General features: G+C 43.5%; 1 protein-coding gene across 1 annotated transcript; it reads right to left on the bottom strand.

The window, feature by feature from the left end:
• Window positions 1-9,238: 9,238 nt before the first annotated feature.
• Window positions 9,239-48,151, bottom strand: LOC110535159 (type-1 angiotensin II receptor). The gene is made up of 5 exons (XM_036934653.1): window positions 47,852-48,151; window positions 11,865-12,551; window positions 11,434-11,649; window positions 10,460-10,572; window positions 9,239-10,106 (listed from the first exon to the last, which is right to left on the bottom strand). Exons 2-5 carry the CDS (start codon window positions 12,432-12,434, stop codon window positions 9,926-9,928), a joined length of 1,080 nt encoding a protein of 359 aa, XP_036790548.1. The 5' UTR covers window positions 12,435-12,551; window positions 47,852-48,151; the 3' UTR covers window positions 9,239-9,925.
• Window positions 48,152-72,089: the final 23,938 nt, after the last annotated feature.

Below are 72,089 nucleotides of genomic sequence, written 5' to 3' on the forward strand. Positions count from 1 at the left end.
TTGAGGAGTATTTATGTCTGTAATAAAGCCCTTTTGAGGGGAAAAACTCATTTTGATAGGCTGGGCCAGGCTCCCCAGTGAGCCCACCCACGCCTGCACCCCTTCCCAGTCATGTGAAATACATACAATACCTGTCAAACTTTTGGAAAAACCTTCTCATTCAAGGGTTTTTCTTTATTTTTTAACTTCTTTCTACAATGTAGAATAATAGTGAAGACATCAAAACTATGAAATAACACATATGGAATCATGTAGTAACCAAAATAGCCAAAAGAGTGTTGAACAAATCAAAATATATTTTGTATTTGAGATTCTTCAAAGTAGCCACCATTTGCCTTGATGACAGCTTTGCACATGCTTGGCATTCTCTCAACCAGCTTCATGAGGTAGTCACCTGGAATGCATTTAAATTAACAAGTGTGCCTTGTTAAAAGTGAATTTGTGGAATTTCTTTCCATCTTAATGCGTTTGAGCCAATCAGTTGTGTATACAGAAGATAGCCCTATTTGGCAAAAAAACAATTCCATATTATGCAATAACAGCTCAAGTAAGCAAAGAGAAATGACAGTCCATCATTATTTTAAAAATGAAGGTCAGTCAATCCAGAAAATTTCAAGAACTTTTACAGTTTCTTCAAGTCCTATCGCAAAAACCATGAAGCGCTATGATGAGACTGGCTCTCATGAGAACTACCATAGGAAGGGAAGAACCAGAGTTACCTCTGCTGAAGGTAAGTTCATTAGAGTTAACTGCACCTCAGATTGCTGCCCAAATAAAAGCTTCACAGAGTTTACGTAACAGACCCATCTCAACATCAACTGTTCAGAGGAGACTGCATGAATCAGGCCTTCATGGTCAAATTACTGCAAAGAAACCACTACTAAAGGACACCAATGAGAGGAAGAGACTTGCCTGGGCCAAGAAACACGAGCAATGGACATTAGACCGGTGGAAATCTGTCCTTTGTTCTGATGAGTCCAAATTAGAGATTTTTGGTTCCAACCCCTGTGTCTTTGTGAGACACAGAGTAGGTGAATGGATGATCTCTGCTTCTGTGGTTCCCACCGTGAAGCATGGAGGAGGAGATGTGATGGTGTGGGGGGGCTTTGCTGGTGACACTGTGATTTATTTAGAATTCAAGGCTCACTTAACCAGCATGGCTACCACAGCATTCTGCAGCAATATGCCATCCCTGCTAGGTTGGGCTTAGTTTGACTATCATTTGTTTTTAACAGGACAATGACACAACACACTTCCAGGCTGTGTAAGGGCTATTTTACCAAGAAGGAGAGTGATGGAGTGCTGCATCAGATGATCCCTCCACATTTCTATGGTGGGATTCTGGCTGTGGCTAGGCTAGGTGAGACAGGCCTCATAATATTTCATTTCATATCGGGTGATTGTGGAGGCCAAATCATCCGATGCTGGAGGGAATTATTCTACATATATGCTCTCCTGGTCTATTGGTTTTCAAATAAACTTTCCTTCATTCTCTAGCAGACAGAGGCATTATCCTAGTCATATTAGCGTCCCATGCTAGTTGATGATAATCCTAGTCATATTAGCATCCCATGCTAGTTGATGATAATCCTAGTCATATTAACATCCCATGCTAGTTGATGATATTTCTGGTCATATTAGCATCTCATGCTAGTTGATGATAATCCTGGTTATATTAGCATCCCATGCTAGTTGATGATAATCCTGGTCATATTAGCATCCCATGCTAGTTGATGATAATCCTGGTCATATTAGCATCCCATGCTAGTTGATGATAATCCTAGTCATAGTAGCATCCCATGCTAGTTGATGATAATCCTAGTCATATTAGCATCCCATGCTAGTTGATGATAATCCTAGTCATATTAGCATCCTATGCTAGTTGATGATAATCCTGGTCATATTAGCATCCCTGTCTGACTCTGATTTGGATTATGACTCGTTGCCTGCCTTGACTTACCTTTTCCCTGCCCCTTGTACTAGAATAAACTATGAGACTCGTACTATCTGCCTCCTGTGTCTGCATCTGGGTCATACCTGAAACGGGATAGTACGAACTGGCCCAGCAGACTTACCTTTTTCCTGCCCCTTGTACTAGAATAAACTATGAGACTCATACTATCTGCCTCCTGTGTCTGCATCTGGGTCTAAGCCTGAGTCTTGACAGTACGAACTGGCCATGACCGACCCAGCAGATTCGGACCGGCTCCACAACACCCTCTCCTCCCAAGGAGCCACCATTGGAAGACACGAGGAGTTACTGCAAAGCCTTATGGAGGGACTTCATACCCTGGCAGCACGCCATGACCATGTATTCGATACATTGCTGGAGCAATTCCTCTGATTCCCTATTAGGCAGCAAGCCACTACAGTAAAATCCCAGAATCTCAAGATCCCCAAGACCAGTGGCACTTCTTTCCAGCCTACCCAGGTGTCCTGAGAACCTTGCTCACCACCTCCGGAGCACTACGCTGGAGATTCTGGAGCCTGCCGTGCTTTTCTCTCACAATGCTCCCTCATCTTCGAGCTGCAGCCTTCTTCGTTCCCCCTCGGACCGCTCGAAGATAGCGTACCTCATAACGCTGATGGCAACAATCCACCATAACGCTGATGAGCATAACGTTGATGTCTGGGAGCAACAATCCACCGTTTGCCTGAGTCTGGAGGAGTTTGTGACGGAGGTACGAAAAGTGTTCGATTCTCCGTTGTCCGGGAGAGGGGCTGATCCATCTACGTTAAGACTCCCGTAGTGTGGCAGACTACGCAGTGGATTTTCACACGTTGGCGGCTGAGAATGCCTGGAACCCGGAAGCCCTTTTCAACATGTTCCTTCAAGGGTTAAAGACGAGCTCGCAGCCCGGGAGCTTCCCATGGACCTCGACTCCCTCATCGCCTTGACCTTAAGGCTCGATGGGCGTCTACGGAAACGTTGGCGGGAGAGGTCTGTTCCCGGTTACACTCGCTCATTCACTGCTCCCACCTGGCCTCTGAGAAATCCCGGAAGTGCCCAACGTCCACCTTATTGAGAGAATCCGAGGTCACCCGAGTGCCCACGAGAATGACAGAGGGTGGCCGACTCGCCTCCTCCAGAGCCAAAGCTACTGTGAAGGGGTAGATTGTCTACGGATTAACGTTTACGCAGGTTGAGCACCAGGAGCTGTCTGTATTGAGGGACTATAGGATATTATATTTCCAACTGTCCATTAAAAAGACCAGGCTCACCAGTAGGTTTGAGTACTCTGGTGAACCATACGGGGATTTTCCAATCTCCGATTACTCGTACCCCTCTCCATGCCACCCTGTTGGGGTCTTCATGGCTCCAGAAGCACAATCTACTGATCGACTGGGCTACTGGTTCTATCGTGGGTTGGAGCCCGTTCTGCCATGCACAGTGTCTTAAGTCAACACAGCCTGCCCTGGGCATCTTGCAGGTTTGGGTGAATCCTTGGATCTCTCTGCCATTCACGCCTCCAGGAGGTCTTCAACAAGGCACGCGCTACGTCTCTCCCTCTCCCATCGACCCTACGATTACGCCATTGACCTTCTTCCAGGCACCCCTCCACCTCGGGGTCAGCTTTACTCCCTGTAAGGCTATGGAGGAGAACATTGAGGACTCTCTCACTGCAGGGAGTGTTCATCCACCTGCCTCTCCCGCTGGCACGGGGGTTCTTCTTTGTGGAGAAGAAGAACAAAACCCTGCGCCGTGTATCGACTGCCGGGACCTTAATGACATCACGGTTAAAAAAACATTACCCTCTACCACTCATCTCCTCGGCTTTCAAACCTCTTCAGGGAGCAACCATCTTCTCAAAGTTGGACCTTCTGAATGCCTACCATCTGGCTCGGATATGGGAAGGAAACGAGTGGAAGACAGCCTTTACCAGGGCTAGCGGAACTATGTTCCAGGCCCTGGTCTACAATGTGCTCCGGGACATGCTGAACCGGTTCGTATTTGTCTACCTCCACGACATAATTGTATTTTCCCATTCAGGGGTCTAGCACCCTAGCCAGGGCTCTAGCACCACATCCAGGGCTCTAGCACCACAGCCAAGGCTCTAGAACCACCACCAGGGCTCTAGAACCATCATCGGGGCTCTAGAACCACAGCCATGGTTCTAGAACCATGTTCAGGGCCCTAGAACCACCAACAGGGCTCTAGAACCACAGCCAGGGCTCTAGCACCCCAGCCAGGGCTCTAGCACCCCAGCCAGGGTTCCAGCACCACATCCAGGGCTCTAGCACCACATCCAGGGCTCTAGCACCACAGCCAGGGCTCTAGAACCACCACCAGGGCTCTAGAACCATCATCGGGGCTCTAGAACCACAGCCATGGTTCTAGAACCATGTTCAGGGCCCTAGAACCACCAACAGGGCTCTAGAACCACAGCCAGGGCTCTAGCACCCCAGCCAGGGCTCTAGCACCCCAGCCAGGGTTCCAGCACCACATCCAGGGTTCCAGCACCACCACCAGAGCTCTAGAACCACAGCCAGGGCTCAAGAACCCCAGCCAGGGCTCTAGCACCACATCCAGGGCTCTAGCACCACATCCAGGGCTCTAGCACCACAGCCAGGGCTCTAGTTTGTGCTATCCATCCATTGTTGATATTGTCAGGAGAGATAACCTACATTTGTTGTCTCTGGTCTCCTAACATCTGATGTTTGTGAGTGCCCAGATCAACAAACCTTCAAAGAGCACGTCCTCAAGCTTTGTTTAAAACAGTTGAATTCATTCCTCAAGGCTTCAAAAAGTTGTCTTAATAATTGTGTGATGTTTTTGGTCATGACCTTACACTGAGCTTATTAAATATCTTATGGAATTCAATGTACTGTATATCTAGTCTGCAAATGTAAAATATTGGATGTTCAGGTACTGAGAAGAGATGATTTCCTAACAGGAAGAAGACCACTTGACACTGGTAGCTCCCTCGGTGCTGTGTCCAGTACATGACTGGCATCACAAACAGCTGTGACAAATTAAATTGAGTCCCACAGGTATTTTAAGGTTAATAGAAATATGTTCACTTATAAATTCTCTGACCAAATGTGGCTAATCCATAACCATACATCTTCTAATAGTGGGCCTATCAACAGTCTATCACCATACATCCTCTAATAGTGGACCTATCAACAGTCTATCACCATACATCCTCTAATAGTGGGCCTATCAACAGTCTATCACCATACATCCTCTAATAGTGGGCCTATCAACAGTCTATCACCATACATCTTCTAATAGTGGGCCTATCAACAGTCTATCACCATACATCCTCTAATAGTGGACCTATCAACAGTCTATCACCATACATCCTCTAATAGTGGGCCTATCAACAGTCTATCACCATACATCCTCTAATAGTGGGCCTATCAACAGTCTATCACCATACATCCTCTAATAGTGGGCCTAACAACAGTGATGTGCTGTATCTTGTGGGACAGTGATGTGCTGTATCTTGTGTGACAGCAAGTGCTGTATCTTGTGACAGGGTGATGTGCTGTATCTTGTGACAGGGTGATGTGTTGTAACTTGTGACAGGGTGATGTGTTTACAACATGACCTCCCGAGTTGCGCAGCGGTCTAAGACAATGCATCTCAGTGCTAGAGGCGTTACTACAGACTCTGGTTCGATTCCAGGCTGTGTCCCAACCGGCCGTGATTGGGAGTCCCATAGGATGGCGCACAATTGTCCCAGCCTTGTCGGGGTAAAAATATCTTTGTCATATTCATACACTGTGAGGTTTGAAACACCAAAATAAAAGGTTGATAATTTACCTGTCGTAAAACATTACCTCAACCCGGGGCGGATGCCACAAATCCTAGAAGCAGAAGAGCCTTCATTATGTTGTCAGTGTACACTAACTGTCTTCCCCAATCCCCATCCTTCATAATGACTAAATCAAACTTGAAATGCACTTTAAACAAAGCCAGACTAAAGTCATTGGCACAAAAAAACACATCTCCTCATTATTACTTATGTTAAATAGCAAATAGCCTAAAGTTAAGGCAAACTAATAATCTACTATTAATATAACAGTGGCCGATTTATTCAACCTTAAAATGAGTAGCACATTGTTGGCAACGTTTTGAGGTTACTTCTTATGCGATCATGGTGTGCATGTTCTAGACAGCATGCAGGTCCCTGGTCAGTTGACATCTTCACAATTACTATAATAATCTGTGCAGAATCTCCAACAGCGCTAATCACTTGAACTAAGCATTTTTAAAATCCCACATGTTGGCCTGGATTCACAACGAGTGTAGCTTTAATTGTACATCTTACATGTGTGATTTAATGAAAGTTTGAATTTTATAGCATTTTATTTGAATCTGGCGCTCTGCATTTCCCCCTGGCAGTTGGCCAGTTGAGACGCTAGCGTCTCCCCTATCCATAATTAATCATCCGTTATATAAATAAAACGTATCTGACATTGTATTCCCATTTGAACTTTGTTGTGCTTTTAAAAATGGTTGAACGTGCAGTGATAACACATTAAGGTGACGACTCAACCAAAAATCAGACATTCATAGTGATAACACATTTAGGTGACGACTCAACCAAAAATCAGACATTGGTTTTCCTTTGTTGGTTGTGCTTTTAGATGGTTAGAATCATAGTGATAACACGTTGTGAATTCAACATACTTCTGGCTGTCTTTTCGTCTGGGTGAATAAAGGTTGAAATCTCATTGCTCAACGTCCCAACCAAATATGACCCACATTTTGACGTTTGAAATGACGTGGTGTGCCCAGTGGGTTGGGTGGGGTTTTTGCATTAGTTCTGGTCAGATGCATTGTGGTGATACAGAACATTGCAGGTGGACCTATTTTAATGCACTTACTATAGTATTTTGAGATTGTTTATCAATGGAAAGAGGGTTATACATTAAATGTATTCTTCTTCTTCTTATTGTTAATACATACGGAGCAACAGAAACATCAGACACGACACAGGCGTTTGGAAGCGTGACTGGTTGAACAGATTACTACCCTGTGCCTCTCTTTGTCCCTATCGATGAAGAAATACCCAGCAATAACAAATCACAGGGATATGTACGTATCTAATTTTTTTCAGATTTATTAATATATTTATGTGTATTTGTGATGAACTGTACACTTACAGAATAAAAATATCTAGGGAACAATGTGAACACGTTTCAATACCACAAAGACACCAGATCTGCCCAGACACAGAACATACACCCCAATGTGCAGAATCACCCTCATATATGTACTGAATGTATAGAATCACCTGGAGTGCTTCTGTTAAACTCGATCTTCATCGTCACGTCTCCCTAGCGCTGTTTCTGGTCATTTTCCACAAATATTCCATATCCTGGTTGTAAAATTCCATGAACAAGGAGGGAATATGCAGGAAATCAAAATTCCTCCACCAGGATTTCTGGAAAACCTGGGAATTTTGGGATAGATCTCCGTAATCTCCGTAATCTCAGGTGCTATACTTCACAGTTAAAGCATAAGGTTTTGTTGGGCGACACTAAATGAATTTCTCTCAGACCGATGCTACACATTAAACCACTACAGCTCCCTATACAAAGGCATTGCTATAAGAACACAGTTCCACAACACATCACACACACAATACCAGTCACATGGTGTTGGTACCACCAAACACAGTCACATGGTGTTGGTACTACCAAACACAGTCACATGGTGTTGGTACTACCAAACACAGTCACATGGTGTTGGTACTACCAAACAGTCACATGGTGTTGGTACTACCAAACAGTCACATGGTGTTGGTACTACCAAACACAGTCACATGGTGTTGGTACTACCAAACACAGTCACATGGTGTTGGTACTACCAAACAGTCACATGGTGTTGGTACTACCAAACAGTCACATGGTGTTGGTACTACCAAACACAGTCACATGGTGTTGGTACTACCAAACACAGTCACATGGTGTTGGTACTACCAAACACAGTCACATGGTGTTGGTACTACCAAACAGTCACATGGTGTTGGTACTACCAAACACAGTCACATGGTGTTGGTACTACCAAACACAGTCACATGGTGTTGGTACTACCAAACACAGTCACATGGTGTTGGTACTACCAAACAGTCACATGGTGTTGGTACTACCAAACACAGTCACATGGTGTTGGTACTACCAAACACAGTCACATGGTGTTGGTACTACCAAACACAGTCACATGGTGTTGGTACTACCAAACACAGTCACATGGTGTTGGTACTACCAAACAGTCACATGGTGTTGGTACTACCAAACACAGACACAGAAGTTACATAGATCATCAACTTTACAATTACAAGTAGAGCAGAGTAGTAGACATCTTTCAGTGTATCGTGCACTAGCTGACGGCAGGCTAGGTAAGTCATTCTATTTGGTTGAGCATGGGAGTGTACAGGCCTGTACGGTAGCTAGGCTTGTAGCTACACTTAGATGTGTAAAATAGGACAAATACAGTGAGCTCCAAAAGTGAAATGGTACAATGACTACAAGGTTAAAGTGCTGACTGTTAGCTTTCATTTGAGGTTATTTTCATCTTTCTCTGGTGAACCGTTTCAAATTACAGCACTTCTTGTACATAGTCCCCCATTTTAGGGAACCAAAATTATTGGGACAAATTCACTTATATGTGTATTAAAGTTGTCGAAAGTTTAGTATTTGGTCCCATATTACTAGCGTGCAATGATTACATCAAGCTTGTGACTCTACAAACTTGTTGGATGCCTTTGTTGTTTGTTTGTTTTGGTTCTGTTTCAGATTATTCTGTGCCCAATAGAAATAAAGGTTAAATAATGTATTGTGTCATTTTGGAGTCACTTTTATTGTAAATAAGAATAGAATGTGTTTCTAAACACTTCTACATTAATGTGGATGCTTCCACGATTACGGATATTTCTGGATGAATCATGAATAATGATGAGAGAGAAAGTTACAGATGCACAAATATCATACCCCCCTCCCAAAAATGCTAACCTCCCCTGTTATTGTAATAGTGAGAGGTTAGCATGTCTTGGGGGTATGATATAAAATGCTAACCTCCCCTGTTATTGTAATGGTGAGAGGTTAGCATGTCTTGGGGGTATGATATAACATGCTAACCTCCCCTGTTATTGTAATGGTGAGAGGTTAGCATGTCTTGGGGGTATGATATAAAATGCTAACCTCCCCTGTTATTGTAATGGTGAGAGGTTAGCATGTCTTGGGGGTATGATATAACATGCTAACCTCCCCTGTTATTGTAATGGTGAGAGGTTAGCATGTCTTGGGGGTATGATATAAAATGCTAACCTCCCCTGTTATTGTAATGGTGAGAGGTATGATATTTCTACATCAGTAACTTTCTCACTCATCACTTTAATCTCAGCTACAGTATATTCAAATTTAACATTTACTGAATGTGCAGTATAAATACTGTATGTATGCTCCTGCTTACATATCTATGTACCTGTGTGACAACAAAAAAAACACGAATACCAAAGTACAGTAATAGTATTTCACATCAGTATTTAAACAGAAATAACGCAGCTGTTTTGTTCTAAAGCTGCATTACAATGAAATCTGTTAGCTAACCATGCACATCTGCTGTATGTTGTACAAGGCAGTGAACGAATCTGTCCCATGGACTCAACTCATATGATTCAGACACAAAGGAACATTCCCTCAGTATTTAATAATTCTACCTGTATTTCTCTACAGTTCTACGGTACAACTTCTAACCACGGTTCAGTGCTTGGTATAACAGTTGGGGATGTGTACCAAATTGCACCCTATTCCCTATATAGTGCACTACTTTTGACCAGGGCCCAAAGGGCCTAGGGGACTAGGGGGCCATTTGGGAGGCATCCACAATGTGTATTCCTTCATACTCCTCACTTGACACAACCAGAAGAGCCAAGGAATTACACAGCTACACACTCCTTCCCTCCTCACATCAGACATTGTTCTTGTTGGTGAGGTGCAGGGCCTCAGAGGGGCGGTAGGACAGGGTGGACATCTTAGAGATGATGGAGGGATGTGTCCCAGCCAGGCCAGCGGGGGAGCAGCGGAGCAGTAGGACCAGGTTCTTCCTGAAGTTCTGTCCCACGAAGCCGTAGAGGATGGGGTTGACACAGCTGGCGATATAACATAACATCAGATAATACTTTATTATGGTCAATGCAACGTTCCTAGCCTGAAATCCAGCCATGTTTTGTGCTGTCATTCCACTCCTTGTTCTCTACGTTATATGCCAAACATATTTAGCATGAGTGGAAAGATAGAAGGAGTGGAAAGAGAGAAAAATAGACAGGTACCAAGGGTAGATTTTCCCCAGTTAGTGTCAAAATTCGAACCAATGACCTTCCAGTTGACCTTCCAGTTGCCTGCCCCTTTCACCTCTAGGGTATCTATTGTAGATACACTTAACATCTAATTAAATTACGTGAGATTTTAGTTCTGGGTTTTCCCAGATGAACCTCTAGGCTACCTGTTGAGAAATGCGATGCAGATGGTGAAGGGCATGGCCGTGTCGATGACGTCCACCATCACACAGTTCGTTATAACCTTTAGCTGGGCCAGGAGCTCCATGAAGTGGAATACCTAAGGTGAGGAAGAGATTACATTAACTTTACAGCTCTAGAAAGACAAAAAGGACATTCCTCATCACTCCAAGAGAATATTCAGGGAGGAACTTGAAAACAACAGGATAACTGAATAATAACGCGATAATAACAGAATAACAACGAGATAATAACTGAATAATAACGAGATAATAACCGAATAACAACGAGATAATAACCGAATAACAACGAGATAATAACCGAATAAAAACAAGATAATAACGAGATAATAAAGGAATAAAAATGAGAAAATAACTGAATAATAACGGGATAATAACAGAACAACAACGAGATAATAACCGAATAATAACAAGATAATAATGAGATAATAACCGAATAAAAATTAGATAATAACTGAATAACAATGGGATAATACCTGAATAACAACGGGATAATACCTGAATAACAACGGGATAATAACTGAATAACAACGGGATAATACCTGAATAACAACGGGATAATACCTGAATAACAACGGGATAATACCTGAATAACAACAGGATAATTAATACCTGAATAACAACGGGATAATACCTGAATAACAACGGGATAATACCTGAATAACAACGGGATAATACCTGAATAACAACGGGATAATACCTGAATAACAACGGGATAATACCTGAATAACAACGGGATAATACCTGAATAACAACGGGATAATACCTGAATAAGTGAATACCTTTAGTATAAAGTGTGTGTGGAGTGAGTCTCTTCAGAGTACAGTGTGTTAGCAGAGTCTCTTCAGAGTACAGTGTGTGTGTGTGTGTGTGTGTGTGTGTGTGTGTGTGTGTGTGTGTGTGGTTGTGTGTGGTTGTGTGTGGAGGGAGTCTCCTCCCACCTGGTGAGGCACCCAACACAGGAAGAAGGCCAGGACAGCCGCCGCCAGCATCCTCAACACCTCATCGTCTCTCGACCGGGTGGTCTTCTGGATGCTCCTCGCCCTGACCAGGGCTTGACCAATCAGGCAGTAGCATGATATGATAATGAGGAAGGGAACAAGGAACCCCAGGATGCTCTTCATCAGGCTGATGATGAGGAGGAGGTGCCTGGAGCCCTGATTGATTGATTGGTTAAATTGACTAGATTATTAAAAGCAGTAGGATGCTCCAGCTGGATGGTAGATAGCAGGTGGGAAAGACTGATACTTTAAACACTTTACACTCAATTCAGTTGAAAACAACAACAGTAAAGACAACAATTACAAATATTTACACAGAGGTGCCCGTTTAAGAGTCACATTGTGAAAGGATAGCCCTATTCATGTCAAACCTCGGGGTGCAGCACGCCACACGTGGTGATGTTGTAGTTGGTGATGTGCATCAGGTCTCTGGTCAGGGCCGTGGGGACGGACAGCAGGAGGGCGAAGAGCCAAACCAGGACGCAGGTGATACGGGCGTAGAGCACAGTACGGCGCTGCCGCGACCTCACCGGGTGGACGATGGCCAGGTAGCGGTCGATGCTGAGCGCGGTGAGGAAGAAGATGGAGCTGTAGAGGTTGAACATAACCAGGCCAGCGCTGGCCTTACACAGGAACCCACCGAAGGGCCACTGGTAGCCTGTGGCTGTGAAGGTGGCCCACATGGGCAGGGTGATCAGGAAGGTAAGGTCTGAGATGGCTAGGTTGAGGACGAACACGTTGGCCACTGTCTTCAGCTTCATGTAACGGTAGATGACCGCCACCACCATGCTGTTCCCCACCATGCCGATGACAAAGTTACAGCCGTACACTACCGGGATCAGGGTGAAGATGAAGTTGTGCCTCCCGGACATGCTGCAGTTCAGATGGATACCTTCTGTCTCTGTGGTCGATGCTCCGACAGCCGTAAAGTTCTCCATCATCAGGTTTAACAGCTCCACGGGGGGGGGGGGGGGGAGGTCAAAGAGGGGATGGTTGACGGACGGACGGACGGACGGGTCAGTCTGGGGGACAAATACGATATAGGGCCTCCGTCAGTCCTATGAAAGAAACACACAAAAGTTCAGGGACAGTCTAGGAGAGGAGCTTCATTATCAACAGGCCGTAAACAGTCTAGGAGACTGTCTAGGTGCACACCCTAAACCCTAAACCCTACACCCTAAACCCTACACCCTAAACCCTACACAGTACACACTAAACCCTACACTCTAAACACTACACCTTAAACCCTACACCCTACACCCTAAACCCTACAGTGCCCTGTTCACCCTAAACCCTAAACCCTAACTTTACTGTGACCTGCTCACCCTAAACCCTAAACCCTAACTTTACAGCACTCACCTTACACCCTAAACCCTACACCCTAAACCCTACAGGGCCCTGCTACACCATCACTGTAAAACCATCTGGCAGGTTTACATGTAAAATAGGAGGCCATCAAAACCAGATGTTGGATGTTATTTCATATGGTAAAAATGACAGGCTGGATTTCAACACCCTCTCTTTAAAAGTCTCTTTAGCGAATTAATAGAAACAGTCAAACTGGAGAGCGCTCATCAAATGGTCCGTCCGTATGGCCTGTGTGGGAACCCGGAAGGAGTGTTTCTGTTGTGATACGATCCTGTGTTAATGAAGACTGCATGCAGTCAAACTGTCTTCCTGGATAACTACACCATTACGAACTGAGGAAGAGAGAGGTAGAGAGAGAGGTAGAGAGACAGGTAGAGAGAGAGAGGTAGAGAGAGAGATGTAGAGAGAGAGAGATGGAGAGAGAGGTAGAGAGAGAGGTAGAGAGAAAGGTAGAGAGAGAGAGGTAGAGAGAGAGAGGTGGAGAGAGAGGTAGAGAGAGAGGTAGAGAGAGAGGTAGAGAGACAGGTAGAGAGAGAGAGGTAGAGAGAGAGATGTAGAGAGAGAGAGGTAGAGAGAGAGAGAGAGAGAGAGGTAGAGAGACAGGTAGAGAGAGAGAGGTAGAGAGAGAGATGTAGAGAGAGAGAGGTAGAGAGAGAGAGAGAGAGAGAGGTAGAGAGAGAGGTAGAGAGAGAGGTAGAGAGACAGGTAGAGAGAGAGAGGTAGAGAGAGAGATGTAGAGAGAGAGAGGTAGAGAGAGAGAGAGAGAGAGAGGTAGAGAGAGAGGTAGAGAGGGAGGTAGAGAGAGAGAGGTGGAGAGAGAGGTAGAGAGAGAGAGGTAGAGAGAGAGAGGTAGAGAGAGAGGTGGAGAGAGGTAGAGAGAGAGAGGCTGTGTGAACATCAAACCTGTGAGCCTCTGGCTACATAGGGGTTTAGGTTCATTGTTAAATAATATAGTGTGGATATAAACATTAAAGCCTTAATTGAAATGTTTAGTGTATGGGGTTTAAAACATGCACCATTAGTGGAGCCTTAGGTACACTGTTACTGCGCTGCAACCTGCTCTCAGAGCATTTCCTACTATTGTTTCCGTAAATCCTCGTTTTAGTGTGATATTTTACGTTTCGTTTGGTACTGTACATATTCATTTGTGGATGTCCATCATCCATTTCGTATGATATATTTTGAATGACAATATGTATGATATGTTATGAATTTGCTAAATGTAAGATACGTCACTAATTCCAATTTGTTGTGGCTAACGTTAGCTAGGCAGCTAGCTGGCTGAAACATTAGCTAAAAAATGCTAAAGTTGTCCACGATGAGAATTGAACACGTAGCCTTTGGGTTGCTAGACATTTGCCTCATACGCCTACCCATCCACCCCGACCAACCACCCTCCTTATGTTTTTGTCTTAAGAAACCTTCTGTCTTATGTAATCATACAAAACCAAATTACTTTTACTATGTTACGTCTAGTCTATGATACCAGGCTTCTATGCTACTTAACCCACCACAGATATATTTAAGAAAAAGGTAATGTCTTTGAATATTAATAAGTATAACTACATTAAAGCATTACAGTGGAATGAAATAGGAAAACATGCTGGGAAAGACAGACTGAGGGTATGAACGTACTGGGAAAGACAGACTCAGGGTTTGAATGTACTGGGAAAGACAGACTCAGGGTATGAATGTACTGGGAAAGACAGAATGAGGGTATGAACATACTGGGAAAGACAGACTCAGGGTATGAATGTACTGGGAAAGACAGACTCAGGGTATGAATGTACTGGGAAAGACAGAATGAGGGTATGAACGTACTGGGAAAGACAGACTGAGGGTATGAACGTACTGGGAAAGACAGACTGAGGGTATGAACGTACTGGGAAAGACAGACTGAGGGTATGAACGTACTGGGAAAGACAGACTCAGGGTATGAATGTACTGGGAAAGACAGACTGAGGGTATGAACGTACTGGGAAAGACAGACTCAGGGTATGAATGTACTGGGAAAGACAGACTCAGGGTTTGAATGTACTGGGAAAGACAGACTGAGGGTATGAACGTACTGGGAAAGACAGACTGAGGGTATGAATGTACTGGGAAAGACAGACTGAGGGTATCAATGTACTGGGAAAGACAGACTCAGGGTATGAACGTACTGGGAAAGACAGACTCAGGGTATGAATGTACTGGGAAGGACAGACTCAGGGTATGAACGTACTGGGAAAGACAAACTCAGGATATGAACGTACTGGGAAAGACAGACTCAGGGTATGAACGTACTGGGAAAGACAGACTGAGGGTATGAACGTACTGGGAAAGACAGACTGAGGGTATGAACGTACTGGGAAAGACAGACTGAGGGTATGAATGTACTGGGAAAGACAGACTCAGGGTATGAACGTACTGGGAAAGACAGACTCAGGGTATGAATGTACTGGGAAAGACAGACTCAGGGTTTGAATGTACTGGGAAAGACAGACTGAGGGTATGAACGCACTGGGAAAGACAGACTGAGGGTATGAATGTACTGGGAAAGACAGACTGAGGGTATGAATGTACTGGGAAAGAGACTCAGGGTATGAACGTACTGGGAAAGACAGACTCAGGGTATGAATGTACTGGGAAAGACAGACTCAGGGTATGAACGTACTGGGAAAGACAGACTCAGGGTTTGAATGTACTGGGAAAGACAGACTCAGGGTATGAACGTACTGGGAAAGACAGACTCAGGGTTTGAATGTACTGGGAAAGACAGACTCAGCGTTTGAACGTACTGGGAAAGACAGACTCAGGGTATGACTGCTTTCTTACAGGTTAGAGACCAGTTGCAGTTTCAGAGTTAATTAATTATTGTACAGTAAAACCATCAAAGATAATCCCATTTCCAGAATATGAAAGGAATGTCTGTGTTCTTTTCTCTCTTGTTTCTGTATGTATTTAGTTGTGGTCTGATATCTGCTGTAACTTTTCTACCATTTGAACTGAAGTGAGACGGGGGCCTACAAGCCACAAGGTGGCATCACAACTCATTGGGATATTATGAAACTGACGTTCTTCACTCCTTCACTACGTGCACAGCAAAGCATCTCAGAGTGGCATCCATCCATCTGTCCATATTCTTATTCATTAGATTGTAAAAGATTAGATTGTAAAAGGCCAAACTGATCCTTCTGTAGAGCAACAGTCCTGCTCTCAGGGCCCTGAGCTCTTCCAACAGCGATTCGATCTGGAGCAGATCAAACCTCCTCCACTCTCTTCGCCTCTATGGGTGGATGCATCCTTCAGAAACAGCCTTTCTGCATTAAAGGGCCAATCAGCAGTTGAATGAATAAGATAGAGTACTCCCCGCTACTGTTTTGGTAAAAAGCTGAGGGATGAATGTACTGAATGTACCATTCTCTAATTCATAGAATGAGCTACAGATGCAAGGACTGACCAGCCATGATATCAGAATAGTTATAACCACGTTTTGAGGCTGTATACTGTTTGTTTAAATGTACTTTGTTTACAAATATATTGGAGTAAAACAGGCTTATATTTGTGTTCTGATGGGGTACGACAGTTGAACTATAGCTCATGAGGAATTTAGTTATATTCTTCAAAAATCACTGGGGACATGCCATTCATTTATGAGTAAAAAAACATGTGTGTGGCAACTGCAGATGGCCCCTTTACAGCTACAGTAAAGCTACGGCCATAATGAGGCGCAGCTGTGGCTTGTTGCTCTGTTACTTGACAATGTAGGGAGCCAAGGGAAACAGAATAATGAAATATCTATTAGAGAGAGTTTCCTCCACCAGACCGACTGTTGCCATAAAGCCACACAGAAGTCAGGGTTTAGATTTACGAGTGTCGTCCTTTGTTAATGATTAAAAGAGCCGACTGGAGACATAAGTATCCGTTTTCCATTTTGATGTAAAACATTTTGGGAAGAAAACATTTCCTTGTTTTTGTTTTGATAGAGCCAACATGTAAATGTTTGGAACGCTGTACAGCCATAGTAAAACACGCAACTCAAAATGACATCATCCTATATGATGTAATAATAATAATAATAATAATTATAATATAATATAGAACAATCACATTCTCATTCCCTGTAAATTTCCACACGTGAAGAAAATCCATATCCGTGATTGTGATGACATGGTCTGAAACCACAATACATATTACAGTAGATACTAGAGTCATTTAGCCGTCCACAGTCACCTCCAAAAATGTATTGGCACCCTTGATGAAGATGAGCAAAGAACACTGCATAACATGAAGAATCGGCTACAAATACAGAGCTATAATGCCTGTTCAAAACATTCAGGAAATGTGGTGATTTTATACTAATACAACTGGTCAGAGAAAGAGATTTTGTTTAAAGGGACAACCAGCAGTTGCTACATTTTTAAATTGGGGTGGCAGGCAGTTAACCCACTGTTCCTAGGCCGTCATTGACAATAAGAATTTGTTCTTAACTGACTTGCCTAGTTAAATAAATGTAAAATAAATTCCATAATCATGGGCATTAATATGGAGTTGGTCCCCCCTTTGCTGCTATAACAGCCTCCACTCTTCTGGGAAGGCTTTCCACTAGATGTTGGAACATTGCTGCCTGGACTTGCTTCCATTCAGCCACAAGAGCATTAGTGAGGTAGGGCACTGATGTTAGGCCTGGCTCGCAGTTGGCATTCCAATTCATCCCAAAGGTGTCCCATGGGTCAGGGCCCTGTGCAGGCCTCGACAAACTGTTTCTGTATGGACCTCGCTCTGTGCTCGGGGGCATTGTCATGCTGAAACAGGAAAGGGCCTTTCACCAAACAGTTGCCACAAAGTTGGAAGCACGGAATCATCTAGAATGTAACGTTAAGATTTCCCTTCACTGGAACTAAGGGGCCCAAACCATGAAAAACAGCCCCAGACCATTATTCCTCCTCCATCAAACTTTACAGTTGGCATGCGGGGAGGTAGCATTCTCCTGGCTCAATCGGTTGGTATGTTGTCAAGGAGGGCGGTGTGTTGCGTGTGTTGCGAAGAAGAGGATCACTGGTTCGAGCCCAGGATGGGGACAGGGACAGAGGAGGAAGGTAAACTGATAGAAGCACCCTGGCATTGGTTTCATGGTAGCAGTGATAGCAGCCCTATATATAGTATGATTGGTTTAGGGGTTAAGGGCCAGGAATTAGGTGTTCTCTCAAAAGGAAAAACGCAACACGAAAATGGCTCATTGGATGCTTCTGCCACAGGGAGGTGCCTCTCCCCCTTGCAATCTGACAGGTAATGACCAAATTCTGCCACAGGGAGGCGCCTCTCCCCCTCTCAATCTGACAGGTAATGACCAGTAATTGTCTCTGGCCCCCTCCCGGTTAGGGGGAGTGATGAGCTCGATAGCAGTCTCACAACTCAATCGCTGGCTGAAAACTGGTTTCTGCCCCTCCCAAAAGATAGAATTTGTAGATAATTTTCCCTCTTTCTGGGACTCACCACAACCAGGAAAAATCCTGGCCTGTTGAGGAGTGACAGACTCCATCCTAGCTGGAGGGGTGCTCTCATCTTATCTATGAACATTGACAGGGCTCTAACTCCCCTAGCTCCACAATGAAATAGGGTGCAGGCCAGGCAGCAGGCTGTTAGCCAGCCTGTCAGCTTAGTGGAGTCTGCCACTAGCACAGTCAGTGTAGTCAGCACAGCTATCCCCACTGAGACAGTGTCTGTGCCTCGACCTAGGTTGGGCAAAACTAAACATGACGGTGTTCGCCTTAGCAAACTCACAGGAATAAAGACCTCCTCCATTCCTCTCATTATTGAAAGAGATCTCAAAATAGGGCTACTTAATGTTAGATCCCTCACTTCCAAGGCAGTTATAGTCAATGAACTAATCACTGATCATAATCTTGATGTGATTGGTCTGACTGAAACATGGCTTAAGCCTGATGAATTTACTGTGTTAAATGAGGCCTCACCTCCTGGTTACACGAGTGACCATATCCCCCGAGCATCCCGCAAAGGCGGAGATGTTGCTAATGTTTATGATACCACATTTCCATTTACAAAAAATATTTCTGCATTTTCGTCTTTTGAGCTTCTAGTCATGAAATCTATGCAGCCTACTCAATCACCGTTTATAGCTACTGTTTACAGGCCTCCTGGGCCATGTACAGCGTTTCTCACTGAGTTCCCTGAATTCCTATCGGACGTTGTAATCATGGCAGATAATAGTCACATTTTTGGTGACTTTAATATTCACATGGAAAAGTCCACAGACCCACTCCAAAAGGCTTTCGAAGCCATCATCGACTCAGTGGGTTTTGTCCAACATGTCTCCAGACCTACTCACTGCCACAGTCATACTCTGGACCTAGTTTTGTCCCATGGAATAAATGTTGTGGATCTTAATGTTTTTCCTCATCATCCTGGACTATCGGACCACCATTTTATTACGTTTGCAATCGCAACAAATAATCAGCTCAGACCCCAACCAAAGATCACCAAAAGCTGTGCTATAAATTCTAAGACAACCCAAAGATTCCTAGATGCCCTTCCAGACTCCCTCCACCTACCCAAGGACATCAGAGTACAAAAATCAATTAACCACCTAATTGAGGAACTCAATTTAACATTGCGCAATACCCAAGATGCGGTCACACCCCTAAAAACAAAAACATTTGTCATAAGAAACTAGCTCCCTGGTATACAGAAAATACCTGAGCCCTGAAGCAAGCTTCCAGAAAATTGGAACGGAATTAATTGAGTATAATATGAACAATCCAACATTTATTTTTGATTCTGTCGCAAAGCTAACTAAAAAGCAGCATTCCCCAAGAGAGGATGGCTTTCACTTCAGCAGTAATACATTCTTGAACTTCTTTGACAAAAAGATCATGATCATTAGAAAGCAAATGACAGACTCCTCTTTAAATCTGCGTATTCCTTCAAAGCTCAGTTGTCCTGAGTCTGCACAACTCTGCCAGGACCTAGGATCAAGAGAGACGCTCAAGTGTATTAGTACTATATCTCTTGACACAATGATGAAAATAATCATGGCCTCTAAACCTTCAAGCTGCATACTGGACCCTATTCCAACTAAACTACTGAAAGAGCTGCTTCCTGTGCTCGGCCCTCCTATGTTGAACATAATAAACGTCTCTCTATCCACCGGATGTGTACCAAACTCACTAAAAGTGGCAGTAATAAAGCCTCTCTTGAAAAAGCCAAACCTTGACACATAAAAACTATTCGCCTATATTGAATCTCCCATTCCTCTCCAAATGTTTCGAAAAAGCTACTCACTGCCTTCTTGAAGACAAACAATGTATACGAAATGCTTCAGTCTGGTTTTAGACCCCATCATAGCACTGAGACTGCACCCGTAAAGGTGGTAAATCACCTTTTAATGGCGTCAGACCAAGGCTCTGCATCTGTCCCCGTGTTTCTAGACCTTAGTGCTGCTTTTGATACATCTTGGTGTTGTCATTCGGAAACATAATGTTAACTTTCACTGCTATGCGGACAATAAACAGTTGTACATTTCAATGAAACATTGTGAAGCCCCAAAATTGCCCTCCCTGGAAGGAAATGGAAGGCGGCAAATGTTCTACTTTTAAACTCGGACAAAACAGAGATGCTTGTTCTAGGTTCCAAGAAACAAAGAGATCTTCTGTTGGATCTGACAATTAATCTTGATGGTTGTACAGTCGTCATCTCAAATAAAACTGTGAAGGACCTCGGCGTTACTCTGTTTAATGTCTAAGCAAACAGCTGGAGGCAGGGTTTTCCTATAGAGCTCAATTTTTATGGAACGGTCTGTCTACCCATGTGAGAGACGCAGACTTGGTCTCAACCTTTAAGTCTTTATTGAAGACTCATCTCTTCAGTAGGTCCTATGATTGAGTGTAGTCTGGACCAGGGGTGTAAAGGTGAACGGAAAGGCACTGGAGCGACAAACCACCCTTGCTGTCTCTGCCTGGCTGGTTCCCCTCTCTACACTGGGATTCTCTGCTTGTAACCCTGTTACAGGGGCTGAGTCACTGGCTTACTGGTGCTCTTCCATACTGTCCCTAGGAGGGGTGCGTCACTTGAATGGGTTGAGTCACTGACGTAATCTTCCTGTCCAGGTTGGCGCCCCCCCTCGGGTTCGGAGATCTTTGTGGGCTATACTCTGCCTTGCCTCAGGATGGTAAGTTGGTGGTTGAAGATATCCCTCTAGCGGTGTTGGGGCTGTGCTTTGGCAAAGTGGGTAAGGTTATATCCAGCCTGGTTGGCCCTGTCCGTGGGTATCGTCAGTAGGGGCCATAGTGTCTCCCGACCCTTAAGGTCTCAGCCTCCAGTAATTATGCTACACTAGTTTATGGCCCGTCCTTGGACACTGTGCTATCTAACCTCCAAACGAGCTTCAATGCCATACAACACTCCTTCCGTGGCCTCCAACTGCTCTTAAACGCTAGTAAAACCAAATGCATGCTTTTCAACCGTTCGCTGCCTGCACCCGCACACACGCGCGCAACTAGCATCACCACCCTGGATGGTTCCGACCTAGAATATGTGGACATCTATGTTACGTTCCCCAGTTTATGTGTTGTAGTTTGTGTATTTGCATGTGTTTATTTCAGGAAATGGCTTCCTGAAATCCCTCAAGCAGCTGATTGGTCGACTCCATGGCTAATTGGAGAGCTGACCCCGCCCCCTCGTCAAGACACAGCTGTCTCCAATTACCCATTCCTTCAGAAGCTATATATAGCCAGTGTTCTGTTCAGGAGAGAGATTTTGCTGGAGGTAGATTTGCGAGAGATTTTGCTAGAGGTTGATTTTGCTGGGAGTTCGTTGCTGAGAGTTGGTATGTTCTGTGAGTTTGTTGCTCAGGTAGAGCTTAGTTGATGTCCTTTGTTTCTTAGTTTGTTTATGAAATTGTTGAATATTCTGTTTCATTTGTTCTCAGGGGGAAAGGGGAAGGCACCTTGGGAGTGCTTAGGCAAGAGGCCCGCGGGCATACATATACCCGTAGTATATTCACTGTCTAGGCACACTAGGTTTGGGTGGACCACCCCCTGTATTTTGGTTAGGGCACCAGGTGGTGCTAAATTAGGTAAGTAGTGGGTAGGCAGGTAAGATAGGAGAGGGGGGGGGGGGCTTTGAGATTTACTTTCTTTGCTTTGGTTCTGTCCAGCCCCTTTTCCCCATATTACCGTGTAAAGGAATAAAGTCCTTGTAAACGGTACCACATTCTGCCTGTTGTCATCCTTACTCGCACCTACAGTCCATACCTTTTTCACTTCACGGAGAGTTTAGTTGTAGCAGGGTGTTGCGTTCCCTCTTCATAGAGGGATGTGTAACAATCTATAAGTACCTAGGTGTCTGGCTAGACTGTAAACTCTCCTTCCAGACTCATATCAAACATCTCCAATCTAAAATCAAATCTATAGTCGGCTTTCTATTCCGCAACAAAGCCTCCTTCACTCACGCCGCCAAACTTACACTAGTAAAACTGACTATCCTACCGATCCTCGACTTCGGCGATGTCATCTACAAAATTGCTTCCAACACTCTACTCAGCAAACTGGATGCAGTTTATCACAGTGCCATCCGTTTTGTTACTAAAGCACCTTATACCACCCACCACTGCGACCTGTATGCTCTAGTCGGCTGGCCCTCCCTACATATTCGTCGCCAGACCCACTGGCTCCAGGTCATCTACAAGTCCATGCTAGGTAAAGCTCCGCCTTATCTCAGTTCACTGGTCATGATGGCAACACCCACCCGTAGCACGCGCTCCAGCAGGTGTATCTCCCTGATCATCCCTAAAGCCAACACCTCATTTGGCCAACCTTCCGTCCTGTTCTCTGCTGCCTGTGACTGGAACGAATTGCAAAAATCGCTGAAGTTGGAGACTTATCTCCCTCACCAACTTCAAACATCTGCTATCTGAGCAGCTAACCGATCGCTGCAGCTGTACATAGTCTATCGGTAAATAGCCCACCCAATTTTACCTACCTCATCCCCATACTGTTTTTATTTATTTATTTACTTTTCTGCTCTTTTGCACACTATCTCTACCTGTACATGTCCATCTGATCATTTATCACTCCAGTGTTAATCTGCGAAATTGTAATTATTCGCCTACCTCCTCATGCCTTTTGCACACAATGTATATAGACTCTCTTTTTTTCTACTGTGTTATTGACTTGTTAATTGTTTACTCCATGTGTAACTCTGTGTTGTTGTCTGTGTCACACTGCTTTGCTTTATCTTGGCCAGGTCGCAGTTGTAAATGAGAACTTGTTCTCAACTGGCCGGCCTTAAAGGTGAAATAAAAAAATAAAAATAAAAAAAGTGTCGGGGGGGCTAGGATCAGTCTGTTATATCTGGAGTACTTCTCCTGTCTTATTCAGTGTCCTCTGTGAATTTAAGTATGTTCTTTCTCTCTCTCTCTCTTCTCTCTTCTCTCTCTTCTCTCAGAGGACCTGAGCTCTAGGACCATGCCTCAGGACACCTGGTCGTGCTTCTGCTCCTGTTTTAACTGTTCTGCCTGTGGCTGTGGAACCCTGACCTGTTCATCCGACATGCTACCTTGTCCTGGACCTGCTGTCTCTAACTCTGAATCATCGGCCATGAAAAGCAGCTGACTTTTACTCCTGAGGTGCTGACCTGTTGCTCCCTCTACAACCGCTGTGATTATTATTATTTGTTCCTGCTGGTCATCTATGAACGTTTGAACATCTTGGCCATGTTGTCACTCCCTGACCTGAGATATCTCTCTAGCGTATGACTGGTCAGGCCTCGTGTTATGCAGAGATGCGCACAGTGTCTCCAGTTCGCATTCATAGCCCAGTGCGCTTTATTCCAGCTCCTCGCATTTGCCAGGCTAGAATGGGCATCCAGCCAGGATGGATGGTGCCAGCTCAGAGCTCCTGGTCTCCAGTACACCTCCTTGGACCAGGATATCCTGCGCCGGCTCTGCGTACTATGTCTCCAGTGCGTCTGCATAGCCCAGTGCGTCCTATGCTAGCACCTCACACTTGCCGGGCTCAAGTGAGCATCCAGCCAGGACGCATTGTGCCAGCTCTACGCTCTAGATCTCCAGTGCGCCTCCACAGTACGTCCTGTGCCTCCTCCCCGCACTAGCCCTGAGGTGCGTGTCTTCAGCCCGGTGCCACCTGTACCGGTCCCATGCACTAGGCCTCCAGTGCACCCCCACAGTCCAGAGCTTAAGGCGACAGTTCCCAGTCCAGAGCTTCCCGCGACAGTACCCAGTCCAGAGCTTCCGGCGACAGTTCCCAGTCCAGAGCTTCCGGCGACGTTTCACAGTCCGGAACCTCCGACGGGCCACAGTCCGGAGCCTCCAGCGACGATCCCCAGTCTGGGGTCTCCAGCGACGGTCCCCAGCGACAATCCCCCAGTCCGGAGCCTCCAGCGACGATCCCCAGTCCGGAGCCTCCAGCGACGATCCCCAGTCTGAAGCCTCCAGCGACGATCCCCAGTTCGAGGCTTCCAGTGACGGTCCCCAGTCCGGGGTCACCAGAGACGGTTCCCAGTCCGGGGCCTCCGGCGATGATCCGCAGTCCAGAGCCTCCGGCGATGATCCACGGTCCAGTTCCACAAAGGCGGAGGGATCAGCGTAAAGAGGGGGGGTGGCGTCCAGAACCAGAGCTGCCACCAAGGGTAGATGCCCACCCAGACCCTCCCCTATAGGTTCAGGTTTGCGGCCGGGAGCCCGCACCTTTAGGGGGGTTACTGTCAAGTCCTGACCTGCGATATCTCTGTTTTCTTTATAATTTTATTAGGTCAGGGTGTGACTAGGGTGGATACGCTATTTTTTGTATTGTCTAGAGGTTTTGTATTGTCTAAAGGTTTTGTATGTCTAGGGTTTTGTAGGTCTAAGTATTTGTATGTTTATGGTGGCCAGATATGGTTCCCAATCAGAGGCAGTTGTTTATCATTGTCTCTGATTGGGGATCATATTTAGGTAGCCATTCCCCCTTTGGTGTTTGTGGGTTCTTAGTCTATGTTTAGTTGCCTGTCTGCAATATTCGTACTAGCTTCCCGTTTTGTTCGTTTTGTAGTTTTGTTAGTTTGTTCAGTGTTCTTTCTTTAATTAAAAGAAGAATGTACGCTGCCCCTTGGTCTCCTTCGTAAGACGAACGTGACACATGTACTGTAATAATCTCCAGCCCAGCCAGAAGAGGACCCCTCATAGCCTGGTTCCTCTCTAGGTTTCTTCCTAGGTTACTTTCTAGGGAGTTTCTGCTAACCACCGTGCTTCTACACCTGCATTGCTTGCTGTTTGGGATTTTAGGCTGTACAGCACTTTGTGACATTGGCTGATGTGAAAAGGGCTTTATAAATACATTTTATTGATTGAAGGAAAATTAGATGCTATATTTACCTAGCTGGTCCCAATAGCCTTGTATTCATCCCCGGATATATACAATGCTCAAAAAAATAAAGGGAACACTTAAACAACACAATGTAACTCCAAGTCAATCACACTTCTGTGAAATCAAACTGTCCACTTAGGAAGCAACACTGATTGACAATAAATTTCACATGCTGTTGTGCAAATGGAATAGAAAACAGGTGGAAATTATAGGCAATTAGCAAGACACCCCCAATAAAGGAGTGGTTCTGCAGGTGGTGACCACAGACCACTTCTCAGTTCCTATGCTTCCTGGCTGATGTTTTGGTCACTTTTGAATGCTGGTGGTGCTTTCACTCTAGTGGTAGCATGAGGCGGAGTCTACAACCCACACAAGTGGCTCAGGTAGTGAGGCTCATCCAGGATGGGACATCAATGCGAGCTGTGGAAGAAGATTTGTTGTGTCTGTCAGCGTAGTATCCAGAGTATGGAGGCGCTACCAGGAGACAGGCCAGTACATCAGGAGACATGGAGGAGGCCGTAGGAGGGCAACAACCCAGCAGCAGGACCGTTACCTCCGCCTTTGTGCAAGGAGGAGCAGGAGGAGCACTGCCAGAGCCCTGCAAAATGACCTCCAGCAGGCCACAAATGTGCATGTGTCTGCTCAAACGGTCAGAAACAGACTCCATGAGGGTGGTATGAGGGCCCGACGTCCACAGGTGGGGGTTGTGCTTACAGCCCAACACCGTGCACGACGTTTGGCATTTGCCAGAGAACACCAAGATTGGCAAATTTGCAGCTGGCGCCCTGTGCTCTTCACCGATGAAAACAGGTTCACACTGAGCACATGTGACAGACGTGACAGAGTCTGGATACGCCGTGGAGAATGTTCTGCTGCCTGCAACATCCTCCAGCATGACCGGTTTGGCGGTGGGTCAGTCATGGTGCGGGCTGGCATTTCTTTGGGGGGCCGCACAGCCCTCCATGTGCTCGCCAGAGGTATCCTGACTGCCATTAGGTACCGAGATGAGATCCTCAGACCCCTTGTGAGATCATATGCTGGTGCAGTTGGCCCTGGGTTCCTCCTAATGAAAGACAATGCTCGACCTCATGTGGCTGGAGTGTGTCAGCAGTTCCTGCAAGAGGAAGGCATTGATGCTATGGACTGGCCCGCCCGTTCCCCAGACCTGAATCCAATTGAGCACATCTGGAACATCATGTCTCGCTCCATCCACCAACGCCACGTTGCACCACAGACTGTCCAGGAGTTGGCGGATGCTTTTGTCCAGGTCTGGGAGGAGATCCCTCAGGAGACCATCCGCCACCTCATCAGAAGCATGCCCAGGCGTTGTAGGGAGGTCATACAGGCACGTGGAGGCCACACACACTACTGAGCCTCATTTTGACTTGTTTTAAGGACATTACATCAAAGTTGGATCAGCCTGTAGTGTGGTTTTCCACTTTAATTTTGAGTGTGACTCCAAATCCAGACCTCCATGGGTTGATAAATTTGATTTCCATTGATAATTTTTGTGTGATTTTGTTGTCAGCACATTCAACTATGTAAAGAAAAAAGTATTTAATAAGAATATTTCATTCATTCAGATCTAGGATGTGTTATTTTAGTGTTCCCTTTATTTTTTTGAGCAGTGTATATCATTATGAGGAAGTTACGCTATCTCAGCACATAAACTAAATTATGTTTTAAATTATGTACTAAATTATGTATATGTTTTATTAAAAATGGATTCAATTATTTATTTTTTAATAATAAAAACAATAATCTAAAAAAATGCAAAATATTCTAAAGACCTGTTTTTTCTTTGTCATTATGGGGTATTGTGGGGCGGAAGGTAGCCTAGTGTTTAGAGCATTGGGCCAGGAACCGAAAGGTTGCTGGATCGACAAGGTAAAAATATGTCGTTCTGCCACTGAACAAGTGTTATGTTCGTCGTCCTCATCTGAGGAGGAGTAGGAGAGATCGGACCAATGCGCAGCGTGGTAAGTGTCCATGTTTTTAATAAAATACCTGAACACTGAACAAAAATATGACAAACGAACAGTCCTGTACGGTGAATTGAAAAACACTGAACAGAAAATATTTACCCACAAAACACAGGTGGAAAAGGCTACCTAAGTATGATTCTCAATCAGAGACAACGAACGACACCTGCCTCTGAATACCAGGCCAAACACATAAACGCAACAATGAAAAAACGAACATAGGCTACCCACCCCAACTCACGCCCTAACCAAACTAAAACAAAGACATAACAAAGGAACTAAGGTCAGAACGTGACAACAAGGCAGTTAACCCAGTTAACTTGTCGAGGAACACCAATGCCATCCTGCACTCTTTCATGTTGACGAAACGGTCTTTCACTCTGTCATACAGTACACACTTTTATTTTTTGATGTTGTAGGCTACCTGGCTAAAATGCTTGCTTGCTAGTCCAACTTCCATTCATGGGCAGGGTTAGCTAGTTATCATTAGCCTTCTACATCTAGCTACATATTGAACTTCCATCCTCTCAAACGGATTGGATATTATTTACACTTTTTTTTAACCAAGGGAGGCCAAATGCTCGCTGGCTTCCCTTGCATTCAATGCTATGGGCGTCATCAATATAATACTCTTTTTGACCAGACAGTATCAGATAGATGGGTTACACATACATAGACAGAGGGGCGCTGTTTCTCTGGTGAGATAAATTCAGCCCTTGCGAATTGAAGGAAAATTATGAAACACAGGGAGATGAATGATAAAATATATTTTTTTCTGATTTCCCTTGGAATCCATGAACACACATCACTGACGGTAGTTATGGTATGGGAGCAGTGAGGGCCACAACTAAACGCTTAGTGGACAGCCAAGAAAGGAGGTGACTGTAAGACAAGTGATTTACTGGTGCTGTGCCCAGTGATCCCAGGCTAGAGCCTGAAGGTAGGAGGGGGAGGGAGGGAGGATGAAGCACAGAGGGGAGAGGAGGGCTGGATGGAGAGAGGGAGGAAGGAGGGCGGGTGTAAGGGCAGAGGAGGGAGAGAAGGGAGGAGGGAGGGCGTAAGGGCAAAGGGGAGAGGAGGGAGGAGGGAGGGTGTAAGGGCAGAGGGGAGAGGAGGGCGAGAGGGAAGAGGGAGGAGGCAGGATGGAGGGAGGGAGGGTGTAAGGGCAAAGGGGAGAGGAGGGAGGAGTGAGGGAGGGGGGATGAAGCCCAGAGGGGAGAGGGCTGGATGGAGGAGGGAGGGAGGGTGTAAGGGCAGAGGGGAGAGGAGGGAGGAGGGAGGGTGTAAAGGCAGAGGGGAGAGGAGGGAGGGTGTAAGGGGAGAGGGGAGAGGAGGGCGAGAGGGAAGATGAAGGGAGGGAGGGAGGGTGTAAGGGCAAAGGGGAGAGGAGGGAGGAGTGAGGGAGGGGGGATGAAGCCCAGAGGGGAGAGGAGGGCTGGATGGAGGGTGTACGGGCAAAGGGGAGAGGAGGGAGGAGTGAGGGTGGAGGGAGGGAGGGAGGGAGGGAGGGAGGGAGGGAGGGGGGAGGGGAGGGGAGGGCAGGAGAGAGGATAGGAGGGCAGGAAGGAAGTGGAGGGCAGGATGGAGGGGAGGGGAGTGGAGGGCAGGATGGAGGGGAGGGGAGAGGAGGGCAGGATGGAGGGGAGGGGAGAGGATGGCAGCATGATAAGATGAGGGCACATAACATAATGGGGGTAATAAAACCTGGGAAACCACAGACAGGAAGGAAAATAGCCCCTTGACAGCTGGTAGGAAGATACACCTCCTACCCACATTGACCAGAACAGGAGCACATTGCACATTAGCTATTGCAAGATTTAAGACCCAAATGATGCATGCCAGGGAAATGGGACATGATTATTCATCCTCTCCTAAATGTTGAATCCCTGACATCATCACTGACATCATCACTGACATCATCAACATGTTCTGTCAGAATAATTATTCTAAAACGATTTGCTTGGATCCTGAATGGTGATTGGTTGATAGCAGGGAGCACCACATGCCCCACATTCCACAGGTAATTCCTGTTAACAGTTCCATTAGATTCATCAATGCACACCCACTGTCCCACAGCCAAGCCAGTCAATTTATAAACATAATCTCCCCCGGAAGAAAGCACCTAGAATACCTAGAATACAATATTTTCCCATTCTACTAGCCTAGGCATTTGGTTTTGTACTGTGGGGGTTAATATAAGCCTCTGTATGCCCATCTGACCTGTGCAACATGTTGATGTTTTGTGTTGTGATCTCCACCATGCCATGCATATGATCGTGACGAGACTGACAGCTTCTCTGATCCACATATGAACTTATCAGGATCATTAAAACACGTTCAAATGCACATAGTTTGCAGTCATTTCAGCTACTTGATGCAGAACAGACCCACATATTATTTAACGATGTTTATTAAAAAAATACATTAAAAAAAAATGTGAAATTGTGTCTCAGATACACTCAACTAAAAGGGGAAAGGTCTTTACTTCGTCCAGTTGTATACATCCAGTATTAAATACAGAATTTTGTGTAAAAACTAAATTATTGTGGAAAAAAAGTACTGTTCAACTTTAAAAAAAAAACACACACCAAATATAAATCCTTTAATGAGATGCTTGACATGGTCCCCCTGTCTTATTGTTCATGATCTGAAAACCAAACGGGATCCTAGATCAGCACTCAGTCTCAGACACCTTGTAAATATGGGCCCAGAAGTACACAGCATATAAAGCGAATAGGTGAAGAGTTGGTGAATAACACTCACATATCCCAGGGTTAGTTATGTCTAAGAAGAATAACACTCATATATCCCAGGGTTAGTTATGTCTAAGAAGAATAACACTCATATATCCCAGGGTTAGTTATGTCTAAGAAGAATAACACTCATATATCCCAGGGTTAGTTATGTCTAAGAAGAATAACACTCATATATCCCAGGGTTAGTTATGTCTAAGAAGAATAACACTCATATATCCCAGGGTTAGTTATGTCTAAGAAGAATAACACTCATATATCCCAGGGTTAGTTATGTCTAAGAAGAATAACACTCATATATCCCAGGGTTAGTTATGTCTAAGAAGAATAACACTCATATATCCCAGGGTTAGTTATGTCTAAGAAGAATAACACTCATATATCCCAGGGTTAGTTGTGTCTAAGAAGAATAACACTCATATATCCCAGGGTTAGTTATGTCTAAGAAGAATAACACTCATATATCCCAGGGTTAGTTATGTCTAAGAAGAATAACACTCATGTATACCAGGGTTAGTTATGTCTAAGAAGGCTAAAAAGGAAGCATGGAATTTCTGACTGACCATACTGCCATGGTTATATACTGAACAAGAAGATGTGAGAGAGCTTCCCTGGGGGTGAGAGAATAGAGACCTGGCTTGGGAACCAAACATTTTAGGTTCAAACCCCGCATGTACAGATTGTCAACATATGAAATGGAAAGATTAGGGTTGTGTCTGTATGATTACATATGGTTCAAAAGTCCTATGAAGGAAATTCAAATGTGAATTAAATCTGGAAGGAAACATAATGGGGATGCATTACAGTCTGGAGGGAAACATAATGGGGATGTATTACAGTCTGGAGGGAAACATAATGGGGATGTATTACAGTCTGGAGGGAAACATAATGGGGATGTATTACAGTCTGGAGGGAAACATAATGGGGATGTATTACAGTCTATAGAAACATAATGGGGATGTATTACAGTCTGGAGAGAAACATAATGGGGATGTATTACAGTCTGGAGGGAAACATAATGGGGATGTATTACAGTCTGGAGGGAAACATAATGGGGATGTATTACAGTCTATAGAAACATAATGGGGATGTATTACAGTCTGGAGGGAAACATAATGGGGATGTATTACAGTCTGGAGAGAAACATAATGGGGATGTATTCCAGTCTGGAGGGAAACATAATGGGGATGTATTACAGTCTGGAGGGAAACATAATGGGGATGTATTCCAGTCTGGAGGGAAACATAATGGGGATGTATTCCAGTCTGGAGGGAAACATAATGGGGATGTATTCCAGTCTGGAGAGAAACATAATGGGGATGTATTACAGTCTGGAGAGAAACATAATGGGGATGTATTACAGTCTGGAGGGAAACATAATGGGGATGTATTACAGTCTGGAGGGAAACATAATGGGGATGTATTCTAATCTGGAGGGAAACATAATGGGGATGTATTACAGTCTATAGAAACATAATGGGGATGTATTACAGTCTATAGAAACATAATGGGGATGTATTACAGTCTATAGAAACATAATGGGGATGTATTACAGTCTATAGAAACATAATGGGGATGTATTACAGTCTGGAGGGAAACATAATGGGGATGTATTACAGTCTGGAGGGAAACATAATGGGGATGTATTCCAGTCTATAGAAACATAATGGGGATGTATTCCAGTCTGGAGGGAAACATAATGGGGATGTATTACAGTCTGGAGAGAAACATAATGGGGATGTATTCCAGTCTGGAGGGAAACATAATGGGGATGTATTCTAATCTGGAGAGAAACATAATGGGGATGTATTACAGTCTGGAGGGAAACATAATGGGGATGTATTCTAATCTGGAAGGAAACATAATGGGGATGTATTCTAATCTGGAAGGAAACATAATGGGGATGTATTCTAATCTGGAAGGAAACATAATGGGGATGTATTCCAGTCTGGAGGGAAACATAATGGGGATGTATTACAGTCTGGAGGGAAACATAATGGGGATGTATTACAGTCTGGAGGGAAACATAATGGGGATGTATTACAGTCTATAGAAACATAATGGGGATGCATTACAGTCTGGAGGGAAACATAATGGGGATGTATTGCAGTCTGGAGGGAAACATAATGGGGATGTATTACAGTCTGGAGGGAAACATAATGGGGATGTATTACAGTCTGGAGGGAAACATAATGGGGATGTATTACAGTCTATAGAAACATAATGGGGATGTATTACAGTCTGGAGGGAAACATAATGGGGATGTATTACAGTCTGGAAGGAAACATAATGGGGATGTATTACAGTCTATAGAAACATAATGGGGATGGATGTATTATAGTCTGGAGAGAAACATAATGGGGATGTATTACAGTCTATAGAAACATAATGGGGATGGATGTATTATAGTCTGGAGGGAAACATAATGGGGATGTATTACAGTCTGGAGAGAAACATAATGGGGATGTATTACAGTCTGGAGGGAAACATAACAGGGATGTATTACAGTCTGGAGGGAAACATAATGGGGATGTATTACAGTCTGGAGAGAAACATAATGGGGATGTATTACAGTCTGGAGGGAAACATAATGGGGATGTATTACAGTCTGGAGGGAAACATAATGGGGATGTATTACAGTCTATAGAAACATAATGGGGATGTATTACAGTCTGGAGAGAAACATAATGGGGATGTATTACAGTCTGGAGGGAAACATAATGGGGATGTATTACAGTCTATAGAAACATCATGGGGATGTATTACAGTCTGGAGGGAAACATAATGGGGATGAATTCTAATCTGGAGGGAAACATAATGGGGATGTATTACAGTCTGTAGAAACATAATGGGGATGTATTACAGTCTGGAGGGAAACATAACGGGGATGAATTACAGTCTGGAAGGAAACATAATGGGGATGGATGTATTATAGTCTGGAGGGAAACGTAATGGGGATGTATTCCAGTCTGGAGAGAAACATAATGGGGATGTATTACAGTCTGGAGGGAAACATAATGGGGATGTATTACAGTCTGGAGGGAAACATAATGGGGATGTATTACAGTCTGGAGGGAAACATAATGGGGATGTATTACAGTCTATAGAAACATAATGGGGATGCATTACAGTCTGGAGGGAAACATAATGGGGATGTATTGCAGTCTGGAGGGAAACATAATGGGGATGTATTACAGTCTGGAGGGAAACATAATGGGGATGTATTACAGTCTGGAGGGAAACATAATGGGGATGTATTACAGTCCATAGAAACATAATGGGGATGTATTACAGTCTGGAGGGAAACATAATGGGGATGTATTACAGTCTGGAAGGAAACATAATGGGGATGTATTCTAATCTGGAGAGAAACATAATGGGGATGTATTACAGTCTGGAGGGAAACATAATGGGGATGTATTACAGTCTGGAGGGAAACATAATGGGGATGTATTACAGTCTGGAGGGAAACATAATGGGGATGTATTACAGTCTGGAGAGAAACATAATGGGGATGTATTACAGTCTATAGAAACATAATGGGGATGTATTACAGTCTGGAGGGAAACATAATGGGGATGTATTACAGTCTGGAGGGAAACATAATGGGGATGAATTACAGTCTGGAGGGAAACATAATGGGGATGGATGTATTATAGTCTGGAGGGAAACATAATGGGGATGTATTACAGTCTATAGAAACATAATGGGGATGTATTACAGTCTGGAGTGAAACATAATGGGGACGTATTACAGTCTATAGAAACATAATGGGGATGTATTACAGTCTATAGAAACATAATGGGGATGTATTACAGTCTGGAGGGAAACATAATGGGGATGTATTACAGTCTATAGAAACATAATGGGGATGTATTCCAGTCTATAGAAACATAATGGGGATGTATTACAGTCTGGAGGGAAACATAATGGGGATGTATTACAGTCTGGAGGGAAACATAATGGGGATGTATTACAGTCTGGAGGGAAACATAATGGGGATGTATTACAGTCTGGAGGGAAACATAATGGGGATGTATTACAGTCTGGAGGGAAACATAATGGGGATGTATTCCAGTCTGGAGGGAAACATAATGGGGATGTATTACAGTCTATAGAAACATAATGGGGATGTATTCCAGTCTGGAGGGAAACATAATGGGGATGTATTACAGTCTATAGAAACATAATGGGGATATATTACAGTCTGGAGGGAAACATAATGGGGATGTATTACAGTCTGGAGGGAAACATAATGGGGATGTATTACAGTCTGGAGGGAAACATAATGGGGATGTATTACAGTCTGGAGGGAAACATAATGGGGATGTATTACAGTCTATAGAAACATAATGGGGATGTATTACAGTCTGGAGGGAAACATAATGGGGATGTATTACAGTCTATAGAAACATAATGGGGATGTATTACAGTCTGGAGGGAAACATAATGGGGATGTATTCTAATCTGGAGGGAAACATAATGGGGATGTATTACAGTCTGTAGAAACATAATGGGGATGTATTACAGTCTGGAGAGAAACATAATGGGGATGTATTACAGTCTGGAGAGAAACATAATGGGGATGTATTACAGTCTGGAGGGAAACATAACGGGGATGAATTACAGTCTGGAAGGAAACATAATGGGGATGGATGTATTATAGTCTGGAGGGAAACGTAATGGGGATGTATTCCAGTCTGGAGAGAAACATAATGGGGATGTATTACAATCTGGAGAGAAACATAATGGGGATGTATTACAGTCTGGAGGGAAACATAATGGGGATGTATTACAGTCTGGAGGGAAACATAATGGGGATGTATTACAGTCTATAGAAACATAATGGGGATGCATTACAGTCTGGAGGGAAACATAATGGGGATGTATTGCAGTCTGGAGGGAAACATAATGGGGATGTATTACAGTCTGGAGGGAAACATAATGGGGATGTATTACAGTCTGGAGGGAAACATAATGGGGATGTATTACAGTCTATAGAAACATAATGGGGATGTATTACAGTCTGGAGGGAAGCATAATGGGGATGTATTACAGTCTGGAAGGAAAAATAATGGGGATGTATTCTAATTTGGAGAGAAACATAATGGGGATGTATTACAGTCTGGAGGGAAACATAATGGGGATGTATTACAGTCTGGAGGGAAACATAATGGGGATGTATTACAGTCTGGAGGGAAACATAATGGGGATGTATTACAGTCTGGAGGGAAACATAATGGGGATGTATTACAGTCTATAGAAACATAATGGGGATGTATTACAGTCTGGAGGGAAACATAATGGGGATGTATTACAGTCTGGAGGGAAACATAATGGGGATGTATTACAGTCTGGAGGGAAACATAATGGGGATGTATTACAGTCTGGAGAGAAACATAATGGGGATGTATTACAGTCTATAGAAACATAATGGGGATGTATTACAGTCTGGAGGGAAACATAATGGGGATGTATTACAGTCTATAGAAACATAATGGGGATGTATTACAGTCTGGAGGGAAACATAATGGGGATGTATTACAGTCTGGAGGGAAACATAATGGGGATGTATTACAGTCTGGAGGGAAACATAATGGGGATGTATTACAGTCTGGAGGGAAACATAACAGGGATGTATTACAGTCTGGAGGGAAACATAATGGGGATGTATTACAGTCTATAGAAACATAATGGGGATGTATTCTAATCTGGAGGGAAACATAATGGGGATGTATTACAGTCTATAGAAACATAATGGGGATGTATTACAGTCTGGAGTGAAACATAATGGGGATGTATTACAGTCTATAGAAACATAATGGGGATGTATTACAGTCTGGAGTGAAACATAATGGGGATGTATTACAGTCTATAGAAACATAATGGGGATGTATTACAGTCTGGAGGGAAACATAATGGGGATGTATTACAGTCTATAGAAACATAATGGGGTTGTATTACAGTCTATAGAAACATAATGGGGATGTATTACAGTCTGGAGGGAAACATAATGGGGATGTATTACAGTCTATAGAAACATAATGGGGATGTATTACAGTCTGGAGGGAAACATAATGGGGATGTATTCCAGTCTATAGAAACATAATGGGGATGTATTACAGTCTGGAGGGAAACATAATGGGGATGTATTACAGTCTGGAGAGAAACATAATGGGGATGTATTCCAGTCTGGAGGGAAACATAATGGGGATGTATTACAGTCTGGAGGGAAACATAATGGGGATGTATTCCAGTCTGGAGGGAAACATAATGGGGATGTATTACAGTCTGGAGGGAAACATAATGGGGATGTATTACAGTCTGGAGGGAAACATAATGGGGATGTATTCCAGTCTGGAGGGAAACATAATGGGGATGTATTACAGTCTGGAGGGAAACATAATGGGGATGTATTACAGTCTGGAGGGAAACATAATGGGGATGTATTACAGTCTGGAGGGAAACATAATGGGGATGTATTACAGTCTATAGAAACATAATGGGGATGTATTACAGTCTGGAGGGAAACATAATGGGGATGTATTCTAATCTGCTTTAAGGAGCAGATATACATTTTAATGTTAATTTTAGGTAAAATATTAGGTAATTCTCTAGATGTTCTTGAAATGTTCAGAGGACCTCCAATACAAGATACAAAGTATATTGTTGGGTGCAGGTAGACTAGTTTTACATTGTTGGGTGCAGGTAGACTAGTTTTATATCGTTGGGTGGCAGGTAGCCTAGTGGTATATTGTTGGGTGGCAGGTAGACTAGTTTTATATTGTTGGGTGGCAGGTAGCCTAGTGGTATATTGTTGGGTGGCAGGTAGCCTAGTGGTATATTGTTGGGTGGCAGGTAGCCTAGTGGTATATTGTTGGGTGGCAGGTAGCCTAGTGGTATATTGTTGGGTGGCAGGTAGACTAGTTTTATATTGTTGGGTGGCAGGTAGCCTAGTGGTATATTGTTGGGTGGCAGGTAGACTAGTTTTACATCGTTGGGTGCAGGTAGCCTAGTGGTATATTGTTGGGTGCAGGTAGCCTAGTGGTATATTGTTGGGTGCAGGTTGCCTAGTGGTATATTGTTGGGTGCAGGTAGCCTAGTGGTATATTGTTGGGTGGCAGGTAGACTAGTTTTACATTGTTGGGTGCAGGTAGCCTAGTGGTATATTGTTGGGTGGCAGGTAGCCTAGTGGTATATCGTTGGGTGCAGGTAGCCTAGTGGTATATTGTTGGGTGGCAGGTAGACTAGTTTTATATTGTTGGGTGCAGGTAGCCTAGTGGTATATCGTTGGGTGGCAGGTAGACTAGTGGTATATTGTTGGGTGGCAGGTAGCCTAGTGGTATATTGTTGGGTGGCAGGTAGCCTAGTTTTATATTGTTGGGTGGCAGGTAGCCTAGTGGTATATCGTTGGGTGCAGGTAGCCTAGTGGTATATTGTTGGGTGCAGGTAGACTAGTTTTACATTGTTGGGTGGCAGGTAGCCTAGTGGTATATTGTTGGGTGGCAGGTAGACTAGTTTTACATTGTTGGGTGGCAGGTAGCCTAGTGGTATATTGTTGGGTGGCAGGTAGCCTAGTGGTATATTGTTGGGTGGCAGGTAGACTAGTTTTATATTGTTGGGTGCAGGTAGCCTAGTGGTATATTGTTGGGTGGCAGGTAGCCTAGTGGTATATCGTTGGGTGGCAGGTAGACTAGTTTTATATTGTTGGGTGCAGGTAGCCTAGTGGTATATTGTTGGGTGGCAGGTAGCCTAGTTTTATATTGTTGGGTGGCAGGTAGCCTAGTGGTATATTGTTGGGTGCAGGTAGACTAGTTTTACATTGTTGGGTGGCAGGTAGCCTAGTTTTATATTGTTGGGTGGCAGGTAGCCTAGTGGTATATCGTTGGGTGCAGGTAGCCTAGTGGTATATTGTTGGGTGGCAGGTAGCCTAGTGGTATATTGTTGGGTGGCAGGTAGCCTAGTTTTATATTGTTGGGTGCAGGTAGCCTAGTGGTATATTGTTGGGTGCAGGTAGACTAGTTTTACATTGTTGGGTGGCAGGTAGCCTAGTTTTATATTGTTGGGTGGCAGGTAGCCTAGTGGTATATTGTTGGGTGGCAGGTAGACTAGTTTTATATTGTTGGGTGCAGGTAGCCTAGTGGTATATTGTTGGGTGGCAGGTAGCCTAGTTTTATATTGTTGGGTGGCAGGTAGCCTAGTGGTATATTGTTGGGTGCAGGTAGCCTAGTGGTATATCGTTGGGTGGCAGGTAGCCTAGTTTTATATTGTTGGGTGGCAGGTAGCCTAGTGGTATATTGTTGGGTGGCAGGTAGCCTAGTTTTATATTGTTGGGTGCAGGTAGCCTAGTGGTATATCGTTGGGTGGCAGGTAGCCTAGTGGTATATTGTTGGGTGCAGGTAGCCTAGTGGTATATTGTTGGGTGGCAGGTAGCCTAGTTTTATATTGTTGGGTGCAGGTAGCCTAGTGGTATATCGTTGGGTGGCAGGTAGCCTAGTTTTATATTGTTGGGTGGCAGGTAGCCTAGTGGTATATTGTTGGGTGCAGGTAGCCTAGTGGTATATTGTTGGGTGCAGGTAGCCTAGTGGTATATCGTTGGGTGCAGGTAGCCTAGTGGTATATCGTTGGGTGCAGGTAGACTAGTTTTACATTGTTGGGTGGCAGGTAGACTAGTTTTACATTGTTGGGTGGCAGGTAGCCTAGTGGTATATCGTTGGGTGCAGGTAGCCTAGTGGTATATTGTTGGGTGCAGGTAGCCTAGTGGTATATTGTTGGGTGGCAGGTAGACTAGTTTTATATTGTTGGGTGCAGGTAGCCTAGTGGTATATCGTTGGGTGCAGGTAGACTAGTTTTACATTGTTGGGTGGCAGGTAGCCTAGTGGTATATTGTTGGGTGGCAGGTAGCCTAGTGGTATATTGTTGGGTGGCAGGTAGCCTAGTTTTATATTGTTGGGTGGCAGGTAGCCTAGTGGTATATCGTTGGGTGCAGGTAACCTAGTGGTATATTGTTGGGTGGCAGGTAGCCTATTTCTATATTGTTGGGTGGCAGGTAGCCTAGTGGAATATTGTTGGGTGGCAGGTAGCCTAGTGGTATATTGTTGGGTGGCAGGTAGACTAGTGGTATATTGTTGGGTGGCAGGTAGCCTAGTGGTATATTGTTGGGTGGCAGGTAGCCTAGTGGTATATTGTTGGGTGCAGGTAGACTAGTTTTACATTGTTGGGTGGCAGGTAGCCTAGTGGTATATTGTTGGGTGGCAGGTAGCCTAGTGGTATATCGTTGGGTGCAGGTAGCCTAGTGGTATATTGTTGGGTGGCAGGTAGCCTAGTGGTATATTGTTGTGTGGCAGGTAGCCTAGTGGTATATTGTTGGGTGGCAGGTAGACTAGTGGTATATTGTTGGGTGGCAGGTAGCCTAGTGGTATATTGTTGGGTGGCAGGTAGCCTAGTGGTATATTGTTGGGTGCAGGTAGACTAGTTTTACATTGTTGGGTGTCAGGTAGCCTAGTGGTATATTGTTGGGTGGCAGGTAGCCTAGTGGTATATCGTTGGGTGCAGGTAGCCTAGTGGTATATTGTTGGGTGGCAGGTAGCCTAGTGGTATATTGTTGTGTGGCAGGTAGCCTAGTGGTATATTGTTGGGTGGCAGGTAGCCTAGTGGTATATTGTTGGGTGGCAGGTAGCCTAGTGGTATATTGTTGGGTGGCAGGTAGCCTAATGGCATATTGTTGTGTGGCAGCTAGCCTAGTGGTATATTGTTGGGTGGCAGCTAGCCTAGTGGTATATTGTTGTGTGGCAGCTAGCCTAGTGGTATATTGTTGGGTGGCAGGTAGCCTAGTGGTATATTGTTGGGTGGCATCTAGCCTAGTGGTATATTGTTGGGTGGCAGGTAGCCTAGTGGTATATTGTTGGGTGGCAGGTAGCCTTGTGGTATATTGTTGGGTGTTTTGGAAACCCATTTCTTGTACCTATCTCTTTCAATGTTCCCACACTGGTCCACAACAGTGGGAACATTTAAAGAACTCAGAAACAGTATCGCCAAATAAATATTTTGTGCACCCTGATACAAACATGTCAGCATGACCAGTCGTGACTGGACGGTTTTAGTATTTTGGGAACCTATCTTATGTCATATCCCCACAATGTTCCCACAACCTAAAGAAACATTCTGGGAACCTATCTCATGTCATATCCCCACAATGTTCCCACAACCTAAAGAAACATTCTGGGAACCTATCTCATGTCATATCCCCACAATGTTCCCACAACCTAAAGAAACATTCTGGGAACCTATCTCATGTCATATCCCCACAATGTTCCCACAACCTAAAGAAACATTCTGGGAACCTATCTCATGTCATATCCCCACAATGTTCCCACAACCTAAAGAAACATTCTGGGAACCTTTAATATCGAACAGACTAAATTTGCTTTGGAAACATTCTTGTAACATCAGGTAAATGTTTTCTGCATCTTAACCTGTTACTGCAGTGGAATAAATCAGGGTTTCTGATACACCTCACACACATGGTTATGGGCTTTAACAACAGAAGACACCTGTACCATGTCAGATATAGAGTTGAAATGTATTACATTTGGAGTTTTCATCCTAATATTACACTGTATATACAATGCTCAAAAAAATAAAGGGAACACTTAAACAACACAATGTAACTCCAAGTCAATCACACTTCAGTGAAATCAAACTGTCCACTTAGGAAGCAACACTGATTGACAAAACAATTCACATGCTGTTGTGCAAATGGAATAGACAACAGGTGGAAATTATAGGCAATTAGCAAGACACCCCCAATAAAGGAGTGGTTCTGCAGGTGGTGACCACAGACCACTTCTCAGTTCCTATGCTTCCTGGCTGATGTTTTGGTTACTTGAATGCTTGAATGGCGGTGCTTTCACTCTAGTGGTAGCATGAGACGGAGTCTACAACCCACTCAAGTGGCTCAGGTAGTGCAGCTCATCCAGGATAGCACATCAATGCGAGCTGTGGCAAGAAGGTTTTCTGTGTCTGTCAGCATAGTGTCCAGAGCATGGAGACGTTACCAGGAGACAGGCCAGTACATCAGGAGACGTGGAGGCCGTAGGAGGGCAACAACCCAGCAGCAGGACCGCTACCTCTGCCTTTGTGCAAGGAGGAGCACTGCCAGAGCCCTGCAAAATGACCTCCAGCAGGCCACAAATGTGCATGTGTCTGCTCAAACGGTCAGAACAGACTCCATGAGGGTGGTATGAGGGCCCGACGTCCACAGGTGGGGGTTGTGCTTACAGCCCAACACCGTGCAGGACGTTTGGCATTTGCCAGCGAACACCAAGATTGGCAAATACGCCACTGGCGCCCTGTGCTCTTCACCGATGAAAGCAGGTTCACACTGAGCACATGTGACAGATGTGACAGAGTCTGGAGACGCCGTGGAGAATGTTCTGCTGCCTGCAACATCCTCCAGCATGACCGGTTTGGCGGTGGGTCAGTCATGGTGTGGGATGGCATTTCTTTGGGGGGCCGCACAGCCCTCCATGTGCTCGCCAGAGGTAGCCTGACTGCCTTTAGGTACCGAGATGAGATCCTCAGACCCCTTGTGAAATCATATGCTGGTGCGGTTGGCCCTGGGTTCCTCCTAATGCAAGACAATGCTAGACCTCATGTGGCTGGAGTGTGTCAGCAGTTCTTGCAAGAGGAAGGCATTGATGCTATGGACTGTCCCGCCCGTTCCCTAGACCTGAATCCAATTGAGCACATCTGGAACATCATGTCTTGCTCCATCCACCAACGCCACGTTGCACCACAGACTATCCAGGAGTTGGCGGATGGTTTAGTCCAGGTCTGGGAGGAGATCCCTCAGGAGACCATCCGCCACCTCATCAGGAGCATGCCCAGGCATTGTAGGGAGGTCATACAGGCACGTGGATGCCACACACACTACTGAGCCTCATTTTGTCTTGTTTTAAGGACATTACATCAAAGTTGGATCAGCCTGTAGTGTGGTTTTCCACTTTAATTTTGAGTGTGACTCCAAATCCAGACCTCCATGGGTTGATAAATTTGATTTCCATTGATAATTTTTGTGATTTTGTTGTCAGCACATTCAACTATGTAAAGAAAAAAGTATTTAATAATAATATTTCATTCATTCAGATCTAGGATGTGTTATTTTAGTGTTCCCTTTATTTTTTTGAGCAGTGTATATCACAGAAGACTGAAATATAACAAAATCTTTTGACATAGAAACCCCTGGATTTTCTGCGTAAAAATAAATAAATAACTTGATTAATTATGTAATTTTGAAAACTTGAGACTGCAGGAATGGGCTACAAGAACCGTTGTAGAATCATCTGCACTACTGGACAGTTCATGTCTTTTGGGAACATCTCGTTTGTGATGTCCCCACAATGTTCTCACGAGACTGCTGAGTTGTCTCTGAAATGGATTTTAAGGGTTATATGTTTGACTTTTGCCTCGCAGTGTCATGGCTAATGGAAATGTTGGCATGGGGAGCCCCTTTCTGCTTATTTCTGTTGACAGTAAATTCGTCCAAGTGATTTGTCACAACTACAGAACACACTTCTGGCTGGTGAAAGTGCTCTGTCATATCCTGTCTATGTTACAACAGAGAGCTATTATTAATAATTAAAGTGCTTCAGCAGAGATATCCCTAGTACAGAGCTGTTGTCTAGTGGGGTTTGAGGGTTCTCTACACATCAAGTTTCAGGTTTGAATATTCACATGCAGTGAAATTACTTTCTTGCAAACTCAAAACCTAACAATGCAAAAATCAATAACAATGTAATACTAGAAAAAAACACATGAGAAATAAAAATAAATAGGAAGAACACAATACGTAAGTAAGTAATCATATGATATACAGGGTTAGTTCAGTACCATATTAACAATGTACAGGGATACCTGCACATCTCTCTCTCTCCCTTTCCCCCGATCTCTTCACCTCTCTCTCTCTCTCTCTCTCTCTCTCTCTCTCTCTCTCTCTCTCGCTCTCTCTCTCTCTCCCTAGTTCTCCCTGGCCTCTCCATCTATCTATCTCTCCCTTTCCCTAGTTCTCCCTGGTCTCTTCACCTCTCTCTCTCTCTCTCTCTCTCTCGCTCTCTCTCTCTCTCGCTCTCTCTCTCTCTGTAGTTTAAATCCTTCATTCTAGAAGTTCATTAAAGAAAGCAGGACTGTAGTTGGGCAGGATGTGAGTCATATTCTCTGTGGGTTTCTGGGGTACTAGATAGCTGCTTTAAGTTCATTGGTTCAACATAACATGCTCTATGTACATACACCCACATTAGAGCTACCCAGAATATGTCCACTACCGTATGTATATCCCCGATACGAAAGGGTCATGTCATCAAATGTACTGTATGTTTAACAGTTCTCATATGAGTGCTGGGTTGTCACATCCACACACACACACACACACACACACACACACCACACACACACACACACACACACACACACAGCCACTGTGAGGATGATCAGCTGTCTATCCTGTCTCCCTGTAGCGCTGTCTTAGGCGTCTCACAGTACAGACATTACAATTTATTGCCCTGGCCACATCTGCAGTCCTCATGCCTCCTTGCAGCATGTCTAAGGTACGTTCACACAGATAAGCAGGGACCCTGGGCATCTTTCTTTTGGTGGTTTTCAGAGTCAGTAGAAAGGCCTCTTTAGTGTCCTAAGTTTTCATAACTGTGACCTTATTTGCCTATCGTCTGTAAGCTGTTAGTGTCTTAACGACCGTTCCACAGGTGCATGTTCATTAATTGTTTATGGTTCATTGAACAAGCATGGGAAACGGTGTTTAAACCATTTACAATGAAGATCTCTGAAGTTCTTTAGATTTTTACGAATGATCTTTGACAGACAGGGTCCTGAAAAAGGGACATTTCTTTTTTTGCTGAGTTTAGATACAGACACACACAGACACACAGACAGACAGACAGACAGACAGACAGACAGACAGACAGACACTGACTGCACCTTGATCTCATGAACTCACTGTAGACAACCGTCATGCTGTTCAAAACAAACCTCTCTCACTGGACGTACTGTAGACAACCATCATGCTGTTCAAAACAAACCTCTCTCACTGGACGTACTGTAGACAACCGTCATGCTGTTCAAAACAAACCTCTCTCACTGGACGTACTGTAGACAACCATCATGCTGTTCAAAACAAACCTCTCTCACTGGACGTACTGTAGACAACCATCATGCTGTTCAAAACAAACCTCTCTCACTGGACGTACTGTAGACAACCATCATGCTGTTCAAAACAAACCTCTCTCACTGGACGTACTGTAGACAACCGTCATGCTGTTCAAAACAAACCTCTCTCACTGGACGTACTGTAGACAACCATCATGCTGTTCAAAACAAACCTCTCTCACTGGACGTACTGTAGACAACCATCATGCTGTTCAAAACAAACCTCTCTCACTGGACGTACAGAACTTTATGATGTTATAATGTAATAATGTCAAAATGTGATGATGTTATAATGTCATAATGTTATAATGTCAAAATGTTATAATGTTATTATCTAATTATTTCATGATTTTTTCATGTACAACATCATAACATGTAATAATATAATAATGTCAAAATGTGAGGATGTTATAATGTAATAATGTTATAATGTAGTAATGTAATAATGTCATAATGTAATAATGTAATAATATGATAATGTGATCATGTCTAATGTTATGATGTTGTGATGTTATAATGTAATGATGTGATAATGTTATAATGTCATAATGTACTAATGTTTTATCTAATTATTTAATGATGTTATGATGTAATAATGATATGATGAAATAATGTTACGTTGTAATGATGTTATGATGTAATAATGTTATTATCTAATTATTTTATGATGTTATGATGTAATAATGTTATGATGTAATAATGTTATGATGTAATAATGTAATAATGTAATAATGTTATGATGTAATAATGTCATTATGTTATTAGGTAACTATTTTATGACGTTATGATGTAATAATGTCATAATGTTATGATGTAATAATGTTATGATGTTATGATGTAATAATGTCATAATGTTATGATGTAATAATGTCATAATGTTATGATTTACTAATGTTATGATGTAATAATGTTATAATGTTACGATGTTATGATTTACTAATGTTATGATGTAATAATGTCATAATGTTATGATGTAATAATGTTATAATGTTACAATGTTATGATTTACTAATGTTATGATGTAATAATGTTATAATGTTACGATGTTATGATTTACTAATGTTATGATGTAATAATGTCATAATGTTATGATATAATAATGTTATAATGTTACGATGTTATGATTTACTAATGTTATGATGTAATAATGTTATAATTTTATGATGTTATGATTTACTAATGTTATGATGTAATAATGTCATAATGTTATGATGTAATAATGTTATAATGTTATGATGTTATGATTTACTAATGTTATGATGTAATAATGTCATAATGTTATGATATAATAATGTCATAATGTTTTGATGTTATGATTTACTAATGTTATGATGTAATAATGTTATAATGTTATGATGTTATGATGTAATACTGTCATAATGTTATGATGTAATAGTGTCATAATGTTTTGATGTTATGATTTACTAATGTTATGATGTAATAATGTTATGATGTTATGATGTAATAATGTTATGCTGTAATAATGTTATGATGTAATAATGTCATAATGTTATGATGTAATAATGTCATAATGTTTTGATGTTATGCTGTAATAATGTTATGATGTAATAATGTTATAATGTTATGATGTAATTATTTTATGACGTTATGGTGTAATAATGTTATGATGTGTGGCAGGGTAGGGGCGGGGCGCTATAGTGCCTAGTGGTTTGAGCGTTGGGCCAGTAACCGAAAGGTTGCTGAATCGAATCCCCCGAGGAGACAAGGTAAAAATCTGTCCCTGAACAAGGCAGTTAACCCACTGTTCCTAGGCCGTCATTGAAAATAAGAATTTGTTCTTAACTGACTTGCCTAGTTAAATAAAGGTAAAAAAAACATTGGTTTAATGATGTAATGATGTAATAATGTTATGATGTAATGATGTTATGATGTAATAATGTTATGATGTAATAATGTTATGATGTAATAATGTTATGCTGTTATGATGTAATAATGTAATAATGTAATAATGTTATGATGTAATAATGTTATGATGTAATGATGTTATGATGTAATAATGTTATGATGTAATAATGTTATAATGTAATAATGTAATAATGTCATGATGTAATAATGTAATAATGTTATGATGTAATAATGCAATAATGTTATGATGTAATAATGTAAAATTGTTATGATGTAATAATGTTATGCTGTTATGATGTAATAATGTAATAATGTTATGATGTAATAATGTAATGATGTTATGATGTAATACTGTAATTATGTTATGATGTAATAATGTTATGATGTAATAATGTTATGAGGTAATAATGTTATGAAGTAAAATTGTTATGATGTAATAATGTTATAATGTTATGATGTTATGATGTAATGATGTTATGATGTAATAATGTCATGATGTTGTGATGTAATAATGTAATGATGTTATGATGTAATACTGTAATAATGTTATGATGTAATAATGTTATGATGTAATAATGTTATGAGGTAATAATGTTATGAAGTAAAATTGTTATGATGTAATAATGTTATAATGTTATGATGTTGTGATGTAATGATGTTATGATGTAATAATGTCATGATGTTGTGATGTAATACTGTAATAATGTTGTGATGAAATAATGTAATAATGTTATAATGTAATGATGTAATGATGTTGTGATGTTATTGCTAAAGCTGATTCTGCTTAAAGCTCAAATAAAGCAACAGCTAGTCCAAAAGATAAACATTCACTGAAGAATAATGTTACAGGGGAAACAGATGAATGTAAAGTCCATCAAGTTACAGGGGAAACAGATGAATGTAAAGTCCATCATTACAGGGGAAACAGATGAATGTAAAGTCCATCATTACAGGGGAAATAGATGAATGTAAAGTCCATTATGTTACAGGGGAAACAGATGAATGTAAAGTCCATCATGTTACAGGGGAAACAGATGAATGTAAAGTCCATCATGTTACAGGGGAAACAGATGAATGTAAAGTCCATCAAGTTACAGGGGAAACCGATTAATGTAAAGTCCATCATGTTACAGGGGAAACAGATTAATGTAAAGTCCATCATGTTACAGGGGAAACAGATGAATGTAAAGTCCATCATGTTACAGGGGAAAAAGATGAATGTAAAGTCCATCATGTTACAGGGGAAACAGATTAATGTAAAGTCCATCATGTTACAGGGGAAACAGATTAATGTAAAGTCCATCATGTTACAGGGGAAACAGATTAATGTAAAGTCCATCATGTTACAGGGGAAACAGATGAATGTAAAGTCCATCATGTTACAGGGGAAACAGATTAATGTAAAGTCCATCAAGTTACAGGGGAAACAGATTAATGTAAAGTCCATCATGTTACAGGGGAAACAGATGAATGTAAAGTCCATCATGTTACAGGGGAAACAGATTAATGTAAAGTCCATCATGTTACAGGGGAAACAGATGAATGTAAAGTCCATCATGTTACAGGGGAAACAGATTCAAGTAAAGTCCATCATGTTACAGGGGAAACAGATTAATGTAAAGTCCATCATTACAGGGGAAACAGATTAATGTAAAGTCCATCATGTTACAGGGGAAACAGATTAATGTAAAGTCCATCATTACAGGGGAAACAGATTAATGTAAAGTCCATCATGTTACAGGGGAAACAGATTCAAGTAAAGTCCATCATGTCAAGCTGCTATTGAGAGAGGAAATGCTCTTACCTGTGGATTTGAACCGGTGGGCTGCCGATGCTTCGGAGAAGGAGAGAAATCTGAAGGAGGGAGACTCAGATAAGGAGGGAGACCCAGTGAAAAGGAGCGAGAGATAGAGATAAGGAGGCAGACACAGAGATAAGGAGCGAGGGATAGAGATAAGGAGGGAGACACAGAGATAAGGAGCGAGGGATATAGTAGAGGAATAGAGAGATAGAAACCTCCTCAGTTCCAGTGATGAACGTTGCTGCTCCTGATTCAACTCCACTGGACCAATGAGATGACCAGCTGACACACACACACACATATACACACACATACACACACACACACACACACACGCACGCACGCACGCACGCACACACACACACACACACACACACACACACACACACACACACACACACACACACACACACGTAAACAGACCCCTCCCCTCTCGTAATGCAACGGTCAAACACCTCCTCCTTCATTACTTGTGCACAGCTCTCACCCCTCCCATTATTGTGTCGAAGACCATCTCTCTCTCTCTTTCTTTCTTTCTTTCTTTCTTTCTTTCTTTCTTTCTTTCTTTCTTTCTTTCTTTCTTTCTTTCTTTTTCCTCTCTCTCTCCTCCTCTCATCCTCCTCTTCCCCCCTGCCCCCTCCTCCTCCTCCTCCTCTCATCATCATCATCCTCCTCCTCCTCTAATAATCCTCCTCCTCTTCTCCCACTCCTCCAAACCTTTATTATCATCCTCTCTTCCTCCTCTCCTCCTCCTCTTCATCCTCCTCCTCTTCCTCCAGTGGTTTGTGGTGTTGTAGTTATCTGTCCCTTGTTACCTCCTCTTCATTGACTGGACAGCCTCTAGATCTGTCTTCTAATAGAAGACTGGACATCCTCTAGTTCTGTGTTCTAATAGAAGACTGGACAGCCTCTAGTTCTGTGTTCTAACAGTAGACTGGACAGCCTCTAGTTCTGTGTTCTAACAGAAGAATGGACAGCCTCTAGCTCTAAAGGAAGGCTGGACAGCCTCTAGTTCTAACAGAAGTCTGGACAGCCTCTAGTTCTAATGGAAGACTGGATAGCATCTAGTTCTGTGTTCTAACAGAAGACGGGACAGACTCTAGTTCTGTGTTCTAACAGTAGACTGGACAGCCTCTAGTTCTAATAGAAAACTGGACCGTCTCTCGTTCTAATAGAAGACTGGACAGCCTCTAGTTCTAATCAGTAGCGTGCCGTGGGCCTGGGGCCTGGGCCTTCAGTGAAGTCCTACACAGTCCCACCCGAATTAATCCACCTCTTATTACCATCATTATGGTGCCATGGCTCTAGACACTATACATTTAGACAGAAACGCAGTATAACCAGGCGTTGCGTCACCTCTAAATTGACATTTTTATTCAGAGAATTGCACGGGAAGAGTACAATACCTTTTCATTGTGCAGCTTCGTTGCCCTGCGCGCTTGTTCGTTGAGCTGTAGATCCACTCGGGTGTCCCCAAAAGTTTTCAAAAGCACCATTGCTTGTAAGTGCCCAGCCGTACTTTGGTGTCTCGTTGTTGCCTTGGTTAGACAACTCAAGTTTGCAAAGCCAGTGTGGCTCCAAACACCAAATCGATCACTTGCAAATAATAGGCATTCCCAGCAGTACAGTTTACAGTGCTTCTCGGAGCCTGTGAGCCATTGATAGCGCTCGTAGTTGGAACTTTGAAAGTGGCGAACGAACCCCTTTCCCGCCTGTGACAGGCTTTGTAGCGTCGGCGTCGACCTCTCCTGACAACGTCTAACTTTTCTTGAAAAGTTTGTCTTGAGAATGGCGTTATAATTATATCCTCGACCAAATCGATATCTTCTCCTTCCGCCATTGTGGGTTGAAAAAACAGCTTAGTAGTACGCAAATTAATTAGTTTATCAAATTCAGTTTCCTAGTTCTGAGGTTCTGCATAGACCTGCCCATAGGACCTGCCTCTCAATATTGGTAATCCAATCAAAAGACGTGCACGCACTACGCCTGCTAGCTGGCTCCTGTGTAACACTGGAGCCAGCCAGCAGGCGTACAATAGCCAACTCTGATTGGTTGACACTACATTTTAATTTCCATTCACTTTAAGCTACAAGCACCCGCACTGTTGATTCTGAAGGCCTGAGGGCAGATTTTAGACCCCTGGCAACACATGATGGCTGAATATGATTGGATAAAAGATCTAACATAAAGACCAGCCCTCCAAATCTCAACCTGGGGCTGGAAGCAGTGCAACCAAGAGGAAAGCTATGAAATGAAGAGTATAACTCTTACTCTGGGGAATCATTTAATACATATTTGTGGGAAAATATCTTTAAAAAATATATATATTCTGTTGATGTTTAGGCCAGCAGAGAAGGCCTTGCTGGCCCTGACGGCCCACCACTGGTTCTAACAGAAGACTGGACAGCCTCTAGTTCTAACAGAAGACTGGACAGCCTCTAGTTCTGTGTTCTAACAGTAGCCTGGACAGACTCTAGTTCTAATAGAAGACTGAAAAGTCTCTAGTTCTAACAGAAGACTGGACAGCCTCTAGTTCTGTGTTCTAACAGTAGCCTGGACAGACTCTAGTTCTAATAGAATACTGAAAAGTCTCTAGTTCTAACAGAAGACTGGACAGCCTCTATTGATCTGCGGTTCTAACAGAAGACTGGACATCCTCTAGTTCTGTTTTCTAATAGAAGCCTGGACAGACTCTAGTTCTATTAGAAGACTGGACAGACTCTAGTTCTAATAGAAGTCTGGACGGCCTCTATTTCTAATGGAATAACGGACAGCCTCTAGTTCTGTTTTCTAATAGAAGAATGGACAGACTCTAGTTCTAATAGAAGACTGGACAGACTCTAGTTCTATTAGAAGACTGGACAGCCTCTAGTTCTAATAGAAGACTGGACAGACTCTAGTTCTAATAGAAGACTGGGCAGCCTCTAGTTCTAATAGAAGCCTGGACAGCCTCTAGTTATGTGTTCTAACAGAAGACTGGACAGCCTCTAGTTCTATGTTCTAACAGAAGACTGGACAGCCTCTAGTTCTGATAGAAGACTGGACATCCTCTAGTTCTAATATAAGACTGGACAGCCTCTAGTTCTAATAGAAGACTGGACAGCCTCTAGTTCTAATAGATGACTGGACAGCCTCTAGTTATGTGTTCTAACAGAAGACTGGACAGCCTCTAGTTCTAACAGAAGACTGGACAGCCTCTAGTTCTAATAGATGACTGGACAGCCTTTAGTTATATGTTCTAACAGAAGACTGGACAGCCTCTAGATATGTGTTCTAACAGAAGACTGGGCAGCCTCTAGATATATGTTCTAACAGAAGACTGGGCAGCCTCTAGTTTTATGTTCTAACAGAAGACTGGACAGCCTCTAGATATGTGTTCTAACTGAAGACTGGGCAGCCTCTAGTTTTATGTTCTAACAGAAGACTGGGCAGCCTCTAGTTCTATGTTCTAACAGAAGACTGGACAGACTCTAGTTCTATGTTCTAACAGAAGACTGGACAGACTCTAGTTCTAATAGAAGACTGGACAGCCTCTAGTTCTAATAGAAGACTGGACAGACTCTAGTTCTAATAGAAGACTGGGCAGCCTCTAGTTATGTGTTCTAACAGAAGACTGGACAGCCTCTAGTTCTAATAGAAGACTGGACCGTCTCTAGTTCTAATAGAAGACTGGGCAGCCTCTAGTTATGTGTTCTAACAGAAGACTGGACAGCCTCTAGTTCTAATAGAAGACTGGACCGTCTCTAGTTCTAATAGAAGACTGGACAGACTCTAGTTCTAACAGAAGACTGGACAGCCTCTAGTTATGTGTTCTAACAGAAGACTGGACAGACTCTAGTTCTAATAGAAGACTGGACAGACTCTAGTTCTAATAGAAGACTGGACAGACTCTAGTTCTAATAGAAGACTGGACAGACTCTAGTTCTAATAGAAGACTGGACAGCCTCTAGTTCTAATAGAAGACTGGGCAGCCTCTAGTTATGTGTTCTAACAGAAGACTGGACAGCCTCTAGTTCCAACAGAAGACTGGGCAGCCTCTAGTTCTATGTTCTAACAGAAGACTGGACAGCCTCTAGTTCTAACAGAAGACTGGGCAGCCTCTAGTTCTATGTTCTAACAGAAGACTGGACAGCCTCTAGTTCTAACAGAAGAATGGACAGCCTCTAGTTCTATGTTCTAACAGAAGACTGGACAGCCTCTAGTTCTAATAGAAGACTAGACATCCTCTAGTTCTGTGTTCTAACAGAAGACTAGACATCCTCTAGTTCTGTGTTCTAACAGAAGACTGGACAGCCTCTAGTTCTATGTTCTAACAGAAGACTGGACATCCTCTAGTTCTGTGTTCTAACAGAAGACTAGACATCCTCTAGTTCTATGTTCTAACAGAAGACTGGACAGCCTCTAGTTCTAACAGAAGACTGGACAGCCTCTAGTTCTATGTTCTAATAGAAGACTGGACAGCCTCTAGTTCTATGTTCTAATAGAAGACTGGACATCCTCTAGTTCTGTGTTCTAATAGAAGACTAGACAGCCTCTAGTTATGTGTTCTAACAGAAGACTGGACAGCCTCTAGTTCTAATAGATGCCTGGATAGCCTCTAGATATGTGTTCTAACAGAAGACTAGACATCCTCTAGATATGTGTTCTAACAGAAGACTGGACAGCCTCTAGTTATGTGTTCTAATAGAAGACTGGACAGCCTCTAGTTCTAATAGATGACTGGACAGCCTCTAGTCATGTGTTCTAACAGAAGACTGGACAGCCTCTAGATATGTGTTCTAACAGAAGACTGGACAGCCTCTAGTTCTAATAGAAGACTGGACAGCCTCTAGTTCTGTGTTCTAACAGAAGACTCGACAGGCTCTAGATATGTGTTCTAACAGAAGACTGGACAGCCTCTAGTTCTAATAGATGACTGGACAGCCTCTAGTTATGTGTTCTAACAGAAGACTGGACAGCCTCTAGTTCTGTGTTCTAACAGAAGACTGGACAGCCTCTAGTTCTGTGTTCTAACAGAAGACTGGACAAACTCTAGTTCTAACAGAAGGCTGGACAGCCTCTAGTTCTAATAGAAGACTGGACAGCCTCTAGTTCTAACAGAAGACTGGACAGCCTCTAGTTCTATGTTCTAACAGAAGACTGGACAGCCTCTAGTTCAAACAGAAGACTCGACAGCCTCTAGTTATGTGTTCTAATAGAAGACTGGACAGACTCTAGTTCTAATAGAAGACTGAAAAGTCTCTAGTTCTAACAGAAGACTGGACAGCCTCTAGTTCTGTGTTCTAACAGAAGACTGGACAGCCTCTAGTTCTGTGTTCTAACAGAAGACTGGACAGCCTCTAGTTCTGTGTTCTAACAGAAGACTGGACAGCCTCTAGTTCTGTGTTCTAACAGAAGACTGGACAGCCTCTAGATATGTGTTCTAACAGAAGACTGGACTGCCTCTAGTTCTAATAGAAGACTGGACAGCCTCTAGTTGTAATAGAAGACTGGACAGCCTCTTGTTCTGTGTTCTAACAGAAGACTGGACAGCCTCTAGATATGTGTTCTAACAGAAGACTGGACAGCCTCTAGTTCTAATAGATGACTGGACAGCCTCTAGTTATGTGTTCTAACAGAAGACTGGACAGCCTCTAGATATGTGTTCTAACAGAAGACTGGACTGCCTCTAGTTCTAATAGAAGACTGGACAGCCTCTAGTTGTAATAGAAGACTGGACAGCCTCTTGTTCTGTGTTCTAACAGAAGACTGGACAGCCTCTAGATATGTGTTCTAACAGAAGACTGGACAGCCTCTAGTTCTAATAGATGACTGGACAGACTGTAGTTATGTGTTCTAACAGAAGACTGGACAGCCTCTAGATATGTGTTCTAACAGAAGACTGGACAGCCTCTAGTTCTAATAGAAGACTGGACAGCCTCTAGTTCTAATAGAAGACTGGACAGCCTCTAGTTCTATGTTCTAACAGAAGACTGGACAGCCTCTAGTTCTATGTTCTAACAGAAGACTAGACATCCTCTAGTTCTATGTTCTAACAGAAGACTGGACAGCCTCTAGTTATGTGTTCTAATAGAAGACTGGACATCCTCCAGTTCTGTGTTCTAATAGAAGACTAGACAGCCTCTAGTTATGTGTTCTAACAGAAGACTGGACAGCTTCTAGTTCTGTGTCCTAATAGAAGACTGGACATCCTCTAGTTCTGTGTTCTAACAGAAGACTGGACAGCCTCTAGTTCTGTGTTCTAACAGAAGACTGGACAGCCTCTAGATATGTGTTCTAACAGAAGACTGGACAGCCTCTAGTTCTAACAGAAGACTGGACAGCCTCTAGTTCTATGTTCTAACAGAAGACTGGACAGCCTCTAGATATGTGTTCTAATAGAAGACTGGACAGCCTCTAGTTTTAATAGATGACTGGACAGCCTCTAGTTATGTGTTCTAACAGAAGACTGGACAGCCTCTAGTTCTGTGTTCTAACAGAAGACTGGACATTCTCTAGATATGTGTTCTAACAAAAGACTGGACAGCCTCTAGTTCTAATAGAAGACTGGACAGCCTCTAGTTATGTGTTCTAACAGAAGACTGGACAGCCTCTAGTTCTAACAGAAGACTGGACAGTCTCTAGTTTTATGTTCTAACAGAAGACTAGACATCCTCTAGTTCTATGTTCTAACAGAAGACTAGACATCCTCTAGTTCTAACAGAAGACTGGGCAGCCTCTGTTATTGTAATTTATTCCCTTCTATCTGAAAAACAATAATAAGCCGTGCTCTTATCTCCAACAGCAGCGTTCCACCACTACAAGCCAAAACCAAGTCATTGCTTAATTTCTAGGATGTCTGTTTTTTTAAAGCCCGGCCTAAATAACGTCTCCTAGGTCAGGTTGGATGGGTTGCTGCCCAGCCAGGCGTAAATAATGTCTCCTAGGTCAGGTTGGATGGGTTGCTGCCCAGCCAGGCATAAATAACCCCTCTTGTTTGGAGTCAGGATGTTTAATAAGACACTTTTTATCGTCCAGCTAGCGTTGATGACCCCGTTTATATTTTGATCAACCTGTAATTGGGTAATCTTTCAGGAACTCTGACCCACTGGCTGAGCTCCAACACTAACATAACTTCCATAGCCATTCCTCCATGAAACAGGAATGTTCCTCTCTTCATAGCCTTTCCTCCATGAACCAGGGATGTTCCTCTCATCATAGCCTTTCCTCCATGAACCAGGGATGTTCCTCTCGTCATAGCCTTTCCTCCATGAACCAGGGATGTTCCTCTCGTCATAGCCTTTCCCCCATGAACCAGGGATGTTCCTCTCATCATAGCCTTTCCTCCATGAAACAGGGATGTTCCTCTCGTCATAGCCTTTCCTCCATGAACCAGGGATGTTCCTCTCGTCATAGCCTTTCCTCCATGAACCAGGGATGTTCCTCTCGTCATAGCCTTCCCTCCATGAACCACTGATGTTCCTCTCGTCATAACCTTTCCTCCATGAAACAGGGATGTTCTTCTCGTCATAGCCTTTCCTCCATGAACCACTAATGTTCCTCTCGTCATAACCTTTCCTCCATGAACCAGGGATGTTCCTCTCGTCATAATCTTTCCTCCATGAAACAGTGATGTTCCTCTCGTCATAACCTTTCCTCCATGAAACAGGGATGTTCCTCTCGTCATAGCCTTTCCTCCATGAAACAGGGATGTTCCTCTCGTCATAGCCTTTCCTCCATGAACCAGGGATTTTCCTCTTGTCATAGCCTTTCCCCCATGAACCACTGATGTTCCTAACATCATAGCCTTTCCTCCATGAACCAGGGATGTTCCTTTTCGTCATAGCCTTTCCTCCATGAACCAGGGATGTTCCTCTCGTCATAGCCTTTCCTCCATGAACCAGGGATGTTCCTCTCATCATAATCTTTCCTCCATGAAACAGGGATGTTCCTCTCTTCATAACCTTTCCTCCATGAAACAGGGATGTTCCTCTCGTCATAGCCTTTCCTCCATGAACCAGGGATGTTCCTCTTGTCATAGCCTTTCCTCCATGAACCAGGGATGTTCCTCTCGTCATAGCCTTCCCTCCATGAACCACTGATGTTCCTCTCGTCATAACCTTTCCTCCATGAAACAGGGATGTTCTTCTCGTCATAGCCTTTCCTCCATGAAACAGGGATATTCTTCTCGTCATAGCCTTTCCTCCATGAAACAGGGATGTTCCTCTCGTCATAGCCTTTCCCCCATGAACCAGGGATGTTCCTCTCGTCATAGCCTTTCCTCCATGAACCAGGGATGTTCCTCTCGTCATAGCCTTCCCTCCATGAACCACTGATGTTCCTCTCGTCATAACCTTTCCTCCATGAAACAGGGATGTTCTTCTCGTCATAGCCTTTCCTCCATGAACCACTAATGTTCCTCTCGTCATAACCTTTCCTCCATGAACCAGGGATGTTCCTCTCGTCATAGCCTTTCCTCCATGAAACAGTGATGTTCCTATCATCATAGCCTTTCCTCCATGAATCAGGGATGTTCCAGTCGTCATAGCCTTTCCCCCATGAACCAGGGATGTTCCTCTCGTTATAGCCTTTCCTCCATGAACCAGGGATGTTCCTCTCATCATAATCTTTCCTCCATGAAACAGGGATGTTCCTCTCTTCATAACCTTTCCTCCATGAAACAGGGATGTTCCTCTCTTCATAACCTTTCCTCCATGAAACAGGGATGTTCCTCTCTTCATAACCTTTCCTCCATTAATCAGGGATGTTCCTCTCGTCATAGCCTTTCCTCCATGAAACAGGGATGTTCCTCTCGTCATAGCCTTTCCTCCATGAACCAGGGATGTTCCTCTCGTCATAGCCTTTCCCCCATGAAACAGGGATGTTCTTCTCATCATAGCCTTTCCTCCATGAAACAGTGATGTTCCTATCATCATAGCCTTTCCTCCATGTAACAGGGATGTTCCTCTCGTCATAGCCTTTCCTCCATGTAACAGGGATGTTCCTCTTGTCATAGCCTTTCCTCCATGAACCAGGGATGTTCCTCTCGTCATAGCCTTTCCCCCATGAACCAGGGATGTTCCTCTCGTTATAGCCTTTCCCCCATGAACCAGGGATGTTCCTCTCATCATAGCCTTTCCCCCATGAACCAGGGATGTTCCTCTTGTCATAGCCTTTCCCCCATGAACCAGGGATGTTCCTCTCGTCATAGCCTTTCCCCCATGAACCAGGGATGTTCCTCTTGTCATAGCCTTTCCTCCATGAACCAGGGATGTTCCTCTCGTCATAGCCTTTCCTCCATGAAACAGGGATGTTCCTGTCGTCATAGCCTTTCCTCCATGAAACAGGGATGTTCCTCCCGTCATAGCCTTTCCTCCATGAACCACTGATGTTCCTCTCGTCATAGCCTTTCCTCCATGAAACAGGGATGTTCTTCTTGTCATAGCCTTTCCCCCATGAACCAGGGATGTTCCTCTCGTCATAGCCTTTCCTCCATGAAACAGGGATGTTCCTGTCGTCATAGCCTTTCCTCCATGAAACAGGGATGTTCCTCCCGTCATAGCCTTTCCTCCATGAACCACTGATGTTCCTCTCGTCATAGCCTTTCCTCCATGAAACAGGGATGTTCTTCTTGTCATAGCCTTTCCTCCATGAACCAGGGATGTTCCTGTCGTCATAGCCTTTCCTCCATGAACCACTGATGTTCCTCTCGTCATAGCCTTTCCTCCATGAAACAGGGATGTTCTTCTTGTCATAGCCTTTCCTCCATGAACCAGGGATGTTCCTGTCGTCATAACCTTTCCCCCATGAAACAGGGATGTTCTTCTTGTCATAGCCTTTCCTCCATGAAACAGGGATGTTCCTGTCGTCATAGCCTTTCCCCCTGATGAAGTGAACCACTGATGTGAACGTTTAAAAGGAGAACTCAAGTTCAAGTTCACGTTTGTTTATTAGTCATTCTCACTTGATTAACATGTAGTACAGTGCAACGAATTGCTGACTTACAGATTCACCACTCTACAATTTTTTTTATTTTTTATTTATTTAAACTTTATTTAACTATGCAATGCAATAACAACAGGAAAGTAATTAAGTGAATAAAATCTCAACGAATAGAAAATAGGATAAAAAAGTAGCAACAGCATCAGGAATGTTTTGATCAAACAAAGCATAAATTAACAGTAAAACACACCAAACGAAGCAAAGTGGAGTGGAAGCCTATAAGACACTCTCCCTACTCTTTCTATCGTTCACCTGTCAGTGGTCACTAGGGACAGGGATGAGAGAGAGGAAGCTATAAAGGACTGTTGGGACACAGCAACGGTGTCATTTATGCATTTACGACTCTGAAGCATCATGACCATACCTCCTCTGCTAGGTTCAGGGACTGAGACTCTTGTTCTGTCAAAGAGTTTGTATTTTCTTCTGGCAGAGCGGTCAGGGACTGAGGCCCTTGTTCTGTCAAAGAGTTTGTATTTTCTTCTGGCAGAGCGGTCAGGGACTGAGGCCCTTGTTCTGTCAAAGAGTTTGTATTTTCTTCTGGCAGAGCGGTCAGGGACTGAGGCCCTTGTTCTGTCAAAGAGTTTGTGTTTTCTTCTGGCAGAGCGGTCAAATCACAGTTGTTTTTTGTTGTTGTTGCAGTTTTCGCCCATCCTCTTCGGAGGACAAGATACACTTTGTTTTCACAGCTTTTTCTTTTGTTTTTACATTCTACACACATTTTACATATATAACTTTTTCTTTCTTTCTTACTTTAAAGTAGTTACATAGCAAGAATAAAGTAATTTGCTATTTTGATATACATTACATCTGGATAGATAGTAATTATACATCGTGTAAATATTAAAGATCATGAGCTTTTAACCCCACCCCTCAGCTACTCTCAGTCCATCCAACCAATCACCTTAACCCCACCCCTCAGCTACTCTCAGTCCATCCCACCTTAACCCCACCCCTCAGCTACTCTCAGTCCATCCCACCTGTCACCTTAACCCCACCCCTCAGCTACTCTCAGTCCATCTAGCCAATCACCTTAACCCCACCCCTCAGCTACTCTCAGTCCACCCAACCAATCACCTTAACCCCACCCCTCAGCTACTCTCAGTCCATCCCACCTTAACCCCACCCCTCAGCTACTCTCAGTCCATCCCACCTTAACCCCAGCCCTCAGCTACTCTCAGTCCATCCCACCTATCACCTCAACCCCACCCCTCAGCTACTCTCAGTCCATCCCACCTTAACCCCAGCCCTCAGCTACTCTCAGTCCATCCCACCTATCACCTTAACCCCACCCCTCAGCTACTCTCAGTCCATCCCACCTTAACCCCACCCCTCAGCTACTCTCAGTCCATCCCACCTATCACCTTAACCCCACCCCTCAGCTACTCTCAGTCCATCCCACCTTAACCCCACCCCTCAGCTACTCTCAGTCCATCCCACCTATCACCTTAACCCCAACCCTCAGCTACTCTCAGTCCATCCCACCTATCACCTTAACCCCACCCTTCAGCTACTCTCAGTCCATCCCACCTATCACCTTAACCCCACTACTCTGGTGTCTGTCTGTCTGTCTGTCTGTCTGTCTGTCTGTCTGTCTGTCTGTCTGTCTGTCTGTCTGTCTGTGTGCCAAGCCTTTGTACAGTTCTCTGTGGATGTTATTACATCATAGAGTAGAGGACAGCCTAATGGAAACAGGATGTTATTACATCATAGAGTAGAAGACAGCCTAATGGAAACAGGATGTTATTACATCATAGAGTAGAGGACAGCCTAATGGAATCGGGATGTTATTACATCATAGAGTAGAGGACAGCCTAATGGAATCAGGATGTTATTACATCATAGAGTAGAGAACAGCCTAATGGAAACAGGATGTTATTACATCATAGAGTAGAGAACAGCCTAATGGAAACAGGATGTTATTACATCATAGAGTAGAGAACAGCCTAATGGAAACAGGATGTTATTACATCATAGAGTAGAGGACAGCCTAATGGAAACAGGATGTAGTGATCCATTTTGGAACCATTTGGTTACAGTGTTCGTGTTTCCTGATCCCATACATCTGCTGATTTGGATCTTTGCTGTCATTTTGACCAATGACATCAAGACGTTCCAGTCAGGAGACCAGTCAACTCTCTCACAGATGAACCCTTTGTTCAATGACTCTGTGGCTGTTCATTTGATGAGGGGACTTTGTCTTCTTACTCACAACTTTGTTGCCCTGGGGACGTGACAGTAAAAGAAACAGATCACTCTAATGTGATTAAAGGTATTAGCACCAACAGCAGCAGCCAAATGACTAGGGCCGAAGGGTAACCACAGATAGACAGCACCTATAGAGTCAGACCACTGTTGGGAAAGAAAACAAATGGACGGACGGAGGGAGGGACGGACAGATAGACCACTGTTGGGAAAGAAAACACAACACCCAGACATCCCCAATAACCTGAACACCAGCTAGCTTGCTAGTTAGCTAGCGCTCCAGTCTGAAAAGGCCAAACCGTAGCAGACCACCTGGTTGAATAGTAAGACAATACTGTGTTAGGTAAAGGAACAGATTGGTTTTACTGTAAACGATGATGCTTAACATACGGGAAGCAAAAACGTTAGAGGTCTGTCAACATATATTCAGGACCATGGACTTAGCCTGGATGACACCAGGATGAGTCTGTCTACATTTATTCAGGACCATGGAATTAGCCTGGATGACACCAGGATGAGTCTGTCTACATATATTCAGGAACATGGACTTAGCCTGGATGACACCAGGATGAGTCTGTCTACATTTATTCAGGACCATGGAATTAGCCTGGATGACACCAGGATGAGTCTGTCTACATATATTCAGGACCATGGACTTAGCCTGGATGACACCAGGATGAGTCTGTCTACATATATTCAGGACCATGGACTTACCCTGGATGACACCAGGATGAGTCTGTCTACATATCTTCAGGACCATGGACTTAGCCTGGATGACACCAGGATGAGTCTGTCAACATATATTCAGGACCATGGAATTAGCCTGGATGACACCAGGATGAGTCTGTCAACATATATTCAGGACCATGGAATTAGCCTGGATGACACCAGGATGAGTCTGTCAACATATATTCAGGACCATGGAATTAGCCTGGATGACACCAGGATGAGTCTGTCAACATATATTCAGGACCATGGACTTAGCCTGGATGACACCAGGATGAGTCTGTCAACATATATTCAGGACCATGGAATTAGCCTGGATGACACCAGGATGAGTTTGTCAACATATATTCAGGACCATGGAATTAGCCTGGATGACACCAGGATGAGTCTGTCTACATATATTCAGGACCATGGAATTAGCCTGGATGACACCAGGATGAGTCTGTCAACATATATTCAGGACCATGGAGTCTGTCTACGTATATTGTTAATTTAGCTGGTGTTGTTAGTTTAGCTGGTGGTGTTGTTAGTTTAGATGGTGTTATTAGTTTAGATGGTGTTATTAGTTTAGCTGGTGGTGTTGTTAGTTTAGATGGTGTTGTTAGTTTAGATGGTGTTGTTAGTTTAGATGGTGTTATTAGTTTAGATGGTGTTGTTAGTTTAGATGGTGTTGTTAGTTTAGATGGTGTTGTTAGTTTAGCTGGTGTTGTTAGTTTAGATGGTGTTGTTAGTTTAGCTGCTGTTGTTAGTTTAGCTGCTGTTGTTAGTTTAGATGGTGTTGTTAGTTTAGCTGGTGTTGTTAGTTTAGATGGTGTTGTTAGTTTAGCTGGTGTTGTTAGTTTAGCTTTTGGTGTTAGTTTAGCTGGTGTTGTTAGTTTGGCTGGTGGTGTTAGTTTAGCTGGTGGTGTTGTTAGTTTAGCTGGTGGTGTTAGTTTAGCTGGTGTTGTTAGTTTAGCTGTTGGTGTTAGTTTAGCTGGTGTTGATAGTTTAGCTGCTGGTGTTAGTTTGGCTGGTGGTGTTAGTTTAGCTGGTGGTGTTAGTTTGGCTGGTGGTGTTAGTTTAGCTGGTGGTGTTAGTTTAGCTGGTGGTGTTAGTTTGGCTGGTGGTGTTAGTTTACATGGTGTTGTTAGTTTAGCTTCTGGTGTTAGTTTAGCTGGTGGTGTTAGTTTAGCAAGTGGTGTTAGTTTAGCTGATGGTGTGAGTTTAGCCGGTGGTGTTAGTTTAGTTGGTGGTGTTCGTTTATCTGGTGTTGTTAATTTATCTGGTGGTGTTAGTTTAGCTGGAGTAGTTTAGCTGGTGGTGTTAGTTCAGCTGGAGTAGTTTAGCTGGTGGTGTTAGTTTAGTTGGTGGTGTTAGTTTAGCTGCTGGTGTTAGTTTAGCTGGTGTTAGTTTAGCTGGTGGTGTTGTTAGTTTAGCTGCTGGTGTTAGTTTAGCTGGTGGTGTTATTAGTTTAGCTGGAGGTGTTAGTTTAGTTGGTGGTGTTAGTTTAGCTGGTGTAATTTAGCTGGTGGTGTTAGTTTAGCTGATGGTGTTAGTTTAGCTGGTGTAATTTAGCTGGTGGTGTTAGTTTAGCTGGTGGTGATAGTTTAGCTGGTGTAGTTTAGCTGGTGGTGTTAGTTTAGCTGGTGGTGTTATTAGTTTTGCTGGTGGTGTTAGTTTAGTTGGTGTAGTTTAGCTTGTGGTGTTAGTTTAGCTGGTGGTGTTAGTTTAGCTGCTGGTGTTAGTTTAGCTGGTGGTGCAGTTTAGCTGGTGGTGTTAGTTTAGCTGGTGTTGTTATTTTAGCTGGTGTTGTTTTTTTAGCTGGTGGTGTTAGTTCAGCTGGTGGTGTTAGTTTAGCTGTTGGTGTTAGTTTAGCTGGTGTTGTTTGTTTAGCTGGTGTAGTTTACCTGGTGTTGTTAGTTTAGCTGGTGTAGTTTACCTGGTGTTGTTTGTTTAGCTGGTGTAGTTTACCTGGTGTTGTTTGTTTAGCTGGTATAGTTTACCTGGTGTTGTTTGTTTAGCTGGTGTAGTTTACCTGGTGTTGTTTGTTTAGCTGGTGTAGTTTACCTGGTGTTGTTTGTTTAGCTGGTGTAGTTTACCTGGTGTTGTTTGTTTAGCTGGTGTAGTTTACCTGGTGGTTGTTTAGCTGGTGGTGTTAGTTTAGCTGGTGTTAGTTTACCTGGTGTTGTTAGTTTAGCTGGTGTAGTTTACCTGGTGTTGTTTGTTTAGCTGGTGTAGTTTACCTGGTGTTGTTTGTTTAGCTGGTGTAGTTTACCTGATGTTGTTTGTTTAGCTGGTGTAGTTTACCTGGTGTTGTTTGTTTAGCTGGTGTAGTTTACCTGGTGTTGTTTGTTTAGCTGGTGTAGTTTACCTGGTGTTGTTTGTTTAGCTGGTGTAGTTTACCTGGTGTTGTTTGTTTAGCTGGTGTAGTTTACCTGTTGTTGTTAGTTTAGCTGGTGTAGTTTACCTGGTGTTGTTTGTTTAGCTGGTGTAGTTTACCTGGTGGTTGTTTAGCTGCTGGTGTTAGTTTAGTTGGTGGTTGTTTAGCTGGTGGTGTTAGTTTAGCTGGTGTAGTTTACCTGGTGTTGTTTGTTTAGCTGGTGTAGTTTACCTGGTGTTGTTAGTTTAGCTGCTGTAGTTTACCTGGTGTTGTTTGTTTAGCTGGTGTAGTTTACCTGGTGTTGTTAGTTTAGCTGGTGTTGTTAGTTTAGATGGTGTTGTTAGTTTAGATGGTGTCGTTAGTTTAGATGGTGTTGTTAGTTTAGATGGTGTCGTTAGTTTAGATGGTGTTGTTAGTTTAGCTGCTGTTGTTAGTTTAGCTGCTGTTGTTAGTTTAGATGGTGTTGTTAGTTTAGCTGGTGTTGTTAGTTTAGATGGTGTTGTTAGTTTAGCTGGTGTTGTTAGTTTAGCTTTTGGTGTTAGTTTAGCTGGTGTTGTTAGTTTGGCTGGTGGTGTTAGTTTAGCTGGTGGTGTTGTTAGTTTAGCTGGTGGTGTTAGTTTAGCTGGTGTTGTTAGTTTAGCTGCTGGTGTTAGTTTAGCTGGTGTTGTTAGTTTAGCTGCTGGTGTTAGTTTGGCTGGTGGTGTTAGTTTAGCTGGTGGTGTTAGTTTAGCTGGTGGTGTTAGTTTGGCTGGTGGTGTTAGTTTACATGGTGTTGTTAGTTTAGCTTCTGGTGTTAGTTTAGCTGGTGGTGTTAGTTTAGCAAGTGGTGTTAGTTTAGCTGATGGTGTGAGTTTAGCCGGTGGTGTTAGTTTAGTTGGTGGTGTTCGTTTATCTGGTGTTGTTAATTTATCTGGTGGTGTTAGTTTAGCTGGAGTAGTTTAGCTGGTGGTGTTAGTTCAGCTGGAGTAGTTTAGCTGGTGGTGTTAGTTTAGTTGGTGGTGTTAGTTTAGCTGCTGGTGTTAGTTTAGCTGGTGTTAGTTTAGCTGGTGGTGTTGTTAGTTTAGCTGCTGGTGTTAGTTTAGCTGGTGGTGTTATTAGTTTAGCTGGAGGTGTTAGTTTAGTTGGTGGTGTTAGTTTAGCTGGTGTAATTTAGCTGGTGGTGTTAGTTTAGCTGATGGTGTTAGTTTAGCTGGTGTAATTTAGCTGGTGGTGTTAGTTTAGCTGGTGGTGATAGTTTAGCTGGTGTAGTTTAGCTGGTGGTGTTAGTTTAGCTGGTGGTGTTATTAGTTTTGCTGGTGGTGTTAGTTTAGTTGGTGTAGTTTAGCTTGTGGTGTTAGTTTAGCTGGTGGTGTTAGTTTAGCTGCTGGTGTTAGTTTAGCTGGTGGTGCAGTTTAGCTGGTGGTGTTAGTTTAGCTGGTGTTGTTATTTTAGCTGGTGTTGTTTTTTTAGCTGGTGGTGTTAGTTCAGCTGGTGGTGTTAGTTTAGCTGTTGGTGTTAGTTTAGCTGGTGTTGTTTGTTTAGCTGGTGTAGTTTACCTGGTGTTGTTTGTTTAGCTGGTGTAGTTTACCTGGTGTTGTTTGTTTAGCTGGTGTAGTTTACCTGGTGGTTGTTTAGCTGGTGGTGTTAGTTTAGCTGGTGTTAGTTTACCTGGTGTTGTTAGTTTAGCTGGTGTAGTTTACCTGGTGTTGTTTGTTTAGCTGGTGTAGTTTACCTGGTGTTGTTTGTTTAGCTGGTGTAGTTTACCTGATGTTGTTTGTTTAGCTGGTGTAGTTTACCTGGTGTTGTTTGTTTAGCTGGTGTAGTTTACCTGGTGTTGTTTGTTTAGCTGGTGTAGTTTACCTGGTGTTGTTTGTTTAGCTGGTGTAGTTTACCTGGTGTTGTTTGTTTAGCTGGTGTAGTTTACCTGTTGTTGTTTGTTTAGCTGGTGTAGTTTACCTGGTGTTGTTTGTTTAGCTGGTGTAGTTTACCTGGTGGTTGTTTAGCTGCTGGTGTTAGTTTAGTTGGTGGTTGTTTAGCTGGTGGTGTTAGTTTAGCTGGTGTAGTTTACCTGGTGTTGTTTGTTTAGCTGGTGTAGTTTACCTGGTGTTGTTAGTTTAGCTGGTGTAGTTTACCTGGTGTTGTTTGTTTAGCTGGTGTAGTTTACCTGGTGTTTGTAGTTTAGCTGGTGTTGTTAGTTTAGATGGTGTTGTTAGTTTAGATGGTGTCGTTAGTTTAGATGGTGTTGTTAGTTTAGATGGTGTCGTTAGTTTAGATGGTGTTGTTAGTTTAGCTGCTGTTGTTAGTTTAGCTGCTGTTGTTAGTTTAGATGGTGTTGTTAGTTTAGCTGGTGTTGTTAGTTTAGCTTTTGGTGTTAGTTTAGCTGGTGTTGTTAGTTTAGCTTTTGGTGTTAGTTTAGCTGGTGTTGTTAGTTTGGCTGGTGGTGTTAGTTTAGCTGGTGGTGTTGTTAGTTTAGCTGGTGGTGTTAGTTTAGCTGGTGTTGTTAGTTTAGCTGCTGGTGTTAGTTTAGCTGGTGTTGTTAGTTTAGCTGCTGGTGTTAGTTTGGCTGGTGGTGTTAGTTTAGCTGGTGGTGTTAGTTTAGCTGGTGGTGTTAGTTTGGCTGGTGGTGTTAGTTTACATGGTGTTGTTAGTTTAGCTTCTGGTGTTAGTTTAGCTGGTGGTGTTAGTTTAGCAAGTGGTGTTAGTTTAGCTGATGGTGTGAGTTTAGCCGGTGGTGTTAGTTTAGTTGGTGGTGTTCGTTTATCTGGTGTTGTTAATTTATCTGGTGGTGTTAGTTTAGCTGGAGTAGTTTAGCTGGTGGTGTTAGTTCAGCTGGAGTAGTTTAGCTGGTGGTGTTAGTTTAGTTGGTGGTGTTAGTTTAGCTGCTGGTGTTAGTTTAGCTGGTGTTAGTTTAGCTGGTGGTGTTGTTAGTTTAGCTGCTGGTGTTAGTTTAGCTGGTGGTGTTATTAGTTTAGCTGGAGGTGTTAGTTTAGTTGGTGGTGTTAGTTTAGCTGGTGTAATTTAGCTGGTGGTGTTAGTTTAGCTGATGGTGTTAGTTTAGCTGGTGTAATTTAGCTGGTGGTGTTAGTTTAGCTGGTGGTGATAGTTTAGCTGGTGTAGTTTAGCTGGTGGTGTTAGTTTAGCTGGTGGTGTTATTAGTTTTGCTGGTGGTGTTAGTTTAGTTGGTGTAGTTTAGCTTGTGGTGTTAGTTTAGCTGGTGGTGTTAGTTTAGCTGGTGTTGTTATTTTAGCTGGTGTTGTTTTTTTAGCTGGTGGTGTTAGTTCAGCTGGTGGTGTTAGTTTAGCTGTTGGTGTTAGTTTAGCTGGATTTGTTTGTTTAGCTGGTGTAGTTTACCTGGTGTTGTTAGTTTAGCTGGTGTAGTTTACCTGGTGTTGTTTGTTTAGCTGGTGTAGTTTACCTGGTGTTGTTTGTTTAGCTGGTGTAGTTTACCTGGTGTTGTTTGTTTAGCTGGTGTAGTTTACCTGGTGTTGTTTGTTTAGCTGGTGTAGTTTACCTGGTGTTGTTTGTTTAGCTGGTGTAGTTTACCTGGTGGTTGTTTAGCTGGTGGTGTTAGTTTAGCTGGTGTTAGTTTACCTGGTGTTGTTAGTTTAGCTGGTGTAGTTTACCTGGTGTTGTTTGTTTAGCTGGTGTAGTTTACCTGGTGTTGTTTGTTTAGCTGGTGTAGTTTACCTGATGTTGTTTGTTTAGCTGGTGTAGTTTACCTGGTGTTGTTTGTTTAGCTGGTGTAGTTTACCTGGTGTTGTTTGTTTAGCTGGTGTAGTTTACCTGGTGTTGTTTGTTTAGCTGGTGTAGTTTACCTGTTGTTGTTTGTTTAGCTGGTGTAGTTTACCTGGTGTTGTTTGTTTAGCTGGTGTAGTTTACCTGGTGGTTGTTTAGCTGCTGGTGTTAGTTTAGTTGGTGGTTGTTTAGCTGGTGGTGTTAGTTTAGCTGGTGTAGTTTACCTGGTGTTGTTTGTTTAGCTGGTGTAGTTTACCTGGTGTTGTTAGTTTAGCTGGTGTAGTTTACCTGGTGTTGTTTGTTTAGCTGGTGTAGTTTACCTGGTGTTGTTAGTTTAGCTGGTGTTAGTTTAGCCAGAGTTGTTTATTCTCTATTGTTCGTAAGGGGGAGCTTCATAGTCCCCAGCTGAAGTCTTAGGTTGCGTCCTAAATGGCACCCTTTTGAGTGCATGGTCTTTGACCTGGGTCTGTAGAGGACGTACCCATAGTGATGATGCTAAACTTCAGGTACTGATAGAGAGAGGCACAAGAGAGTCAAATTGCAGTATAAATATGAACAGTACTCTGGGGGTGAAAGGTGGTCTGAACAAACAGGATCAATTATATACCCTAGACAGGGTTTCAAACAAACATTGAGAAAGAGGTTGTGACACATGAGAAACTAGTGACTATCTTTAGCTAAGTCCCTCATGGAATAGGAGTTCACGGAACTTGATCGTAGCGCACAACCTGTCAACATGCCTCTGAAAATGGAAAGGTCAGAGTTCCTCGTCAACGTCATGGAAATGGCTGACCAAAAGGTTGTACAACACTGTGACCAAGGCTCTCCCGTTAATCAGACAGAATGGACAGATACTACAAAGACAACAAATCTACTACACAAACAGGAAATGTGGAAAGTAGTGGTGGGAAATAGGGAGAGACAGAGAGAGAGTTACAGAGAGACTCTGACTGTCAAATTGTTTGTGTTAGGGCCCCCTTAAGATTGTTCTGAGGATTGTCCTGAGAATACACACAGGGAGGGATGGCAAAATAGAGGGTAGTGACCAGAACTAACTTCTCCCAGAGACTAGAACTAACCTCTCCCAGAGACTAGAACTAACCTCTCCCAGAGACTAGAACTAACCTCTCCCAGAGACTAGAACTAACCTCTCTCAGAGACTAGAACTAACATCTCTCAGAGTCTAGATCTAACCTCTCCCAGAGACTAGAACTAACCTCTCCCAGAGACTAGATATGATCTCTCCCAGAGACTAGAACTAACCTCTCTCAGAGACTAGAACTAACCTCTCTCAGAGTCTAGATCTAACCTCTCCCAGAGACTAGAACTAACCTCTCCCAGAGACTAGATATGATCTCTCCCAGAGACTAGAACTAACCTCTCCCAGTCTAAATCTGACCTCTCCCAGAGACTAGAACTAACCTCACCCATAGACTAGAACTAACCTCTACCAGAGACTAGATCTAACCTCTCCCAGAGACTAGAACTAACCTCTCCCAGAGACTAGAACTAACCTCTCCCAGAGATTCGAACTAAACTCTCCCAGAGACTAGAACTAACCTCTCCCAGAGACTAGAACTAACCTCTCCCAGAGTCTAGATCTAACCTCTCCCAGAGATTAGAACTAACCTCTCCCAGTGTCTAAATCTAACCTCCCCCAGAGTCTAGATCTAACCCCTCCCAGAGGCTAGAATTAACCTCTTCCAGAGACTAGATCTAACCTCTCACAGAGACTAGAACTAACATCTCCCAGAGACTAGAACTAACCTCTCACAGAGACTAGATCTATGCTCTCCCAGAGACTAGACCTAACCTCTCCCAGAGACTAGAACCAGCCTCTCCCAGAGACTAGATCTAACCTCTCCCAGAGACTAGATCTAACCTCTCCCAGAGACTAGAACCAGCCTCTCCCAGAGACTAGATCTAACCTCTCCCAGAGACTAGAACTAACCTCTCCCATAGTCTAGATCTAACCTCTCCCAGAGATTAGAACTAACCTCCCCCAGTGTCTAAATCTAACCTCTCCCAGAGACTAGAACTAACCTCCCCCAGAGTCTAGATCTAACCCCTCTCAGAGGCTAGAATTAACCTCTCCCAGAGACTAGATCTAACCTCTCCCAGAGTCTAAATCTGACCTCTCCCAGAGACTAGAACTAACCTCTCCCATAGACTAGAACTAACCTCTCCCAGAGACTAGATCTAACCTCTCCCAGATACTAGAACTAACCTCTCCCAGAGACTAGAACTAACCTCTCCCAGAGATTAGAACTAACCTCTCCCAGAGACTAGAACTAACCTCTCCCAGAGACTAGAACTAACCTCTCCCAGTGTCTAAATCTAACCTCCTTCAGAGTCTAGATCTAACCCCTCCCAGAGGCTAGAATTAACCTCTCCCAGAGACTAGATCTAACCTCTCCCAGAGACTAGAACTAACCTCTCCCAGAGTCTAGATCTAACCTCTCCCAGAGATTAGAACTAACCTCCCCCAGTGTCTAAATCTAACCTCTCCCAGAGATTAGAACTAACCTCCCCCAGTGTCTAAATCTAACCTCTCCCAGAGACTAGAACTAACCTCCCCCAGAGTCTAGATCTAACCCCTCTCAGAGGCTAGAATTAACCTCTCCCAGAGACTAGATCTAACCTCTCCCAGAGTCTAAATCTGACCTCTCCCAGAGACTAGAACTAACCTCTCCCATAGACTAGAATTAACCTCTCCCAGAGACTAGATCTAACCTCTCCCAGAGACTAGAACTAACCTCTCCCAGAGACTAGAACTAACCTCTCCCAGAGATTAGAACTAACCTCTCCCAGAGACTAGAACTAACCTCTCCCAGAGACTAGAACTAACCTCTCCCAGTGTCTAAATCTAACCTCCTTCAGAGTCTAGATCTAACCCCTCCCAGAGGCTAGAATTAACCTCTCCCAGAGACTAGATCTAACCTCTCCCAGAGACTAGAACTAACCTCTCCCAGAGTCTAGATCTAACCTCTCCCAGAGATTAGAACTAACCTCCCCCAGTGTCTAAATCTAACCTCTCCCAGAGACTAGAACTAACCTCCCCCAGAGTCTAGATCTAACCCCTCTCAGAGGCTAGAATTAACCTCTCCCAGAGACTAGATCTAACCTCTCCCAGAGTCTAAATCTGACCTCTCCCAGAGACTAGAACTAACCTCTCCCATAGACTAGAACTAACCTCTCCCAGAGACTAGATCTAACCTCTCCCAGAGAATAGAACTAACCTCTCCCAGAGACTAGAACTAACCTCTCCCAGAGATTAGAACTAACCTCTCCCAGAGACTAGAACTAACCTCTCCCAGAGACTAGAACTAACCTCTCCCAGTGTCTAAATCTAACCTCCTTCAGAGTCTAGATCTAACCCCTCCCAGAGGCTAGAATTAACCTCTCCCAGAGACTAGATCTAACCTCTCACAGAGACTAGAACTAACCTCTCCCAGAGACTAGAACTAACCTCTCCCAGAGATTCGAACTAAACTCTCCCAGAGACTAGAACTAACCTCTCCCAGAGACTAGAACTAACCTCTCCCAGAGTCTAGATCTAACCTCTCCCAGAGATTAGAACTAACCTCTCCCAGTGTCTAAATCTAACCTCCCCCAGAGTCTAGATCTAACCCCTCCCAGAGGCTAGAATTAACCTCTTCCAGAGACTAGATCTAACCTCTCACAGAGACTAGAACTAACAACTCCCAGAGACTAGAACTAACCTCTCACAGAGACTAGATCTATGCTCTCCCAGAGACTAGACCTAACCTCTCCCAGAGACAGATCTAAAATCTCCCAGAGACTAGAACTAACCTCTCCCAGAGACTAGAACTACCCTCTCCCAGAGACTAGATCTAAAATCTCCCAGAGACTAGAACAAACCTCTCCCAGAGACTAGATCTAACCTCTCCCAGAGACTAGAACCAGCCTCTCCCAGAGACTAGATCTAACCTCTCCCAGAGACTAGAACTAACCTCTCCCAGAGTCTAGATCTAACCTCTCCCAGAGATTAGAACTAACCTCCCCCAGTGTCTAAATCTAACCTCTCCCAGAGACTAGAACTAACCTCCCCCAGAGTCTAGATCTAACCCCTCTCAGAGGCTAGAATTAACCTCTCCCAGAGACTAGATCTAACCTCTCCCAGAGTCTAAATCTGACCTCTCCCAGAGACTAGAACTAACCTCTCCCATAGACTAGAACTAACCTCTCCCAGAGACTAGATCTAACCTCTCCCAGATACTAGAACTAACCTCTCCCAGAGACTAGAACTAACCTCTCCCAGAGATTAGAACTAACCTCTCCCAGAGACTAGAACTAACCTCTCCCAGAGACTAGAACTAACCTCTCCCAGTGTCTAAATCTAACCTCCTTCAGAGTCTAGATCTAACCCCTCCCAGAGGCTAGAATTAACCTCTCCCAGAGACTAGATCTAACCTCTCCCAGAGACTAGAACTAACCTCTCCCAGAGTCTAGATCTAACCTCTCCCAGAGATTAGAACTAACCTCCCCCAGTGTCTAAATCTAACCTCTCCCAGAGATTAGAACTAACCTCCCCCAGTGTCTAAATCTAACCTCTCCCAGAGACTAGAACTAACCTCCCCCAGAGTCTAGATCTAACCCCTCTCAGAGGCTAGAATTAACCTCTCCCAGAGACTAGATCTAACCTCTCCCAGAGTCTAAATCTGACCTCTCCCAGAGACTAGAACTAACCTCTCCCATAGACTAGAATTAACCTCTCCCAGAGACTAGATCTAACCTCTCCCAGAGACTAGAACTAACCTCTCCCAGAGACTAGAACTAACCTCTCCCAGAGATTAGAACTAACCTCTCCCAGAGACTAGAACTAACCTCTCCCAGAGACTAGAACTAACCTCTCCCAGTGTCTAAATCTAACCTCCTTCAGAGTCTAGATCTAACCCCTCCCAGAGGCTAGAATTAACCTCTCCCAGAGACTAGATCTAACCTCTCCCAGAGACTAGAACTAACCTCTCCCAGAGTCTAGATCTAACCTCTCCCAGAGATTAGAACTAACCTCCCCCAGTGTCTAAATCTAACCTCTCCCAGAGACTAGAACTAACCTCCCCCAGAGTCTAGATCTAACCCCTCTCAGAGGCTAGAATTAACCTCTCCCAGAGACTAGATCTAACCTCTCCCAGAGTCTAAATCTGACCTCTCCCAGAGACTAGAACTAACCTCTCCCATAGACTAGAACTAACCTCTCCCAGAGATTAGAACTAACCTCTCCCAGAGACTAGAACT

The sequence above is a fragment of the Oncorhynchus mykiss genome, chromosome 11 (assembly GCF_013265735.2).
Source record: "Oncorhynchus mykiss isolate Arlee chromosome 11, USDA_OmykA_1.1, whole genome shotgun sequence".
In the NCBI taxonomy this organism is placed as follows: domain Eukaryota; kingdom Metazoa; phylum Chordata; class Actinopteri; order Salmoniformes; family Salmonidae; genus Oncorhynchus; species Oncorhynchus mykiss.

What these genes read in the sequence shown, in the direction of transcription:
- LOC110535159 (XM_036934653.1), bottom strand. Translation starts at nt 12,434, where the DNA reads ATGATGGAGAACTTTACGGCTGTCGGAGCATCGACCACAGAGACAGAA. An exon ending in GTGGCGTGCTGCACCCCGAG is followed by an intron (nt 11,650 to 11,864) that starts GTTTGACATGAA and finishes TCAATCAATCAG; the next exon opens with GGCTCCAGGCACCTCCTCCT. An exon ending in TGCATCGCATTTCTCAACAG is followed by an intron (nt 10,107 to 10,459) that starts GTAGCCTAGAGG and finishes TTATATCGCCAG; the next exon opens with CTGTGTCAACCCCATCCTCT.